This window comes from Benincasa hispida, chromosome 5 (genome assembly GCF_027475165.1).
Source record: "Benincasa hispida cultivar pf3 chromosome 5, pf3_genome.v1.1, whole genome shotgun sequence".
In the NCBI taxonomy this organism is placed as follows: Eukaryota; Viridiplantae; Streptophyta; class Magnoliopsida; order Cucurbitales; family Cucurbitaceae; genus Benincasa; species Benincasa hispida.
Genome location: NC_143482.1, coordinates 67624436 through 67696524, shown reverse-complemented (window position 1 = coordinate 67696524; position 72089 = coordinate 67624436). Strand labels below are relative to the sequence as shown.

Below are 72089 nucleotides of genomic sequence, written 5' to 3'. Positions count from 1 at the left end.
AGGTCCAAAATGGCAAATGATCCAGTTTTTGAAAAAATGTCAAATGCCCCTTTGTTGATGTCATGACCACGTGAAGTTATATTATTGCGTTTCTTTTTCGGTGTGAAAAAATTTTCTCTGCACGTCGTCTTCTTCTTTTCCTTTGTACATCTTCTTCTTCTTTTTCTCTGGCACGACGAGTCCATGCAAGCAGCTCCAATGCAACCAACCCTGATGAGCAAGAGATAAGAGAGATGAGTGATGAAGCGAAGAGAGAGTGAGAGACATAGTGATTTGTGAGTGAAAAAAGTAAGAGAGCGAGATGAGCTAGAGCGAGAGATATAGTGATTTGTGAGTGAAAAAAGAAGAGAGAGCAAAAGTGAGACTACTTTTCCACGAGCACACGAATATATTTTGGTAATTTCACTTGAATTTGATGTCAACAAAGGGTCATTCGGCATTCTTTTCAAAAACTGGATCATTTCACATTTTTCGTCTAATTTTTTTATCATCCATTCAGTGGATCCTAAAAACTTCAAACCTAATTTGAGACCTAAAATAATGTAATAGTGACTTAAACCGGGTGGTGATTCAAGTTTTGTTTCAAATCACGGTCTTAATTTCCATTGAAGATGATGAACTTCTCGAGTATTTGATCTAACCTCAATAACTTCATCTTTTGAGTAAATGACAAAATTATAAAGGTAAAGTCGAGTTCAGAACGAATTAGACCTAAGTGATATATATATATATATATATATATATAGTGTGTGTGTGGATGGAATTTGTTCAATGCCACGAAAGATTTCCACTTTCATATTGTGTAATCAAGAGCATGGCAGCTTTAGCATTGACGGAGACAATCGACCGCCTGTTCTTTTATATTTGTAATTAACGTAAAACTCAAATGCGTGGCTATGATGTGAAGCTATTCGTGGGAACAAATTATTGAATCTGTCACTCATACCAAGATTAGATTAAATTAATAGGTTTAGACATTATTTTAGTCCTATTAAAAGGAATTGAAATAGTCACTCGTTAAATAATTTAAGAACTCAAACGAATCAAAGATAAAAGTAGACGAAAATTAACATTTTGAAAATATAATAACTAAAATGAAAATTTAAAAATATAAGGACTAAAATATAAACTATAGGAACAAAGTAGTCTTAAACCTAGATTAGATTATAAGCCTATACTCGACATCTTTTATATAAGCTCTAAAATTTATCTAAATTACCGTTCAATAAATCCTTTCATTTTCAGTTCCATATCAATATATATCTTCTAAGTTGACAAATTTATTCAAAACAAAATTAAAATTTAGAAAAATGTCAATTCATATCTTTAAAATTTGAAATTTATCAAATAAATTCTGAACTAATAATTGTATCGACTTAAATTATAAACTTTTGTAAGTGTATGAATTGATGTTGGAAAAATGGTATATATATAAACTGAATGCACTAACAAACTGATTACAACTCAATTAGAAACAATATACTCAATGTATAATATTCAAACTCAAACTTAAGCCAGATGAAGTAACAAGGCTTAGATATGAAAATAATCAAAGACTTTAAAGAACCTCAAAACTTTTAGAGACTCAAAATGTAGTCGAGACACGTTTATGATAAGTATTGTCCTAAAAATAATTATTCACTCTGCACAGGCTGCAAGCAGACTACAACGATCGTCTCAGTAGGATACAACGATAACTCCAGTAGAACTATATCCTGCAACCTTGAACTACTCGGATTTGGCAGAACTCTTGGATACTTGCCCTCAACTTAACTCAAGAACACAAGAAACAAAGAAACAAAGGAGATAGCTTTTCAATTTGGAATGGGATGTTACACGTGAAGAACCAAGTTGCTATTTATAGGCTAGCAACTTAGTAACTCACAAAAATTCAAAATAAAATCAAATAAAAACCAAAATTAAAATATTTTTCAACTTTAACTCAATTGAGTTGTTATTTGACAAAAATTAAACATATTTCATTCAAATTGAAGAAACTACAAATTTAACTTTCATACATATTAAATTTGTACAAGAAACATCATTTTAATTTGAAGTTTCAATCTAATTTGAAAGTTTCTAAACAATGAGTTTAATCTACACAATTAAATCCAATTTTATGGTTCAATATTCAATTGTTTCACTTTCTTTCACTATATATATATATATCCAACAATCCCCCACATGAAAGAAGGTGAGAAAAATCAAATAAAAACCATTGAGAGCAAACATACCAAGTTATACATCAAGGGAGGTGTCTTCTAGACTTAAACCTTCCTTAGTGAGTATCTAATAGAATTTACCAAAGAAATAGTAAGCTCTGGAACTTTCCTTCATGTTACAAAATTGAGACAATAGATTCACACACAAGTTGTCTTGTATCTTTGAGTTCTATATACTTGTATTCATTTTAGTCCTGGACAAAATCCTGAATTCATGAGAGCTTTAGAGAATATAAGCCATTTGAAATGTTCTCATAGAAGCGACCCCACTTCTACTCTCATATAGATAATGTTGATTAGAGTATTCTGTCATTATTCCTCTTGTAAAACAAGATATCAACATTACCTTAACATCAATAGATCATACACTCTACAACATCATGAAAATAGGAAGAAACTACAAGTTTCTTAGTATGTTAATTATGAATTATCCTGCTATTTTGCCTATTGAACCTAGATCTTGGGATCTCCATTCAACTAAGTTAGGTTACCACTAGATAACTCATCTCATATGCTTTAACCTCATTTTCCTCGATGTAGTGACTTGCTCTCTTAACAATCTTTCATCTTTTGATTTTATATAATCAATGGAAATTATTCCATTAGAGAGTAATTGTCTTATCGAGTTATGTCTGTTCCTAATATGCCGTAACTTGCCATTATAAACATTATTCTTGGCTTTTATAGAAGCCACTAAATTATCACAATAAATACATATTACAATTATGGGCTTTGGCCACAATAGAATAACTTCGAAGCCATTCAACTTCTTCTTATGCTTTATCAAAAGCTATAAACTCGGATTCCATAGTAGAATGTGCTATACACATCTGTTTTGAAGACTTCTATGATACATCTACTCCACCTAAGGTAAAAATATAACCATTGGTTGATTTAGTCTCCATGCTATTAGAAATCCAATTAGCATCACAAAATCCTTCCAGTACATGTGGATACCTCATATAATACAATCTATAGTCTAGAGTATACTTCAAGTACCTTAGAACTCTAACTAATGCATTCCAATGATCATGCCTAGGATTGATGGTGTGTCTTGCTAACCTTCCTATTGAATAGACAACAGCAGGTCTTGTATAATTCATGATGTACATTATGTTTGGGATGATGCCCTAAACTCTCGTTGGATCATGTAGTTTGTAAGCACAGTTTTGAACAAATGCTTGTGATGTACAATATATGATTTTTTTTTTTTCACTTTTGTCTATGAACATTGGATATTTTATTTGCTTTACCACAAACCAATAAACTAAGATCCCTAGTTGTCGTTTGTAACTTAAGCATGTATGTGGAGACATACAGATGGATCATGTCTTAAGTGATAATCAAAATGGTCTGTAGTATATGAATATAGGAGGGAAAGCTTATCCTGTTAACACTACCAATGCAACCCGCTTTGTAGAATAGTTACAAGTGTTGTGACTTGTTACAAATGGTTTGATCTTGATTATTCATGTGGAGACATGCAAGCGCGGGCGTCCTATACAAAGGAGTTTGTATAAAATCGAACCATGAAGTGTTATAGTATCGTTATATAATGTCGTTCATGACAGAGACTAGGATGACCATAGGTAACATGACCTCAATCCTAAGTAAGTTGGGAACTCCTACCTTTGAGAGCGGTCATTTGATTTGCACGGTTGCGAGTGGCCAAATCGCCGACTCAAACCTACCACTTCGGGGATTTTTCTGATTTGAGAGTTGGGAATTCAGCTACATAAAATGAAATTCACTCATTCCCCGAAGCAGGGGTAAGTAGATAGATTACTCCCCTAAGGGCTGATTCCAGGACTTGAATAATATGGCGCCACACATCTTCTCATGGCCTGAGAGGTGTCCACACATGGTAGGACTATGTTGTATTGTTCATGAGAGGGATCAGTGGTACTTAAGGAGTTAGATGTGACTACAGGGGCAAAATGGTAAATTGGCCCAACTGTACTTACGAGCATTTGTGAAGGGTTATCGTACTGTTGATCGGTTATATTCAATGGACACATAAATATATCTGTGGTGAGAAGGGTGCAACTTTCGGTCTTTAGCGGAGTGCCTGGCAGTTAACGGATGGTGGATCTCGTGGCTAAAGAGTTTAGTCAGCTATTCCCGTACTGTTGGAGCTTCGAGTCATAGGTCCATAAGGTCCCCTTGGTAGCTCAATGGATTCAAGTTGAGAATTAGTTTTTAGGTCAGTTTGAAGTGTTCAAATTAACAAGAGGGAGTTCGATTATATATGATATGATTGAACTGATTAATTGTATATGATATGATTGATATTATGTAGGAGATACATTATTTTGGAGGAAAATGATATAAATATGATTTATATCTAGTGGAGGAGAAAAAAACTACGGTTAATGTATTACATATGATGTGATATTAAACCATAGGTTATTGAATATAATATGATTATATTTATTATTTATTTTTTTGAAATTATAAGATAATTGTTGCCTGGCTTTTTCTCCATAACCACATGAGATAGTGGGAGGTTTCATTCAATTTTCGTAACTGAAGGATAAAATGAAAATCGTTTTCATTTTGTAAGGAGATGAGATATTCGCTCATGAGTGGTGTATACTGCCTATTGCACAGCAAATTGAGAGCCTACACGATTGCTCAAAGTTTCTAAACGATCATATACACGCACGCGGTTTACTAAATGATCGCATAGGATTTGCTAAACGATCATCTAGCTCTTTCTAAACGATCACGCGCCCGAGTGTCTTACTAAACGATCGTCTATACGATCGCGACCCTATTTACTAAACGATCGTGTATCTTTATCTAAATGATCAAACATCGTTTATACGATAGACACCTGTCTTCTCCCACTTTCTTAGTCATGGTATACGATTGGCTTTTCCTCCTTCCTTTTACCAAATCCAACAAAGCCTACACCTCCTGGATTCTCATACCGAGAATACCGAGGGTTCTAAGTGGTGGTGTCTTCCTTACTGTCGTATTCGTGAAAAGGTCATTCATGGGTAGACGATTTTCTTGGACGATCTCAGCGAGAGCGAGAGGAGCAGTCCTTGGCGAGAACGAGTTTTTAGGCAAAGAAGGGTTCTTCAACTGATACGTATTTCATTCTCTTTGTCGTCTAAGTTCGAAAGCATGCTTGTAATTTGTTGTTAATGCATTGGATTGTAAATGTGGTAATTCTATCACAATGAGTTTAGAACGATCTTGCTTTCGCTCAGAGGTACTCTGTGATAAGAGTCCTTCATATTAAACTACCAATAACTCTAGAATATTCTATAGAAGATACACATTCATCATTGTTTTGTTCAACTTACAATTTGGATCAAATGAAGTAATAACTGGCTTACTCTTAAAATGATCAAATTTTCTTAGCACTTTCTCTATATAGTGAGATTGAGAAAGTATGTATCCACTAAGATTTCTTATTATTCGAATTCCAAGGATAACATTAGCAAGACCAAGATCTTTCATATCAAAATTGACAACATCCTTTTAGTGGAATCAATGACACTTCTAGTTGTACCCATTATTAACATATCATCCACATATAAGCAAACAATGACACATTCTTGATCTATGGTTTTAACATAGACACATTTATCACTCTCATTTATCTTAAATCCATAAAGAGAATTGACAAGTTTACATACTTTTCACTCATTCTTGATCTAGTGTGATCAAACATTTCAAGTCATTGTTGGAGTGCTTATTTCAACCCATAAGAGATTTGACAAGTTTACTAACTTTATCTTCAAGTCCTTTAACAACAAATTCTTCACGTTGTTTCATATAGGTTTCTTCATCTACATCTCCATTTAAAAATGCAGTTTTTACATCCATTTGGTGTATTTCCAAGTTTTGTAAAGTTGTTATTGCATTTAACATCCTTATAGATGTAATATTCGTCATTGGAGAATAGGTATTGAAGAAATCTAGCCTTTCTTTTTGGCAAAAGCCTTTAGCTACCAATCTAGCTTTGTACTTCTCAATAAAGTCATCAACTTTTAGCTTTCTCTTAAAAATCAATTTATTCCCAATTAGTTTGCTTCCAGTAGATAAATCAATCAATAATCAAGTATTATTCTGTAAAATGGATTTTAGCTCACCTTCTATCATATAAGTTATGAAATCATGTCCAAAAGAAGTAGCTTTCTTAGCTCTTTTTATTTTTCTAGGTTCAGATTCAGTATTCTGATCATGACAGTATTCTGCCTAAATAGTAAACACGGGTAGATGATCTTTCGAAGAGCCTCATTAATTCTTTTGGCACCAACAATTTTGCATCTTTCTTCCTTTAAAAGAAATATATCCCCAAAGAATTCAGCTTCAATAGATTTTATTATGATATTATTATTGACATCAAAAAGTTCTGATTTAAGTACCATATATCTATAAGCAGCACTATGCATTGCATAGCCTATGAAGATACAATCAATTGTTTTAGGTCCAAGCTTGATCCTTTTTTATAAAGAAACTCGTACTTTTGCCAAACACTTCCACACTTTCAACATTTTATACGAGGGTAACTTTCCATTCCACACTTCAAAAGGTGACTTATTAGTCTTCTTATGTGTGATTCTATTTAGTATAAAATTTGCTATCAGCAAAGCTTCCCCTACAAATTATGAGGTAAATCTGAACTGTTTAACATGCAATTAACCATATCCATTAAAGTTCAATTCTTTCTTTCAGCTACACCATTTTGTTGTGGTGTATAAGAAATTGTAGTTTGATGGATTATACCATTAACTTCACAATATTCATAAAGTGATAATGATTCATATTTATCACCCTTATCTGATCTAAGCACCTTTATTTTTTTCTCAAATTGATTTTCAACTTCTGTCTTTTATGTTAAAAATAAGTCTACGCATGTGTATTTAAAGAAATTATAAGTCTCACATGATGTTTTTCAAATGAAATTTGAATAATTTGTTTAACTTGATATACTTGCAAAAGTTCAGATTTTGATTTGATATATATACATCAAAATATTACTCTTTTGCAAGGAATAAAATATCAATATTTCAATTTTGCGAATATATTATCCGATATATTGACATCAACAAATATTTCCAAGAGTAAAAAGATTTAGAAATTTGTTTTAGATTAATTATTAAATTGTTTGTACTCTCAAATTAATTTATGAATATTGTTATTAGTATTTCTATTCATATTTAATTAAATAAGTTTTATTTTTTATATTTTACTAGCATTTATAAACGATATCAAAGGTATTCGTGAACAATTAGTATCAATATCCAACCTTTCGTTTAACGAAAATATTGACTCTTTTGCAAATAATTAGGAAAGTCGTCGGGCGTAAAAGTGGAGGACGAGTAAAAGGACATGTCGGTCCCAGTGGGAGTGGGCGTTGTACTTGTAGGGTATGATTATGAAAGCGGCGGCTCAGTGTTGGGCCGTTGGCTCATTCCATTCCTCACAGTACGCAAAACCGCGTTTAAGAAGAGACGACGGTATAGCAGTAGCACACTACAAATTTTATTCCATGCAAAGCATAGGCTTTTTTTTTTCTTTTTTGTCATTATTATAAATTTCAAACTTCTTTTGCTATATAATAAAATAGAATTCAACTTTCAACTTTAATTAAAGAATACAGTGACTGTTAACATTATCAAATGTGAACATAACAAAACAAATTTCTTCGTGTCAATTTTTTCCCTCTAAATTTGTCATATTTATGAAATACATTTCAAGATCATGGAGACTAAAATAAACCAAACTAAAAAATTAAAATTAACGTAAAGTATATATTTATACATAATATTCGAATAAAAATTGTTATAATATAGCAGATGAAGTCCGAGGTGGAGCTACTCTTATCCCATTCTTGAATTGACATAAGTTGCATTCATTCAAACTTCACTATTTTGAGTCAAAATTTATAAAAAAAAAAATGAAAAATAAAATGATCAACTTATACCTTTGGAAGTCGTACCATTAAAACAATTAATTAACATTTGTATCAATTTAAACTATAAATTTTTGTGATTGTAAATTCTAAACTTTTGTGATTGTATTAATTTGCAATCTCATATAAAATTCGTTTAAAAGATGTCATGTGAGACTTACAACTATATTAGTTAAACTTCAAAATTATCATAAATGAATCAATTTAGATATTTTAATTAAGATTATCTTCGAGAATGATCTATACACCAATTCTTACACGTACGTTAAACGTAAGATGAACAAATTGATTAATAGAATTGATGCATTGGTCCTCGGAAATCATGACCAAGAGTCCAAATTGATTTTAAAAACTACTCTTGAAGTAGGATGATGGTTGTAATTACACCCTCAAATTTTCAATGGTAAAAATTGGGCTCTCAAACTTATACAAGTGTTAAAAAAACTTTCAATTGTTAAAAATATAAGTCTCATACGATATTTTGCCGCACGAAATGTGTAATATTGGATATGATATAAATTGATACATTTATAAAAATTTTAAACTACGATTATTAAATCATAATTTTAATTATAGAAGTCGTATAAGTTAAAGAATGGTAAATATAACAAACTCTATCATTTATAGGCTTCTTTTAATGACATAGTCTATCACTTATAAATCCCTAACAGCGATATATAGATTTCGAAAGTACAATTTAAATTTATTATATCTATAAAATTTTTTATACGATATTATATCTACAGATACTCTGAATTCATGATTATATATGTAATAGTCCTTTAATTTATACTATTTTCAAATTTTTAGATAAAAATTGATTTTTTTCTCTCAATAATAATGGGATGAAAATAATGCCACTCATTAAATACAATAAAAGGAGGGAATGGGGCCAAGAGCTCATAAAGATGTGGTCAGACATGAACGCAAAGATATTTCAAGAATCAAAGTGTTACAATTTCATGCATTTATTTTCCCAAAACATTTACACATTTTTGCATGCTAATGCTAGCTAGCTGGCATTTTTTTGTCCACGCACATAATTTTGGAATAACAAGTAGTCTATTCCTTTTACTACTTCTCCTTCAGATTCGCCTACTCTAAATGTTGACTTTGACTCTTTCTTCAATCTCAGCCGTTGCTAGTCAAATCAAATCAGCTACGCGCTTTATTTATTGATCCCATCCAATAACAATATAATTTATAAACCCTAGTTTGTTGACTTTTTAAGCCTCCGATCAATGTGTAACCAATTTAATTCTCTATACCATGGAAATCTTGATTTTTCAATTAGTTTCTTTTCCTTTTTTTTTTTTTTGAATAATTTGTTTCTTTGGTGGTTAATAAAATAGTGGAGTTCATATTGTTAAATCGAATTTAACTTTCAAATAATATAGGAATGATTTCACGTAAAGTAAAATAAGTATTTTATAGTAAGGGTTTGTTTTGAATGATTAAAAGAAAAATATTTTTATTTAAACTATTTTTATAAAAAATCTTGAAGATAAATTTTGAAAGTGTTTTAAAAACTATTATGAGAAAATTGACAAACAATTCAATTTTTTTCAGATTTTTTTTTAAAATCAAATACTTGAAAATTTAATCTAAACATATCATAAATCATTTGTATCTATTTGATACTAATCAATTGCATATCAACTTTTGTGTTGATTTTTCATTTATATTATTAAAATTATGATAAGAGTCTCTCATTAATAAAATAAGAATCTAAACTATCTATCAAAAAACAAATATTTATCGCATTTATAACCATGGACAATAGTTAAAATTAATTTTGTCATTTTTTAAATTAAAACATGTTTTTAATCTTCAAAATTATTTTTTATGATATGAAAATCATATTTAAAAATGTAAAGTTCAATATTAAATTAATTTTACACGATGAAAACAAGTTTTAGAGTAATTTAAAAATGACAAAAAATAGTTTTGATAATTTTAAAATCACTCCAAACATATACTTTAATAATCTAAAAATATTAAATATAATTCAGATTATCTACCAAACAAAACAACCATCATATTTACATGATTTTATACACTTTCCCCGATTTTGGAGGTAATTTAATGTTTTATTCCTTTCTAATTTTGATATTAAGTTTCTTTAACAATGTGATATTAAATTTCACAAAATGAGAGGTGAATTGACATCATATAGTAAGAAAATTAATCTATAAAACATAAGAACTTAAATAAACAACAAAATATCATTAAAGTAAATATAATATAACAGAAAAAATATTTTTTTTTATTCACGAGTTTTTAAGAATAGGTGTGTTTGGTCCCTAATGTTTCAAATCAGTCATTTTAGTCCTTGAGATTTTAGAAATAGATTTAAAAGGTCACTCAACTAATAAATATATTAGATTTAAATATAAAATTAATGAAAAATATGATGTGGCAAGGTGATTGAAAAAATATATATTTTTAATATTTTCCACTTCTCTCTTGTCTTTCTTTTTCTCTCTTTTCTCTTATCATCTCTTCTCCATCTCCATGTCTCTTTGTCGATCATGTTTTCTATTGAAGAAGATGATGAAATTTGCTCACTCCTCTCTTATTTCTCTCACAATAAAAGGAATTGAATGTAACATATATGGATAAAAGATTTTGAAGACAAAAAACGGATTTTTGTTGTCAGAAAAAAATGGAGACCAAAACATAGTAAAAAAACAAATGACAAAAAGTTAAAAGAAAAACTTCAAATCGTAGCGTTCATGGCTTCTAAAAAGCAAATCAATAGAAAATAATGCAATTTTATTAAAGAAAAGAACAAAAACTCAAATGGCTCTTCCCCTAACCCCCTTCTTCTCTTCTCTTTTTTGGTGGTTTTGTCTCTATGGTTTTAGATGTTGGAAAAAAGGAGAGTTGTCGGTGATGGCGATGGGAACTTTTCTGGTGAGGAAGAAATTTTTTGAGATATCCGGGTGAAGGAGTGTTGGAATGTATCATCACATAGCGGAAGCGAAAAAGGATTATTAAGCAGTCTAATTCATTAATTTTAGTAGAAACGAAAGCATGCTCTAGCAGAAATTAATGGGTTTCAAGTCATATCTTTGTAGAATTCTTGAAATCACGATTTTCAGTTGCAAATCTCTCCAAATCTCGTTGTAGACTCCACAAGATCTTCTCTACTATTCTCTTGGTGCTCTAGATTGAGCCGTGGGACTCAAAATAACACTACAGGAATTCTGGCTTCTCCTGACGTCATATTTCATCGGGAAAGTGTGGAAAATTCGTCGGGAGAAGATCTTCCGAAGCATAAACGGTCGTCAGGAGTTTGGTCGGGATAAATCCATCGGAAGAGGATCTCCTGACGAACTTTTGAACGGCGTCGGGAGTTAGGGGGAACTCCGGACACCTATGTGGCGTTGGGAGTTAAGGGGAACTCCCGACGCTTAGTATACGGTGTTGGAAGTTCCACGGGCTACACCGCGTCGGGAGTTCCCCCTAACTCCCGACGCCTTAAAACGGCGTCCGAAGTTCCCCCTAACTCTCGAGTCGCGTCGGGGGATCCTATATGGATAAACAATTCAACTTCCTATATGGATAAAATTTAATATATCATTTGTAATTTTTTTAAATTTGATCTGAAATCCAGTGAAACATATTATACCAAATAAAGATTCACATAAAAGAAAATGAAGTCCATTTTATAATAAGTAAAAAATTACAATATCCAAATGTTGTCCCAGCTCTAGAACACTTGTCCATTATATTCAGAAATACATAAAAGAAGCAAAATGAGAACAACATCTAGAACACTTCTCGAACACAGCATCTTCAATAATTGTCCCAGCTCATCTCCGAACAGCATTCTACAAAAAAACAAAAACATTGAAATATTATATGGATAAACAATTCAATTTCCTCTATTTTTCAATTTTTGAAAGTCCTATATGATCTTTTAGATTGAAATCTAGTAAAAATTAAATTTGCATGAGAAGTATGTAAGAAAGGCTAGCTTATCTCAAAATAATATTAGTGCATGCATAGGATAATGGGGTAGAATAGTAGTAAAGAAATATTGTTGGAAAGGGGAAAGAAACAAAAACAAAAACTATAATAAGATTTGGGTGACCTAACTTTAGTTTATTGACATAACAAGGCATGACAACCTTTTGAATTTGATTATTGACTTTCTAAGCAACATGTTCAAAAAGGAAACAAGTTGGCCTATTACTGATAGATTTTGTTATTTTACAATTCTTTAAATATATTGTTGTTCACTTGATTAATACCCCTAAAAGTACCATTTATTACAATTACCCTTTCTTCTTTTATTCTAATGGGTCCAAGTGGAGAGTTTTCAATTCAAATCCATATCCATTTATGCAAGTTTGGGCCTTAGGAATATTGTAACAACAATTGTTGCAAGCATTTCATTTCTTTTGATGATAGGATGGGCCTTGATTCTAGCCCAATCCATAGTTGGGGCTCATTGGGCTAACTACCCCTTTGCTATGTAATTTGCAAGTCTCCCTTTTAATTCCTCTGTTATCACAAGTTAAGGCTCCCTCTAATTTAATAATAAAAATAAGATCAAAAGAAAAGGAAAAGCACAATTATACATCTTAATTAAATATAACAGTTGAGATTTTCTTATGAGTTTTGGATGAATATAACAGTTGAGAATTTCTTTCTTTCTTTTTTTTTTTTTTGAAAAGGAAATGAGACTTTTTCATTGAAATAATGAAATGAGTCTAATGCTCAAAGTACAAATAAACAAAAATAATAGTGAGAATACAATGAAAAATTCGCTACAACTAAAATAAGATAAAAAAAAGGACCAACCCTAAGAATAGGAAAAAAAACAACATCCAATAAATAAAAATCTCTGAATGAAACAGTTGAAAATTTCTTATTCGTTGCTTACATTACAAAATTCAATGATATGGCATGGTGGGATGCTTATCTAATTTGTATGAGAGTGTTGAAGCTACTGAGGGCATCTTTAGATGTCATTACTTTGGATGTCAATCAGGGTGTGAAGCTGCTGAGGGCATCTTTGCAAACGAGATACATGGAAAGAGCGAGATACATGGAGAGAGCGAGAATCATGGAGAGAGTAAGATACATGGAGAAAGCAACATTCAGGGACTGTGATTGGGTTTTTGAAACATCAAGGCATGGTGGAATGCTTATCTAATTTGTATGAGATTGTTGAAGCTTTCAATGACACATATTTATAACCAAATCAAATCAAAGACACCCTTTTGAAGCCTAATATTTGAATCTAATCAAATGAAGTTATACATGTGCTGTGACATTCATAGAGAGAGCGAGATACATGGAGAGAGCGACAATCATGGAGAGAGCGAGATTCATGGAGAGAGCGAGATTCATGGAGAGAGTGAGATACATGGAGAGAATGACATTCAGGGACTGTGATTGGGCTTTTGAAACATCAAGGCATGGTGGGATGCTTATCTAATTTGTATAAGAGTGTTGAAGCTTTAAATGACACATATTTACAACCAAATCAGAGCAAAGACACCCTTTTAAAGCCTAATATTTGAATCTTCAGCTGATCAAATGAAGTTATACATGTGTTGTGACATTCATGGAGAGAGTGACATTCATGGAGAGAGTGAGATACAGGAGAGAGCGACACTCAGGGACTGTGATTGGGCTTTTGAAATATCAAGGTATGATGGGATGCTTATCTAATTTGTATGAGAGTGTTGAAGCTTTAAATGACATAACTAAAGACATAACTAAACTTTGCTACCATAACTGCATAAAGCTACTTAAGACATAACTAAACTTTGCTATCATAACTGTAGGATAGTAACATATTACACAACTAAATAATGTAGTAATCATACCTAATTTGATGGGTTTCCTCTATGTGATCGTACTATGTCTTCAATCATCTTTTTCATTTCTTCCATTTGTCTCGCATGATTCTCTTGCATTCTTCTCTGAACGTCTTCGAGTTCCTTAATCCTCGACTGAGACTGTTGAAAATTGACTCCCAATTCATCCATTTCCTCCTCCGTTCCTTGAGTAGACGACAAGCTTGATGACATGGTACTCCTTCGTGACTTAGGCTTAGGGCCCCAACCTAGACCTTTTGAATATCCGTATCGTGTACCCAAAACTATCTCACAGATTTCATCCCCTGTTAGTGGTTGAGAACCTTCTACAGTGGGGCTGGATTGTAATTCCAACATTTGATGCTAGACATAATAATTAAATGGGTAAGAATGAGGGACTAAAGTTAAAAGTGAAAAAAAAAACACGACAGTAAAGAAAAAAATGTTACATGTGCACTTTCAGCAGCCTCGTTCATAAACTTGCCATCTTTAGAGTGTGTTTCCCTAAATTGGTTAACACGTCCTATTTATCGACCCTCCTTTACCTGCAACTCTGCCTGAGTTTGCAGGAATGACTTTGATCCACCAACATGGTTGAACGGTAATTTCTTTCTATTCTTCCGATTCGTCACAGACACTTCCTACATTTGAAGAAAAAAAATATGTCAATAGTGTGATGTATTAGTAAATGCAGCAAATGATACATGCCATAAATATTGTACCTGAAACGCTTCACTCTCGAAGCGGTCACACGAAAAGTACCAATCTTCTGGCCTATTTTTAAACCAATTAGGCAAACTGGCACGTGCTTGTTGAGGATCTCCACATTTTCTGTAATGTCTATGCAAGTCTGATCTAAATTCTTTGAACGAGTTTTGAATTTGATGTTTTATAAAACGGTTAAGTAGTTGACTGGACAGATCAAGATCGAAATGAGCCTACAAAAGAGGGAGGGAAGAATTAGCATAGATGATGTTTATGACTGTAAAGAGAATAAACTTATAATTACTTACCAATAATTGACTTTTAGCCAATTCTATGAACTCGTTTGGAACCTCAGCAAAAGTACGACACCGTATTGGAAATACGGATCTCACAGTGACGCCGATCACATTACTAAAACAAACCGAATGTTGAGATATCTGTTTCGCTTCCCCCTCATTTATGACGATTGTGATTCTCCCATGTTTTTGTACGTATTTTTCCACCTCGATGTTCCGCGAATGCTCTCGCTTCTTCCGATTGGATGCTGAGCCACTATCTAAAGAATAAAAAATCTAAAACAGTTTATGATGTATTTCAGTTAACAGAATATATTTCAAAATATACTAACCTGAAGTATCGCCCACAGAAGATACCGTGTTGCCTAGATATAACTCCTAGAATTCTTCATCAGCCTCCCATTGCCTATTAAGGGTTGACATCGTATCTATACAAATACAAAAGAGAGAAAACAATATTAAATTAACAATAAATACGTGTAAGCTAGAGAAAAAGAGAATTTAGTAGATACATTATTACTTATCATCGTAATCTAATTCAAATTATTATTAGGGGTTGACATCTTATCTATACAAACACAAAAGAGAGAAAACAATATTAAATTAACAATAAATACGTGTAAGCTAGAGAAAAAGAGAATTTAGTAGATACATCATTACTCATGATCACCGTAATCTAATTCAAATTATTCATCAGCATTTGAACTGTTATTGAGAGATAATTGTTCTTCATCATCATCGTTTATGAAGTCATGATTGCCATGTATAGTAATTGGTCTTTCCACAACTGTAGGATCAACGTCAGATCTGCATAAAGTAACCTCCTCAATGGTTTCATCCACTCGGACGCCACCAACAATTTCTAGTAAATCTAGTTGTGCGTTTTCAACATCATCCACTTCCAGTACATCCCATATTCGTTTATTTTGGACTACTTGAACAACTTTCCAATTGCTACCTTTTTGAATGCCATCAATGTAAAAGACTTGTTGTGCTTGGATAGCAAAGATGAAAGGCTCATCGACATACCAAAAGTGTGATATATTGATAGATTTGTATCCTAAATCTACATGTGTCCTATTACGTTTGTTGTTATCTGTGTCAAACCACTTCAACAAGAAAACGTGTCTTCTGTTCGCATATTGCAAATCTAATACTTCATCTACAACACCGTAGAAATTGTTATCCATACTTGTGTTCTCACTGATCTCCCCGGTCACTAGGACTCCACTATTTTGTGTAGCTCGACGATTATCATGCTCTACAGTGTGAAACCGTACCCCATTAACAATGCATCCATTGTAAGAGCGCACCTCAGACGAAGGTCCCATTGCAAGTGAAAAGAAATCATCGAAGATATCTTCTCTCTCGCCCCGTTGTAGAACCTGATAATTACATATACATTAAAAATGAATACGAAAAATGAATCATCCCTCAACCGTTGCCTACAAAATGACTATGTATACCTGAGATTTGAACAAATCGGGAAATTTGTTATATATAAGTCAGAGGCGCATTGAACTTCACGACGAATTAACCTCAAATGTTGCCTACAATATTCATCATTTAAATGTTATATTAAAGGAGATACTCTAGAATTTAGAAAAGGAAAAAGTTTGAAACGTACTTGCAATAGTCTGGTATTTCTTTACAATTATTGAGAATGTACCAATGTGCAATACGCTTTTCCTCCGCTGATAGCGTTCGTAAAGTTGACGCCCCTAATGGTCGTACCCTCTGCCTAAATAATTCAAATTCACCAAATATCTCATGATCGGGAATGTTATCATCATTTTGTTCATCTCTATTGAATCTCGTTTCAATCCCACTTAGACATCGTGAGTAAAAGTTTCATGATTCATTCATTGCATATGCTTCCGCTATAGACCCCTCGGGATGTGCTTTGTTCCGTACAAATTATTTTAATGTTCGTAAACTTCTTTCAATAGGATACATCTAACTGTAATTAACTGGACCCACCACTTTGATTTCATATGGTAGATGAACTACAAGGTGTACCATTACATCGAAAAAGGCAGGTGGGAATATTCTCTCCAATTTATAAAGTATGACTATGATGTCTGCTTGTAGTTTGTTCAAATCACTTACACATATTATCTTTGCACATAAGTCGCGAAAGAATGTACACAACTCAACAATAGCAGTGGATACATTCTTCGGTAGTATGCTCGAATACCAATAGGGAGTAGTCTGTGAAGTAACACATGACAGTCGTATGTTTTCAGGCCCGATATTTTTCCATCTTTGTCATTGACACATTGTGATATGTTAGATACGAATCCATAAGGGAATTTCACTGATTTCAAATACTTACAAAATGAAATCCGTTCACCATTTGTTAATGTGTATGCTACGTGTAGTTTTACAAATCTGTTCTCGATCTGTATCAAGTGTAGGTCCTCTCTTATCTTCAAATCTTGTAAGTCCAATTGAGCGTTCGTTGTATCCTTTGTCTTTCCTTCAATATTTAACAATGTGCCCACCAAATTTTCGCATATGTTTTTTTCAATATGCATTACAACCAATTTATGTCGTAACAATAGTCTGGACCAATATGGAAGTTGGAAAAAAAATACTTTTTTTAGTCCAGTTTAGAATTCGCTTTCTTTTTTTTGTCTTGCTTCGATGGATGTTTGCTAAGCACAGAAAAGTTTAGCGTATTTATTTGTTGTAATATCTCTTCTCCATTCACTACGACTGGTGGAGGTCTACGTTCAACTTTTCCATCATGTTGTCTACTTCGACGCCAACTATGATTCTCTGGAAGATAACGTCGATATCCCATAAATGATATTTTTCCTCTTATCCCGAAGGACAAGTTATCTTCTTTGCATATTGGACATGCTTTAAAACCTTTTGTACTCCACCCAAATAAGTCACCGTACGCAAAGAAGTCATTAATCGTTCATAATAAGGTAGCATATAGTTGAAAAAACTCACTAGCAACAGAATCATAAGTTTGCACACCAATTGTCCACAACTCTTTCAACTCTTCAATCAACGGTTGCAAGTAAACATCAATTTCCTTTTCGGGAGATTTTGGACCAGGTATGATCAAAGACATGAAGAAATTTGTTTCCTTCATGCATTTCCAAGGGGTCAAATTATAAGGAATTATCACCACAGACCACATACTATAAGAAGTGCTCATATTTCCAAACGGATTGAAGCCATCTAATGCTAATCCCAAACGAACATTTTGAGGATCTAAAGAGAAATGAGGGAATTCACGATCAAAATGTTTCCACCCTTCTACATCAGCTGGATGTCGCAATACATTATCTGTTTCAACTCGCTTATCTTTATGTCATCTCATGTCAGAAGCGCCTTCTTTTGATGCAAACAATCGTTTTAATCTCGGTATCAATGGAAAATGATGCAATACCTTATGTGGTATTTTTTTATCCTTGCCATCATTAACTTTGTACCGAGACTCACCACAAATAGCGCATTATTTCAAATCTACAAACTCTTTCCAATACAATACACAATCATATTTGCACGCATGAATAGACTCATAACCTAGACTTAAATCACACAATTTTTGCTTGGCTTCATAAAAGGAAGTAGGTATAGAGGTGCAAGCTGGAAACGCTGTTTTTAACAATTCCAACAACATGTCAAATGATTTGTTACTCTAGCCATTTAGAACTTTGATATGCATCAACTTCACTAAAAAGTCTAAGGACGAAAATTGCGAACACCCAGGGTATAATTCATTACGTGCTTCGGTCATTAAATCCTCGAATAAGTTCGTAGTATCTTTTTCTTGACCATTAAAGGACATTTCATTCTCAATTCTTCCTTTATTTGCATTTTCATTTTCAATTGGAACTTGTAAATCGTTTATAAGATTCAACATCTCATTTTCTTCGACAGCATTACTCTCTATACTATCTACTTCAACATCCTCTATTGAATGATTTGTATGACTTCTAGATAAGTTTACTGGCTCTCCATGATATACCCATTCACAATATGAGGGAGATATTCCATAAGTTAATAGATGTCGTTCAACAATATCTATCTTTTTCCAAATTGAATTCATACAATTCTTGCATGGACATCTTATTCGTCCGGAATCATTTATATGAAACCTTGCCATATCTAAGAACTGTGATACTTCTTCTCTACACTCCATTGATAACTTATTCCTTAGTTTAATCCATCCTTTATTCATCCTTAAAAATAAATATTTTCTGACCAACTTGTAATCCAAAACAGTAACCTGGATTAGAGGACAAAGTACAAAGTATTATTAAGCATTGAGTTCCATAATTTTCATTTCTTAAGGCAAAATAAACAAATAGGTCCTTAGACCGCTTAAACTGTCTTAACAACTTTCAAATGTTTTATTTAGTACGCTCCAAACTTTCAATTTTGTGTCTAATATAGGCCTTTCATCTATTCAACATCTTCTAAAATTTACAAGCCTATTGGACACAAAATTTAAAGTTCAATTTTCTATTAGACACAAAATTTAGTTTTATGTCTAGTAGATTCTTTAAACTTTTTTAAAATATTAAATGCATTAAGTACAATATTTTTTTCTAAATTAAGTAATCCATAACCTTAAGAATTAAAAGAAAAAAAAACTCAATCCATAATAACATCAACAATCCATAATTCATAATTCACATTAGGTTACCAACATGCTAGAAATTAAACATTAGCAACATTAATTACTAACAATAGTAACATGCTAAAAATTAAACATTACCAACATTACCAACATGCTAGAAATTAAAAACATTGGCTTAATTAAGATACAAAATAAGAGAAAATAAATGAAATGGATGTGCACGAACCTTGATGAAAGCTTGAAAATAAACAACAAATTTGCAAGCAATGAAGGGGGGCGGCGGCGGACGGTGGACGACGATGCGAAGGGGGAAGGGCAGGCAACGGTGCAGGCGTGAAGAGGGGCGGCGACAGGGGGGAGTGGCGAGGGCGTGAAGGGAAGAAGGAAAATGGGGTGACGTGAAGTGCTAAGAAATCGATTAGAGTTTTTTGAAATAAAAGATTTTCGATGTGCACGAGAAAAATTAAACCAAACCCCTCTCCCGACACCGCCTGGGAGACCATTGGGAGTTCCTTGCTGCTTTAATGCGTCGGAAGTTCTTGGAAAACTCCCGACGCCGGTTTGGATGCGTCGGGAGTTCTTGGAGAATTCTCGACGAACCTTTACGGCATCGGGAGTTCCCGGGAATGCCCGACGGTCCTTTACTTCGCCGGGAGAGACGGTCTCTCCCGACGACCTAACTCCCGACGCCTTAAAACGGTGCCGGGAGTTCTCGTTTTTCTTGTAGTATAAGTTGGAATCAAGGGAACTTGGAGAATAACTTAGCAGCAATCCACTTGAAGAACTTCTTCTTCAACCCGAATTTTCAACAAAATTCTATCGATTGCATTGCCTCAAATTCACTCTAATCTCTTCAATATATTGCAGACCATCATGCAATGAGAATAGTTGCATGAGATGCAACTCATGCTTGGAGTAATTGAAGCTTAAAGATGGTGGGTTATGGGTGAGCTACTTGAAGATGATTTGGAAAAACTATTTTTCCATTTTGTGTATTTTTCCAATTTCCAAATTTCAAATTTGATTTTAGAAAACAATTAGAAATTATTAATTTTATAAATTAATTTCATAAATTAATTTTTCTAATAAAATTAATAAATAATTATCTAAACAATTTAAATAATTCTAATTAATTTAATATCAAATATTAACTTAATTTTATACAAATCCACCTTCATATATTTAAATCAAATTTAAATATTAATTCTCCAATTCCGTTTAATTCTAATTTGAATGTTTCAAATAGAGTTAATCCATTTTCGAGCTAGTAGGGGGATGTCATGGACCTACAGATCATGGGCTCTAATGATCCGAGATTAATTGGCTAAATTCATTAGACCGAACTAACCTCTATTCGTTAACTAATGGGTCACTCCACTAAAGCCCATAGTTGAACTCCTCTCATTGTAGATATATTATGTCCATTTGATATAATCATGATTAGTAAGTTAACTCTTCACAAGTTGTTCGTAATAACGACTAGGTCAAATCTTTGTTTTACCCCTAAAATTACCTTTTGTTCCTTAAATCTTACTGATCCTCTAATGAACAAGTGATTTGTGATCCAATCAACAAACAGAGTCCCTCTCAGGCCAATGAGAGGGCGGGACCCCTTGTTCAAGACCTAGAATCAGCACTTAAAGGAGAACCTCTCTACTATCCTTTACAGCGGGTAGGAATGAATTCCATCTAGCACCCTATGTCCCCAGCTATCTATCCGGTCTTACCCCTGAAATGGGAGGTTATTGAGCCGACGCTGTTGAGCCAACCCTCACCTATGAAAATCTAAGAATAATACCGAATAAACAGGAGTTCATAGTTAGCTCAAGACTAATGTCAATTACCTAGATCATCGCTTTGAAATAGTCAATCTTAAATAGTAAACAACATTATAAAGTAAGAGTGACTGATTTCGTGGTCCGATCTCGTACAAACCTTTTTGCATAGGGATGCCCCCACTCCTTATGTCATAACATATACGAATTAGGATCACTTCGTTTGTAGCATTTTACAACTCTTTGTAACAACTACAGAGCATGTTGCATCCAATAGTGTTACCAAAATAAGACACATAACCTTATTCATATACTATAAATCATTTTGACTATTTACTCGAACCCGATCCACTTTTATGTCTCTACATAAAGTTCAAGTACTCATGTAATAGTCAAAGGACTTTTAGGTTTATTGGATTTCTAATAAGCAAAACATCTATTCAATAAAAACTTATTGAATTTTCAAAATAAGTTCAAGTGCTTACAAATCACAAGATTTACGAGTTTTAGGACATAAAATTCAACAAGGAGACGACCAATCGACATAGGTAGAGAGATGAAAAATTTGAAGACTTTTCTTTTCTTTTCTTTTTGAAATTTTCTCTCTAGAGAGAGATTCTAAATCTCTCAGCTTGATTGTTCCTAATCCATGTGAGAGAAAGAAGAGAGAGAAATGAGCAAATATCATCGTGTTCTCCAATTGAAAAATGGCAAACAAAAAGACATGTAAATGGAAAAGAGGGGAAAGGAGAGAGGAGAGAGGAGAGAAGAAGAAGAAAGAAGAAAGAGAGAAGAGAGAGAAGTGTGAAATATTAAAAAAAAAAATTCCAAGTCATCTTGCCACATCATATTTTTAATTAATTTTATATTTAAAAATTATATATTCATTAGTTGAGGGATCTTTTAAACATATTCTTCAAAATTCAAGACTATAATAACTAATTTTAAACATTAAATAAAAGTATTCAAGTTTAATAGAGAATTGATCACAAATGAATGAGACATTATTGATGATAAGTGATCAAGCACAATGACCTTTTATAGAAGGATCATTGTGTGAAAACAAATAAACAGAAAGTTCAACTAATTTACACAAAATTTAACAGAAAAGTAATAATTTGATAACCAATTTTAAATACAACTGTCCAACTCAATGAGCTCTCTTAATACCTCCACCTCATGCCAATGTGGTTTGAAGAACACACATTAGCTTGTTTCTCAAAGGAAGAAACTTTGCAGCAGATAGTTTTATAAGGATGTGTGCAACTTGAGCATGAGTTGGATGGTCTTGCACTCGAACATGCTTATGATGAACAAGATCTTGTACAATGAAAATATTGATTTCAACATGCTTCATACGAGAGTAGAGGATCGGGTTAGCATTTAAGTATACAACGTACTTAAGTATACATTACTCAAGTTGTCACACCAAATGGTATAAAGGATTGATATAAACAAATATGCAACTCAGTGAATGGAGAATGTAACCATATTAGCTCTGATGATACAAGAACGAGACTTCTATACTTAGCTTTTATGCTAGATCTCAATATTACTCATTGTTTCTTTGATGCCCATTGAATCAAATTTCCTCTAAAAAATACACATATTCCTGAGGTTTATTTTCTGTCATCTGGGTCCGAGGCTCAATCTGCATCAACAAAACTATGGATATTTAAATCATTTGGTTTCTTAAACACTAACCCATGATCAAGAGTTCCTGCTAAGTATCTAAGGATTCTTTTTACAACTTGCCAATAGAACTTATTTGGAGAATGCATAAACTGACAGACTTTATTACACTATATGCAATTTCTGGTCTTGTCAAAGTGACATATTGTAGGGCTCCTACTATACTTCTATATAATCGATCATCATCAAAATTTTTCTCCATGATATGTAGATAAGATAGAATCACTAACCATTGGAGTAGATATGGATTTAGCATCCTGCATTTTTTTCTTTATATAGTATATCAGATATATATTTCTTTTGTGAAAGGAACAAGTCACCATCAGTCAGATATGACACATCAATACCCAAGAAATAGTTTAACAATCCAAGGTCTTTAAGAGAAAACTGTTTATTTAACTCACCAATCGGTTGTTCCACCATCTGTGAAGAACTACCAATGATGATAATGTCATCTACATTGAGAATTGTCCATACCTCTTTTGATGAATCACAGTCGAGCATTTCAGCAAGGAGGTCTTTCGACATTGCTCCAAGAAGCCATGAAGTGATTAAACTATCTTGTTTAATCAAATAATCATACTCTGGATTAATGGTTCTTGATAAAGATGATTTTGATTCATCAATGATGAACTTCAAAGGAATGCTGGTGTCTGGATCTATGAACTTCTCGAGGCCAAAACCACGTATTGTAGTTGTAATCTTTAGTTTTCATGAGAGAAAGTTTCCTTCATCTAATTTCACGATATTGATTTTGCATCCCGAATTTATCACTTTTAGAGGGACAGAGGAAGAAATTATTGTTGTTGAGGATTGAACCCTCGATGGAGAATCCATGTTTGAAGAGGAAAAAAAAAAATCCAAAAATCATGTCGTTGGACTTTTAGGCTCTAATACCATAAAAGTATTCAAGTTTAACATAGAATTGATTACAAATGAATGAGAGTGAGACTTTATTGATGATAAGTGATGAAGCTCAATGACCTTTCGCTTGTAAATTCAATGGGATGCACAATGACCTTTTATAGAAGGATCATTGTGAGAAAACAAATAAACAAAAATTCAAATTGATTTACACAAAATTTAATAAAAAAGTAATCTGTTGATAACCCATTTTAAATATAACTGGCCAGCTCAATGAACTCTCTTGAAATTAGGGATAAAACGCACTTATTCCTAAAAATTTAGGAATCATTATTTTTTTCCTAATATAATTAATACACATGTTAATTTATTTTAAAAACATAAAATATTTATTTATTAATTATATTTTTCATTCTTATTTGATATATCCTTTTATAAAATATTTATCGACATTTTCATCGAGATACAGCATTTATGGACATGCATTTCAAACCTTGGATGTAATAAATTGGGAAATGACACATTTTTTTTTTTTTATTTATCTGAAATTTAATCAAATCCATTTCTGTGTGTCTCGTTTTCTGTGGTAAAAGAAGAAGAATATGAAAAATGAAATTAAAGATGATGATGGTTGTTATTTGGAAGGAGAGCTGCGTATAATAGTTCGTTCCAAGTATCAGGAACGCCGGCGAGACACCAGTGGCTACAGTCCATGGCTCTGTGGCCGCCGCTGCCGTACACGGAGGGGTGGCCGTCTATTCTCAGCTGTGAAAGTTTGGTGATATTCAGCAAATACACTGGCTTCGACATCCCTTCCAGCACTCTCTCCACCGTCTGCTCCGCCGGATGTGGGCCCCCTGGATACTCCGGCCCGCCCAAAATCCTCGTTTTTTCGCTGCAGTTCCCTCCGGCCTCCCCCCACAATTTCCCACTGTTTCAAACCATACAAATATCCAATCAATTTTCCAAAATTAAAAAATAGTACTTGCCGATTAACCATCATTTTAAAAGCTACTTGTTTTTCTCACAACAAAAAAAAAAGTCCATCTTCTCTTTTTTCTAACTTTTTACAAAATTTCTCGTAGTTGTATAAAAGAGGCAGACTAGATTGACTATATTGTACCAAATTCTCATGCTCTCGTTTTTCTTTACACAAAAAAATAAGTTTTTTTTAATTTATTTTTTTAAAAATAAATTGACATGTAACCATTTTAGTTGTTGCATCAAATTTATTTGCTATCAAAAAAAATATACGAACAATTATTAGGTATAACTTAATCTCAAGCTTCCATCTCCTTTACATACAAAGAATTTTTTTTAAAAAAAATCATTTACAAAAATAAAACTACCATGAGGCACATTTTTATTGGGACTAGTCGGGCCGCACCCAAATTTTTTCCAAAATATAATAGTAGTTAGTAGCATGATATTGTTTAAAAAAAATCTTGAAGGTGAGTATTGTTCTAAAAAATTTCTAAAAAAAAGTATTGATCAAAAAGTTTAGAAGCATTGATAGCAATTCCATTTTTTTCTTTTCTATTTTTAAAATTTGAGCTAATGAACACTAATTCATTTATGTTCTTTTATTTTGATAGTTTTTTTTTAAGAACAAAAATCAAAATGTAAGGCACATTTTTAAAATGTAAGAGGGTAATTTTACATTTAAAAAAAATGGTTAGGGAAAGAAACTATAAGAATTGGAAGAAAGTAGTCATGATTTTAAAAAATATAAAACTAAAAATAAGATGGTTATAACAAAAATATCTCCCTTCTCATCTAACTTGTTGTAGAATAACTTTTTCATAGAAGAAAAAGAAGTAAAATGGTGGAACTTGGGAAAAATAAGTTATATATACTTTATTTTTTAAAAAATCATAAAATTCACTATATGAAAAAAAAGAAAAAAAAAAAGAAAGAAAGAACATCCTAGACACACAGACAACATTGAAAAATGAATAAACAAAATGAAGGTTGTGGAGATTTCAAGAAGTAAAATAAAATAGATGAAATCTAAATAATAAAAAAATACAGAAATAATTTTAAATAATAAAATTGTTAAAAATATTTACAAATATAGTAAATAGACTTAATTTACTATATTTATAAATAAGTACTATTAATTTGTTACCTTTGAAAGAAGCCCAATCTGGAGGGAAATGGATCGATGTGGTTTAGATTATTTCCTTTATCTATTTAGAATTTTTCTATGTGCATAATTTTATATTAGTTTTGGACTTGTTGTTTGTGTATTTGGTAAGCTTATATTCTGTATTTAATGAAATATTGTTTAGGGACATTTTTTTAAAAAAAATGGGAAAAGAAAAAAGTACATGCATATATATAATTATAAATAATTGAGAATCAAATAATAATAATAATAATAATAATAATAATAATAATAATAATAATAATAATAATAATAATAATAATAATAATAATAATTAATAATATAATAATAACTCAATCATAATAAATAATAATTACAATAATAATAATAATAATAATAATAATAATAAAAAATAATCATAAAAAAATAAAAAAATTTAATAATATTAAAATAATAATATAATAATAATAATATAAAATAATAATAATAATATAATATAATAAGAATAATAAATAAATATAAATAATAATTAATAATTCAATAATAACTCAATTAATAATAATAAAAATCATAATAATATAAGTAGAATAATTAATAATAATAATAATAATAATAATACAATAATAATAATAATCTCAATAAAATAATAATAACACAATAATATAAATAATACTATAATAATAATAATAATAATAATAATAATAATAATAAATAATAATAATAGTTAATAATAATAATAATAATAATAATAATAAATATAATAATAATAATAATAATAATAATAATAATAGATAATAATAATAATAATAATAATAATAATAATAATCAATAAATAATAAGTAATCTAATTATAATAATAATAATAATAATAATAATAATAATAATAATAATAATAATGAAAATAATAATAATAATTAATAATAATAATAATATAATAATAATAATAAAAATACACAAATAATATCTTAAACTCTAATAAAATAATAATAATAATAATAATAAATAATAATAGATAATATAATTAATAATAAGAATAAAATAATAACTAATAATAATAATAATAATAATAATAAATAATTTTTTAAAAACTAATAATAATAATTAATAATAATTAATAATAATAATAATAATAATAATAATAATAATAATAATAATCAATAATACAATAATAATAATAATATTAATAATAATTCAATAATAATAATAATAATAATAACTCTAGCGTAGCATAATAATAATATTATATAATAATAATACTATAATAACAATAATAATAATAATAATAATATAATAATAATAATAAGAATAAACATAATAATTATAATAATAATAATAATAATAATAATAATAATAATAATAATAATAATAATAATAATAATAATAATAAAATAATAATAATAAATAATAATAATAATATTAATAATATAATAATAATAATATCAAAATAATAATAATAATAATAATAATAATAATAATAATAATAATAATAATAATAATAATAATAATAATAATAATAATAATAATAATAATAATAATAAGGAGAAAAAACATGGTTTGAACAACGTACTCGGAATGGTCTGGAGAAACGCCTTGAAAGAAGATCTTGGTTTTAGAAGGATCCACATTTTGGTTAATCCATTTAGCCCAAGTTCTTAGTCCTTTCTCATATGCCACCAATCGATTCATATCCTTGTACATGTTTTTTCCATCTTCAATCAAATCCCATCTACTCCCATTTAAAGAAAAGAACATTAATTTGATGATTATTAAAGTTTTACTATTTAAATATTGTTGGATAACCATTTGATTTTTTATTTTATATTTTTAAAAAATTATTGATTTTCCTTTGATATTTCTTTATTATTGTTTTCATTTTTTTAATAATTAAACATTTGAATTTTTAAAAATAAAAATATTTTTTTAAAGTTACAGTTTTACTTAAAAAAGTTTGATATGGTTTAAAAAACACTCTTAAAATAGATTAGGAAAAAAATTGATTGATAGAGAAAATGTTCATAAACTTAATTTTTAAAAATAAATAGTTATCAAACATAGCTTTGATTTTCGTTTCTATTTTTGACAAGTAATTTATAACCAATATTTCTGGATTAATGATCTCTTTTTAGGTTTTTTTTTTCTTTTCAAAATTTAAACAAAAATTTAAAAATACAAATATATATAGAAAAATTATTTCAAATAACAAAACTATTGAAAATATTTACAAATAATAGTAAAAATATCATATTTATCTACAATAGACTATGATAGATCGGGATAGATTATTATTTGTGACTATCATGATATAATCTATCGTAGTCTATCGTGGTTTATCACAGATAAATTGTGATATTTTGCTATGATTTGTAAATATTTTGATTCGTATTTCTATATTTGAAAACAACCTCTTTATATATATAATTTTTAAAAAAAGATTTGTTTAAAAAATTTGGTTACAAATTCAAATATTTCCAAAAGGTAGAAAAACAGAAAAGAGTTTCAAAATTTGAAAACTAATAAAATGATGAAGATGGATAATGAAAACCAAAGGAATCTCGTGTTAGTCATTGATTAGTTAATTCTTAGCTAAGTTTTGATTATATAGTAAAAGAAAAATATATAAAGTTCATACGGTTGCTTTCTTCCGGTGTGCAGCCACCAATGCCATGAATTGAATATCAAGACGTCAATTCCTTTCCACATTTTTGCTGTCTCTATAGAGTCGAGCATCAGCACCCTACCCATTTTTGTGCCTATAATATCTACCAGAAATGCATTTCTGGAAAACATGATATTCAGCTTGTATTCCTACACATTCAACAAATCATCTTTCAGTAAATCAATTTATCTGCATTGAATATATTACCTTCCATTACAATTTTATCTCTAAATTTTGGAATTTATGTCTATTTCATCCATTAGTTTCTTGAACTTCTAATTTTGTCTTTAGTACATCCTTGAAGTTTAAGAAATGTCAGATAGTTCCTAAAACTTTTGATATAGATTATTAAACTTTTTAATATCTACCAAACATAAAATTTCAAATCTAGTGTTCGTTAAATCATCAAGTGACCCAAAAGCTTAAGTGTATGTTTTATTTAGCTTTTCAAGTATTTAATTTTGAAATAAGTCATCTTAGAAAAAATTGAAGTGTTTGACAACCACTCAAAATAGATTTTTAAACACTTTCAAAATGCATCTTAAACAATTTTATCAAAATAGTTTATATATATATACATACATACATTAGTAAATCCATACAAACCTTAGGTTGATTGGTGAAGCTAAATTTAGGGCATGTTTTAGAGTGATTCCAAAGTGGTTAAACTCTTTTTTTTTTTTTGTCATTTTAAAAATCATAGTGAAAATATCTTTAATTATGCAAAATCAATTTAATATGATGAAAATTGCTTTTGAAAAGTTATAATTAAAAATTGTATTGATTTTGAATGATTAAATGTGTATTTTAGAGTGATTTTAAAAATGAGAAAAATGATTTTAACTATTTCAAAGTTGCTCTCAAAATGCACTTAATATTATATCAATACTCTAACAAAGTTTCATTCGCCATAGAATTCAAACTTATATATAATAGATCTATTAATTTTTATCGACTTGGCACAAAACTGAAAGTTCAATAACCTATTAAATACTTTTAAAATATAACAATTTGTTATTATAGACAAAAAAAAAAAAAAAATCAAATATCATGGATCTTGCCGACACTTTAAAAAATTTGATGACTAAATAGATACAAACATTAAAGTTTAAAGAATAAAATCGTAATTGAATCCATAGGAGGTGAAGGTAAGAAGATAGAGAGATATATTAACTTACTAGGAAAGTAAATTTGGACAAGGCTCCAATTCTAGTAATGGTATAAGTGGCTTGTGGAGCAAACTTGTGAAGCATACAAGTAAAGGATTGCCATTGATTCAAACTCAAGGAGTCTCCCACAAACATGATGCTCTTTCCACTAAATTGCCTCAAGAATGCTTCACCATTGAATCTGAAATCAAAGTTTCTTTCCTAATTTTAATTTTAGTAATGTAAATTGATGGCAGCATTTAATAACATGGAGTTATGGTGTTCTTTCGTATATTTATTATGGGACAAAAAGAAAACTTCACAACAACAACCAATCATGCAAGTTGCAAGGTGGTTGAACCCTCCTCTTTATTCCCCCCAAAACAAACAAACAAAATATACTTTAAAATGACCATTTTTTTTTTAAAAAAAAACATGTTTTTTTTTTAGTACGACTGTGGTGGGAGATTCAACTTCTAATCTTGAGAAATGGAGCGCATGTCAATAAACTCACTTTGTGTTGGTGAAAATTTTAAGTTTTAAAGAAAAAAAAGGCTTGTTTGAGAATCTCATGTTGCTTAGTTCAGGAAGTGGAATCTCCTTCTTATACTTCCATCTTGAGTTATGGGTTTGGACCCTAAGGGGTACCCATATTTTAGAGGGAGTGAGGAGATAGGCAAATGTGGGTATGGTAGACATCTTGCGCGCATTGCCGCAATCTGGTCGAGTCTTTCGCCTCTTATGTGGTATGCGCAACTTCTCGCATCTTACGCATGTTCTTCGGCCACGTTCTATGACTACAAGCATTTCTCTCTCCGTTAGTTGTGGCGTTTCACAAATCTTAATTCATTCAATTTTCTCTCTCGACCTCTTATTATTTTTCACTTTGGTTTTCCAAGCATCTCAATACTGAAGGGTGTGAGTTTTCTAATTGGGTACAGTGCAACTCCAATCGTGATTGTTTTATCTATTCTAGGTTGTTTTATCCTGGGGACACCGTGACAATTTCGTAGAATTGCTTGAACATTTGGGCAGAGCCGCGAAACGTCTTAAAAAGAGTGAGATCTGCGACCCAGTCTGTAATAAGTTTATGTTTTGTAGGTTCCATTTTCTGACTATTAACGTTCAAGACCATTCATTGCTGTCATCTTCTATTCGTCGGAGGGTAGCGGTTCCAATAATTTGAAGATGTGTTTCATCTGCCATTGCTGTGATGGCCCTTAAAAATCAGAATGACATTATGACATCCGACCTCAACTGTCCATTCCGGTTCGAAGGAGCAAACTTCAAATGGTGGGAGCAGAATATTTTGTTTTTCCTCACAGTCAAGAAAGTTACCGACATTTGTACTACGGAGAAGCCAACTGTCCCGAAAGAAGATCAAATTGGACAACAAATAAAAAAAGTTGCTGATTGGGAAGAAAGAGATTTCTTATGCACAAATTTTATTTTAAACGATTTGACTGATGATTTGTATGATTATTATGGTACAATAAAGAAAACAAAGGATGTGCGTAGGATGCCCTGTAGAAAAAGTATGACATCGAAAAGACCCGTTCGAAAAAATATGTCGCCAGCCATTACCTAAAGTTTTAGATGATGGATGACAAGTCTGTGGAGGCCCAGTCCCATGAACTGCAGAAGATAACCCATGAAATAATAAGTGAAGGTATGCCCCTAAACGAGTAATTCCAAGTTGTCGATATTATTGATAAATTGCCTCATTTGTGGAAAGATTTCAAGAACACCTTGAGCATAAAACCGAGGAGTTTTATTTAGAGAATCTGATCACCCGACTGAAGATTGAGGAGAAAGCCCGGAAGCAGGACCACAAGGAGGAGGTGAACATTGTTCCTAGGAAATCCGCCTCTACCATGATAAAGTCTGACCAAAAGTCCAAGGAAATTGTAAGCTCTCACTCCCTTCAAGTCGAAATAAAAGAGCAATAAAACAGAAAAGAACAAAACAGAGACAAGAAGAAGGGTGAAGATGATCAATGTAGCTCTGCTACTCCTTACTTTTTTTATGAACGATTTCTTCTATAATAACCCCTCCTAACAGTCATTCAAATAGTCTCTCTAAACCTTTCCCAAAATGAAGCAAACCTCTCCCCCGCCTCCCCGAAAGAAGAAATTACAAACAAGGAATACCCTAGCACCTTAGAGAGAGCTGGGCACTTCTCTCCTACCTAAAAACCTCCTCACTTTTAGAAAATTCCTTTCCTGCCTCCTTCAGTACGATCCCTGCCCTTTTGTACCAGACTCATGGTCCTCTCCACCCTCTCTCCCCACATTCTTCCCTTGATTATCATTGGTTGTTGTGACATTTTCCTTTTTACCCCTTATTTTATAAGTATATATTATTTGTGGCCTTACAATACCTCCCTTCTCAAAATGAACCTTGTCCTCAAGGTTGAAATGAGGAAACTGCTAATTCAATACCTGAACATCTTCCCAGGTCGCTTCATTCTCGGACATCCCCTTCCATTTGACCAGCCACTCGTGTGTTGCCATATCTCCATTCCACCGTATCCCCAAAATAATCTTAGGTGCAGTTTGCAGCTCAAACTCCTCAGTCAACATTGGAGGGTGCTATTGGATCTATTGGCCTTGTTCTAGCTTCTTCTTGATCTGAGAGATATGGAACACGTTATGTATTTCAGCTTCTGGTGGCAAGCTTAATCTGTAGGCTACTTCTCCCACTCGTTCAATTATTCTATAAGGTCCATAAAACCTTGGTGCCAGCTTTTCACTTCTTCTTTCTGCCAATGTTTTTTGTCGGTAAGGTCTCAGCTTCAAGTATACTTCTTCTCCCACCTCAAAATTCAATTCTCTCCTATGTTTGTCAGCTTGCTTCTTCATTCTATTCTGAGCTATGGCCTTCAAGGCATTAAGTGCTAAGTCCCTCTCTTGCAACTGTTGTTCCACGGTGTTCTTGAAGGTCTTCCTGTCCCATAAGTGATTAGGGGTGGGGGTGGTCTCCCATAAACAGCCTGGAAAGGGGTGGTTTTGATTGAGATATGGAAAGTTGTGTTGTACCATAATTCAACCCATGCTATCCATGTGTTCCATTTTCTCGGTTGTTCATTACAAAAACAATGCAAGTAAGTCTCTAAACATTGGTTCACCCTTTCCGTTTGCCTATCAGTTTGTGGATGGAATGATGTACTTCTTTTAAGTTTCGTTCCCATCGTTGTAAACATCTCCTTCCAAAAATTGCTCACGAAGAATTTATCTCGATCAGTCAAAATAGACAAGGGTACTCCATGGTGTCCCATTACTTCCTGAATAAATATTTCCGCGACTTGCTTTGCTGAAAAAGGGTGTTTGAGAGAGGTGAAATGAGCATACTTACTCAAGCGGTCTACCACAACCATTATAGCATCATACCCTTCAGCCTTTGGTAACCCTTCCATGAAGTCCATGCTCCAATCCTCCAATATCATGTATGGAATAGGAAGTGGTTAAAGTAAGCCTGCTGGTGTGAGGGTCTCGAACTTGTTTCTTTGGCATATTTCACACCCCTTAACATACTTCTTTACATCAGATTTCATTCCCTGCCAATATAGCTCTCCACTCATCCTCTTGTATATTCTCAAGAATCCCGAGTATCCCCCTAACACCGAATCATGGAATGTATGCAATAGTGAAGGGATTAAACTAGATTTTTTTTATAGTACTAACCTGTCCTTGTAAGTTAAACGATCATGTTGCCACTTATACCTCGACATTCCCTCTGGATTTTCCTTCAAAAGGTTGATGATTTTCTGTAGTTCCTCATCTTCCTCTACTTCTTTCAAAACAACTTCAATATCTATAATAATAGGTGCTGATAGTGTACTCAATTCCCCTTGTTCTCACACTCTTGACAAGGCATCTACGACTTTGTTTTATAACGCCGGCTGGTATAGGATTTCAAAATCATATCCAAGTAGCTTGGTTAGCCACCGTTGGAACTGGGGTTGTACTTCTCGCTGCTCTATCAAGAATTTCAAAGCCTTCTGGTCCGAGATCACTGTGAATTTGCTTCTCAAGAGAAAGTGTCTCCATTTTTCTACTGCCAGATTACTGCCATCAACTCCTTTTCATAAATCGATTTCCCTTAGGCCCTTACTGATAATTTCTGACTAAAATATGCTATAGGTTTCGAGTCTTGGGACAGAAAAACCCCTAAGCCAGTTCCTGATGCATTTTTTTCTATCACAAATCCTTTTGAGAAGTCTGGGAGGGCTAGGATGGGGGCCGTGACCATGGCTTGCTTTAGATTTATGAAGGCTTGATTGGCTTCTTCACCCCATTTAAATGATTTTTTCTGGAGAAGCTTGGTAAGAGGGGCTGTTATATTCCCATACCCTTGCACAAAGCATTGATAGTACCCTGTGGCCCTAAAAATCCTCTTAATTCAGACACATTCTGAGGTTGTGGCCACTCCCTCATAACTTTAACCTTCCCCTCATCATCTTCTACTCCATTAGCTGATATCCAATGGCCTAAGTATTGTATTCACGCCTGGCAAAAAGTGCATTTTTTTTATTTGCATACAATTTATGATTTCGAAGCACATTGAAGACCACTCCTAAGTGTGTTTCATGTGTCAATAGGTTAGAGCTGTACACCAATATGTCATCAAAGAAAAAAAGTACAAATTTACGAAGAAAAGGACGAAAAACCTGATTCATTAATGATTGGAAGGTGGCTGGTGCATTTGTGAGTCCGAACGGCATGACAAGAAATTCATAGTGACCTTCATGAGTTCGGAAAGCTATCTTCTTGATGTCCTTCTCATTCATCTTGATTTGGTGGTACCTTGACCTCAGATCTAACTTAGAGTAGACTGCTGACCCATGTAATTCATCTAACAGCTCTTTGATGACCGAAATAGGGAACTTGTCAGCCACTATTGCTTGGTTTAGTTTTCTATAATCAACACAAAACCTCCATCCTCCATCTTTTTTCTTCACTAATAGGACTGGACTGGAATATGGGCTGTGGCTTGGTCGGATGATTCCTGCCTTCAACATTTCCTCCACAAACTTTTCAATTTCTTCTTTCTGGCAATGGCCATACTTATATGGCCTTACATTGATTGGTCTCTGATTCGTGCTCATCAATATGCAATGGTCTACAACTCTTTTAGGTGGTAATGCCCTTATTTCCTCGAATATGTTCTTATTTTCTTCAATCAGAGCTCGGATCATGAGTGGGAGTTCTTCTGCCTCCTCGAGTTCCTCTTTCCTTTCATTCTTTTCTTCACTGTCATACTCGTAATTTTGAAACTCTACCAAAAAGCTATGGTCATCTTCTTCCCAGGATGTTGTGAGTGTCTTGAAAAAAACTTCTGCCTTGTTAGGGGAAGGATCACCCTTCAAAAAGACTTGTGAGTTCCCTGACATGAATGACATGGTTAAGGATGACCAATGTACTCCCATGAATTCCGTCGTGCATAACCAAGGCATCCCTAGTACTACATCCATCTATCCCAAATCAATCGCTAGGAAATCGGCCTTTACACTGAGGCTGGGTAGTTTAAGATCAATCGCCTTGCAGATCCCTCCCCCTTTTATAGCATCCCCATTTCTGATGACTACAGAAAAGCTCTTCCTATTCATTGGTATTTTCAGTTCGTCTACTAACCTTTTATGCATAAAATTGTGTGTGGCTCCGCAGTCGATCAGCACCACTACATCCTCCCCCTTCATTTTCCTTCTTAGCTTCATCGTCCCTCGAGCTGATAGGCCATATATCGATCTCAAAGCAATTTCGGTCGTTTCCTCTGTTTCTTCTTCTTCCTGCGGCCCCCCTTTTTCCTCTTGCTCTAGGTTGAGTTCTTCGTTATCATTGGTGATGAATAACATCAGTTCCGGGTTCTCCTTTAGCTTGCATCGATGGCCTGGGCTGTATTTCTCATTACAATGAAAACATAGTCCTTTGTCCAACCGTTCGCGAAACTCACTGTTTGAAAGCCTTTTCATGGGTGGCTCATTCTTCAGAAAGTTGCTCTTCATAGATAGGGTGATCCTTTTAGTCCCTTGTGTATCCAAGCTCTTCCCGCTCTTCATTATCGAATTCTCTTTACCTTGGGCTTCTTTTTTGCAAGGCCCAACAACCCCTAGATCTGCTAAAGCTATTTTCAGGGCTACATTGCGGTCGCTCACCAATTGGGCTTCATACATACATTCCTCCAGAGTGGTTGGTTTTCTACTAATCACTTCAACCCTCAAGGTTGGTTCCAGTCCATTTACAAACGCATCTTTGAGAACTTCTTTCACCAGGTCGGGTAGTGATGTCGAATACCTGACAAATTTCTTCACGTACTCTGTATAAGTTCATTCTTACTTTATTCTCAACAATCTCGTGCCCAAGCTCCCTTCTCCGGTCGGTCTATAGTATTCGAACATCCTCTTTTTCAACTCCTCCCATGTACTAATAGGCCTTCGGTTGTGGCTCCATCGAAACCAGTCCACTTCCTCCTGCCCAAAGCTGATGACCGCGACCTTAACCTTCTCCTGATCAAATAGCTCGTGGATTTCGAAATAGTGCTCTACCTTGTACACCCAAGACTCCGGGTTCTCTATAGTGAAAATGGGTATTTCTAGCCTCTTGTACTTTCTTTTATCGGATCCCCCTCCTCCATTGCTAGGGGTCGACTCGGTTTCGTCAGCCTTCCCTTTCATTTTCATCCTCCTCTTATCAGAAGCACCCGACTTCTCAGCCTTCCGAGCCGTATTGCTTTCTCTCATCTCCTCTGTCAACTTCTCAATGTTCTTGCACATGCCCAGCAACATCTCTTTCATCTCTGATACTTCCCTCTCATTCTTTTCAAGCCTTTCCTCTATTTGTTTCTGAGCCGTCACTCGTGTATGCCCCAAGATAAAGCGGCTCTGATACCACTTGTAAGCTCCCACTCTCTGCAAGTCAAAATAAAAGAGCAACAAAACAGAAAAGAACAAAATAGAGACAAGGATAAGGGTGAAGATGATCGAACATGTAGCTCTGCTACTTCTTGTTTTTGTTTATGAATTATTTTTCTATAATAACCCCTTCTTATAGTCATTCAAACAGTCTCTCTCAACCTTCCCCAAAATGGAGCAAACCTCTCCCCTGCCTCTCCGAAAGAAGAAATTACAAACAAGGAATACCCCAGCACCTTAGAGAGAGCTGGGCACTTCTCTTTTACCTAAAAGCCTCCTCACTTTTAGCAAATTCCTTTCCTGCCTCCTTCAGTACAATCCTTGCCATTTTGTACCAGACTCGTGGTCCCCTCCATCCCCTCTCCCCACATTCTTCCCTTGATCATCATTGGTTGTTGTGACATTTTCCTTTTTACCCTTTCTTTTATAATTATATATTATTTGTGGCCTTACAGAAACCTAGAGGAAAGATCAGAACCATGGTTCCAGTAACCAGAACAATCAGAAGAAGCAAAAACTCCCATTGGGAGAAACGATGCAGTTCCTTTGCTTCAAATGTAATAAACCTGGACAAATGACTAGGAACTATAGGAACGGACGTTGTCTTGCTGTTCAGGTGAACCTGACAAAAAAAACTGTTAATAGTCATGATCACAGAAGTAAATGTGATTGGTGGTTCTGAGGGGTGGTTGATAGACACTATCGCTACGCGCCTCGTCTATCACGACCTTAGTCTCTTTAAAACTTATACTAAAACTAAGGCTAAGAAAATTCTATTGGGGGATCATCACTCAACGAAAGTTGCTGGAACCGGCGAGGTATAGCTAAAGCTTACCTCCAAGAAGCTCTCACCTTGAAGGATGTCCTGCACACCCCAAAAATCAGAAAGAACTTGGTCTCGGGTTATCTCTTCAACAAAGCCGGATTTACCCAAACAATAGGCGCAGATTTATATGCCCTTACTAAGAATAACGTAGTTGTAGGAAAGGGTTATGCAACTAAGGGCATGTTCAAACTAAACCTTAACACAAATAAAATAAAATCTTTTATTTATATGTTGTGTTCTTTAAATGTTTGACATGCTAGACTTTGTCATGTTAATAAGAGATTAATTAGTAACATGATTACGTTGGAAATGATACCCAAGTTATCCATGAAGGAATTTGATAAATGCGAGTATTGTAGTCAGGCTAAAATAACTAAGACTCCATATAAATTTGTACTTAAGGAATCCGAGCCTCTAGATTTAATTCATTTTGACTTATGTGAATTTGATGGCATCTTGACTATGAATAGTAAAGATATTTTATTACTTTTATTGATGATTGCTCTGATTTCACCTTTCTATACTTGCTAAAAAATAAAAAATGATGCGTTTGATGCTTTTCACTTGTTTGTAACTGAAGTAGAAAATCAGTATAATGAAAAGGTTAAAATACTTTAGTGATAGAAGAACTGAGTACAACTCAAACGACTTTAATGAATTTTTTAACTCGCTTGGAATAATACATGAAAAACTATACCTTACTCTCTTGAAATGAACGGAAAAGCCGAAAGGAAAAATAGAATTTTAGCTGAGCTAATAGTTGTTATTTTACTTAGTTCAGGAGTCGCGTCTTATTGGTGGGGTGAAATCATCTTTACTATGTGTTATGTCCTAAATAGGATACTAAAATCTAAAAACACAACTTCAACTTACGAAGTCCTCAAGAATAAGAGACCAAACTTGTCATACTTTAGAATTTGGGGTTGTCTAACCGTTGTAAGAAGAGAACCAAAATGGAAACCATTGATATGGGGAAACCAGAATTCGGGTATAGTGTATCTTCGATCGTGATAGTTTTATCTATCCTGGTTTGTTTTATCTTGGTGACATCTTGGAAATCCCATAAAACTGCTTGCATATTTGGGCAGAGCCATGAAACGAAGTGAGCGAGATCCACGACTCAACCTGTAACAAGTTTCTGTTTTGTTGGTTCAATTTTCTGACTACTGTTGTTCATGACCATTCGTTGCTATCATCTTCTGTCCATCGGAGGGTAGCGGTTCTAACACTTTGGCATTCAATCATTGTTAATTGATGGAAAGAAATGAGTAGCTAATTAATTTAGATATTATTTTGAAATTACTTTAGGTTAAATTATAAGTTTGGTCTTTAAACTTTAAAATGTGTCTAATGGATTTTAAACTTTCAATTTTATGTCAAAATAAATTTCTCGACTTAAAAAATGTGAAGATCTAAATTTTCAGTTTTGTATCTTAGTATAGGGTTTTAGCATAAGAACTTATTAAATGTATTATTATTAGATGTAAAATTGGAAGTTCAAGAATTTATTATACTTTTTTAAAGTTCAATAATATATTTGAAACAGAATTAAAAGTTTACTGACCTAATTACTAAAAATTTGTAGATTCAAGGACTAAATTTAAAAATTAACCAATACTTTTAAAAGACATTGATATAATTTTATTGAGTTAAAAGTTATAAGGTGTAATTCCACATTATACCTTTTTTAAGTTAAAAATATATGTAGGAGGAGGAGATTTGAATCTCTAACCAGTATAAGAAATGTTTTATGTCAATTAACTATGTTCATATTGAGAATTTGATATTATACCTATATTTTTAGTTTAACGTGTGGAACGAAGCAGGAAAAAGTCAAACTATTAATCTCTCTTGGTGAAGATATAGACATAAATATCAGTTTAAGAAATAAAAAGTAAACAAAAATTTCAAAGAGAAAAAGGAAAAAAAATGAATGCTTAAAATTTAGGTTAAAGTACCATTTTCATCTATATATTTTAAAGTTTGTTCAATTAAACTCTTATACTTTCAAATATCTAATTTTAATCTTTGTACTTTTAATAAATCTTAAATTTAGTCTCTCAAAGTTATTTTTTTAATCAAAATTGGCTAAATAATTACAATAATTTTTATATAATGAAATATAATATGTGAATATGCTTTTTAAAATTAGAGTGAAAATGTTAATAATTTTTTTTAAAAAATAAATAATAAATTAGTCATAGAAACTACGATTTCTTCAAAGTATAAGAACTAAAATTGAGTATTTGAAAGTATAATAATTAAACTTAAATAAAATTTAAAATATTCGACTAAAATCATATTTTAATCTAAAATTGAAAACCAACTCGACAGTGGGGATGGACTAAAAGAGGGATATAAAGGAAAAAGCATTCAGCCCCAAAAGTGCAATGGGGAAAAGTGTTTTTCATTTTACATATGGAAAATTATTCCAATTTCATATTAGCTATTCTTATGAATAATTAGTTTATGTGTCGAATTTAAATACTAAATTTTGGATTTTGCGTCCTTTTTTCTCGCTCTTTCTCTAGTTAGACACATCAATCATGATGGTGAAATATGAGATGTATTCAACGGACATATCAAAACATAAAATATATAATATACCTCTCAATAAATAAATAAATAATATATATTGAAAAAAGTACCAACAAATTCCAAATAATATATTAACGAGAGAAAATTACAAAAATCATCTTTAAAATATGATGGTTGTTGCAATCACACCCTCAAACTTTTAACCATAAAAAATTGAACTCTTAAATTTCTAAAAGTGATAAAATTGAATCCTCAAATATACAATAATGGTAGAAATTGAACTAATAAATGATAAAATTGAACCTTCAAACTTATACAAATGTTATAATTTATACAGTTATGTAAGTTTGAAAGTCCAGTTTAACCCAATTTTAACCGGCTAAATTTTTTAAATAAAAAATTTTACCACCATATTTTAGAGTAATTTTTGCAATTTACCCTAATGAAAAACATAAATCCATATTAAAGAAAACAAATACTAATCAAGGAATAATTACTCATAGATTCCATTCATTTTTAGTAAATTTTTTGTTTTTTTTTTATATATTTTTAGGAATTTAAATTTAAATTTCCTTTTGAAGAATGAAGCATATTGCCAAAACTCAATAATGTGCAAAAAGAAAAAAAGAAAAAAATAATAATAAAAGGTTAAATTCCACTTACAATTAACATTTTCACGTTCAACTCTAAAGAAATGATACGTGCCAATTATGGTTGATAAATAGTACCAGTTAATTAGCAATGTAATAACATAAAAATAATTCTTGTTTCAAATATAAATTTACATATTAATAAATAAATAAAAAGGAAAGTCTGACCTGGGCAAGAGGCAGCCCTCTGGCTGCCACCGGTATCGGAGATAGAGCTGATCGGGGCGGCCATTTCCAAGGCAATCAAATTCTTTCTCAACAAAAGGACAATCCGACACGTTGTAAAGAGGGTACGACACATCGGCGACCCATCTTCCTTGAAAAAGATCGCACCCACCAATCAGCGGCTTCCCCTGAACTTCTTGATAAAGAAGAGAAGGCAGTACAAGAAACAGAGCAACATAAAAAATTGCAGAGCCACTCATTTTAAGTTTGTAGCCTTTTTTTTTTCAGTGAAGAAAAAGAATATTTATTTGTTACAAAAAAATGTGGGGACTAGTTGCTCATTTATTCATATGCCAAAAAGTGGGATGAAACTGGACTGTCTTATTAATTATTCCTGTAGTATATGGTAAATGAAAACAAATTGTAACTTCAGTATTATCGTGATTATATTATTAATTATGGTATGTAATGTTGTATTATATGGATTATGACTGGTCAGTTACGGCTTTTTTTAAGATTTTATTTTTGAAATTTAATGTCGGTTACAATTCCTATATTTTATTTCCTTAACGTCTCTGGCTAAGAAGGGGTTTGAATGCCCAAATCTAAGAAATGTGCAATTTGAATTAATCTTGAGACTGAAAAAATGGTTAATTTCGTCGTGGACGAATAGATTAAAGATTTGAATTTCTCATTCCGATACGTTGATGAACTAAAAGAAAGTTGTTTATTACGAAGTATTTTAATCTTTTGTTAAGTTTCTTATTTGAAATAAATTAATGTGTCTTCTAGACTAACTATATTAACAAATCAAGAAAGTACAAACCTTACATCATAAGGGCAAGTTTAAGAAGGATCTAGATATCGATGAGCTATCAGAGCAGGGGTTTTAATTGCCCTGAGAGTCGGAAAGAGCCTTAGATTTTCACAAATAAAACTAAAGTACACACTCCAAGTGCTTTTTCGACGGGTGGTTGAGATTTTTAGAGTTTAACAATTGTGACTCGAATAAATTGAGAGGTTAATATCGATGTCCAATATAAACTAACAATGGCATGTTTATTTTATTTTATTATTAATTAATCGACTATATATATTTTACTATTGATTATCTGACATTTGTGGTGTTTTCTTTTTCCATAGTGACCGACAATCTATTTGTCTAGGGAGAAAAGCAAATTCACTAATAATAAAGTTTTGTTGTTATAACCCTCATGATAATTCAAATGGTTTCTTTATTTATTAGAATGAAAAGTTTGATATGTGTTGCCTTGTTAAACACTCATGATAGTGATAGCATAATAGCCTAACCCACCATTCGGCCCTCCCTACACGTTAGAATTAGATGTATCATTAATTTTTTTTCTTAATTTATATGGGGAAAAATACACTTTTGCACATTAAATTTGAGACTTAGAATTTATATAGTCAAATTAAGTTAATTTCAACTAGTAATGAAAAAATGAGGTGAAGAATTTTATTAATCTTGTATTACGTTATTAGATTGCATGGCTTTCCATTATGTCTAGAGTAAGTAATAGTATGATTCTAGCCATTTAAATGTAAAGCTTAGACACATACATGTAAAGACATGTCTTATTTGAGTTTGTTCAAGTAACGAATTTGAACTCGGTACATATTTGAGCATAATTCTTGGATGCGCATATGTTCCTCAAAGGAATGAGTAAGTCCAATAATGAACTATATTGGTTCGATGAAAAAGATTATTCAAAGGAGACGAATAGATATTTTCTAAATTAAATTTTCAAGTAACGATTAGGAAGGTCATGATCAAATATTTGTTATTTTTCATGCGTATAGTAATTTAATGTGAATGTTATAGACAACATGCCTCAAGGAAGTGCCGAACTGACTTAGCAGACAGTTGACGAGGATCGTGACCCTACCCGAGATCCCGTTGTTCGAAGGGATCGAAATATGGTTAGAAAACTAGTGAGACAGGAAGTTACATTTGAGGGTCTGACAAAAATATCATTTGGACCAAACAATTGCTTCCCTAAAAACTGAAAATAAAAGAAGTATAGTTTTTTAGTAAAAACATCTTTGAAACTAGAGATGAAATGTATTTTAACCAAAGGCATCATTGTTAGCAAGGACTTGAGAAATTTGAGAAAAACCTCCTAGAATTTTGATAGTAATTCCTTGGTAATTGATTCAATAAAGTTAGATTCCCAAACATCTAGCCCTTGTAACACGTAGTATATATGAGAAATTAAATTAACGATCATATTATCCGAGTTGTTTCTGTTGGGTTATTTCACTTTTTAGGTTATTTTATTATAAACAAGCGACCGCCGGTCTTTTTTTTTTTATTTTTAATTTTTTTTTGGAATGGAGCACGCAGATCGAGAAAAAAAGAAGAAAAACGGCTGTGAGAAAATTTGAGAAATCTCTCGGACATGAGCATTTTTCTGTCATTTGGGGATTGATCTATGGTCCGATTAAGTTAAAATTTTGATTATGCATTCTTGACATTAGGATCTTCAATTTGGGTAGTGAAGATTTTATTTGGAGTTATCTATAGTTAGATGTAGTGAGTAATTGGTTAGTACTTTAAGTGAGACATTTCTAATTTCATTTTTCTCTATTTGTTGTCGTTTGTTGTCGAGATTGTTAATCTTGAGATACATTTGTGTATGCTTCTAATTGTGGCTAAGGAGAACTTGTTTATACCATTTATTTGATTATAGTAGAGATTTTGATTTCAATCAATAGTTTTTTACTCCTCACATTGAGGGAGATTTTCCATGTTAAAATTGCATATGTACTTACTTGATTATTATTGTTGTTACTAGTTCACATGAGAGGGAATAATTGGTCCAAAAAATATAGTGTTTATCCCAACAAAGTGGTATTAGAGCATTGGTTAAATGAATTGTGGTTACCTTATGTTGAATAATGGATACTAGTTCAGCTAAGATGATTACCCTTAATGGGTCAAATTATCAAGTTGGAAAAGAAAGATGGAAGATATTTTATATGTAAACGATTCACATCTTCCATTTTTTTTGAGACTATTGGTAGAAGATAATTTTCTAAACCATATTGGTGAAGAAACTCATGCACGGACTATGTGGAACAAGCTTGAGTCTTTATGTGCCTTTAAAACTGGTAATAATAAAATGTTTCTGATTAAACAAATGATGGAGTCGAAGTATCAAGATGGAACATTCATGTTATATCACTTGAATACATTCCAAGGTATCATGAATCAGTTATCTAGGATGAATATCAAGTTTGAGGATGAGATACATGAGTTGGTTATGGGTCCTTGGTTATTGTTGGACTCGTGGGAGATATTTAGAACTTCCTTATCGAACTCAGTCCCAAATGGTATACTAAGTATGGACTTAGTAAAAAGTAGCATGTTAAACGAGGTGATGAGAAGAAAGTCACAAAGCTCTTATTCACAGTCAGATGTTCTTATTACTAAAAGAAGGGGGGAGTAAGAGCAAAGGTCCGAGGGGTAAAGACAGAAGCAAAGTAAAAGTGATCGGTTTGCAAATGTTGAGTACCATTATTGCTATGTGAAAGGGCATATAAAGAAGCATTGTCTGAAATTTAAAGAGGACAATAAAAATATAAAGTCAAGGAAAAGAAGAATGACGATGATAGTGATGCAAATACAATTACAATAGCCACTGAAGGTTTTTATATCTTATTCGATGATGATGTTATAAATCTTGCTACACAACAGAGCAGTTGTGTGATTGACAGTGATGCCTCAGTTCATGCTACATCAAAGAAGGATTTCTTTGCATCCTATACTCTTGGTGATTTCAGCAGTGTTAGGATGGGTAATGATGGATCAACAAAAGAAGTTGGCATCAAAGATGTACATTTGGAGAACAATAATGGTTTTATGTTAATTTTGAAGAATGTGAAGCACATTCCTGATATTTGCATGAATTTGAATTCTACAGGTAAGTGTGATGATGAAAGTTTCTACAATATCTTCTATGATGGTAAATAGAAGCTTATTAAAGGCTCTATGGTAGTAGCTAAGGGGAGAAATATCCCTTATTGTATTATATAGAGGCTAAGATCACCGATTGTAATACAAATACAATGGCTGATGAAGTGAGTATTGAGCTTTAGTATAAAAGATTTAGTCGCACGAATGAGAAAGGTTTGAAGATATTAGCTAAAAAAAATCATCTTCCTGATATAGAGAGTGCACCCCTGAAAAGGTGTTCTCATTGTTTGGTAAGAAAGCAGACAAGAGTTACTTTTAAGTCATCTCAACATTCAAGGAAACCAAATGTACTAGACTTGGTGCATTCTGATGTGTGTGGTCCTATGAAAATAAAAATACTTCGAGCTACGACATATTTTTGAAAGAACTCTAAATCTAGAGAACCAATGAGCGGAAGCAGATCGCTCTAAATCTCATTGTGAAAGAACATGAACATTTACAATATAATAGAACAGTTATGCATCAAGGATAAAATTATAACATGCTTCAAAGTAAAATACAAGAGATCGAGTAGACAATACCTTTGAAGCACCTTTTCTTCTAGCATTTCCTCGATTCAACACCAATGCGTCCAACAGCACGAACGCAATGGTCAAACTCAGCAAACAACACGAACTGGAAAATACTCGATCATAATCGAGTACAACTCGATCATTAACCCTCGAATGGAAACTCGACACTACCACGAGGCTACCTTGGTATTCTCGGTGTGAGAATCTAGGAGGTATGGGCTCTGTATGGATTTGAGAAAAGGGATGGAAGAACTAGACGATCGAGTAGAGATTGAGTAAATGGGAGAAGGAAGAAGTCTATCATATATACTTGAGTATTCGATCGTTTAGCAACGATTAACTATCATATAGCAAAACTCGATTGATCGTTTACTCTCTCAACTAGTTATCGTACCACTTGCTTCGCGTAGTGCATTGAATGAAAAATGAAAAACTGTTTTTCACTTTATCCAATTGATTGCCATAAACCGTCTATAACCTCCCACCAAGGTGGTTATTGACTCATGCAAACACCATCCGAAGAGGGATGCTTCCTGGGCACCACGAGGCCAAGTATGAATCTCACGGTGTGAACATACAGGGAGAAATGTAAGTGGAATCATAGACATATCAGATACATCTCTTCCTCCCACTGAGTATTTTATAACATAGGGTTTAGATTACTTAGAAAAAATATTGGTAAGGATTTTAATTTAGTGACTTTTAGGTTTGCCCAAAAGTAACTTTTACTTTAGATAGTTAAACAACTTTTGATCATCATCCATTAAACGATTTAATGACGTCTTTGACAAATTTTCGCATATTTGTTAAAAATCTATCTAATTCACCTTTCCAGGTAGGTTCCCAGGTAGAGGTGTTACGTTTCCGTCTACTTAAGAACCCCAGCCTAGACAGAACCCGCCTTAGACAAAAGGTCCCTTATAGATAGATTTAAAACAAATTTAATCTTTTATGCCAATCAATTTAATCCTTTTAAATCGATTTTAAAAGATTAACTAGGTTACTAAACTCTTTAGAACCATTTGAACTTAGGTCTATCTCAATCCAATTTTAAAACCCTTTTAAAAAACTTGAGTTCACCCTAAGTCCGCATGCAACTCTTTCTTATTGATTTTAGTTCTAATTTTCTTTATAACACTTATAAACGGAAACAACTAAAACCACAATGCAAAGCTAACACATGCAAGGCATTCATAACGATTATAAACATCCTAAGTGTCATGCTCAATGCATTGTTCATTTATTGCTATTTCTTTTATATAACACTTATACAAAACAACAATAAAACAAGCATAACATGCTTCCATTCACCCTTAGACTATAACACTTATAATAAAAGGATGATGCACGATAATGCTCACTGCATGAAAAATATAACTCTTATATTTCCTGATGCATGCACATGCTTTCAAATAATTTCTTCATGCTAGATTATAAAATTTATAATATATTATGCATGAATAATTGCACAACTTAAGGTGGGTTTTTAAACTATATGCCAAATACTTTGGCATATAAGCACCATACATTACATGTATAATAAACAAAATGTTGATGAACTGGGTAAAATTGCTTCAAACCCACAAAATTAAAGCTTAACTATTACCAAATCCAAGGAGTCTCTAGTTCAAACAAGTGAAACGGGTCTTGAACCATCTGGGAAAAGCAACGCGTCTCCAACCATCGTGCACCAAACTTCCTGTGATCGTCTACATGAAAGAGCAAACAATTTGCTCTATCGTTTACCAATGCTCCTAGAGCTAAACGATCATTTAGCAACGATCGTGTACCTTTTACTAAGCAATGAAGCCCAAGGTACGCGATCGCCTAGAGCGCTCCACACAACGCACGCCTTACATGATTGTCTAAATGATTATGATGCGACAAAGCAGCATCGCCTACACGATCGCTTAGCTAGTGCCTTTGTATTGTATACCGCTTAATCGTGTAGGTAAAAACTAAGTGATGAGGATTGCTAACTACACGATCGTCTAGCACGCGCTGTTTACTAAACGATGAGCATTAAATGCTCCCACTATGATCGTTTACCTCCAGCGCTTAAGCGATTCGACAACCAACGCTACGCGATAGAGTAAAAGATTTACCCCATCATTTAGCATTAGCTAAACGATCGTTTAGTAAATATTACACGATCGTATAGAAAAATCTACACAATCGCTTAGATAAATCCCAACGATCGTTTACCTTAGGCTACATGATACAACCAACTCTTGGTCTTCTTCCTCGTTGAGAACCACATCTCTATGCTTCGAAACTTCATCACGAACGACTCGACTAACTCAAGCTCTTTGAATTACAAACTCGATAGCATATTAATTATGCCCAAAAACACAGGGACCCTTACAAATTAACACTTTGTAATTGAAGAAAGCTTTAAACAAAGGCAATTAAACCCGAAAATATTCATAAACTCCATCCACAAATGCATTTAACAATTAAACACAAATGCAGAAAACCTACCAAGACTGTAAAAGAAGTTTAAAACAGAATTGAAATTTGGAATATCAGAACAACCTGGCTCTGATACTAATTGAAGGAAATTGAATACGAAGATTTCCATGAGTAGCGGAAGGATCATTCCAAATTACAATCATATATGAACTTTACAATTACAATCACAAACGAAAACATATGGTTATGCGAAATACATAAATTACAACATGCTATACAACAGATCAAGGACAAGAGCAACACACTTTTGAAGACTCATCTTCAAGCTCCTTGATCACGAACGCTCGATCACAACAACACAGAAACATATGAATGCTCGTCCAACATGATCGCTACAATGCACGACACCACGCACTCGAACTAAGCGATCACCAAGGTCATGAACACCACGAATGGCCTCCATAGAACCTCGACTGTGTCGAGTTGAGTATGACACCACCAAGAAGGTTACTTTGGTATTCTCGATGTGAGAATTTAGAGGGTGGGCTCTGTGTGAACTTGGTTTGAGGCAGAAGACCAGAGGAAACACAATCGTGTAAACGAATGAGCAAGTGGGAGATGGAAGAACCTATCGTATAGGTCGATACCCAATCGTTTAGGAAAAGCTAAGCAATCATCTAGCAAAAGCTATGCGATCGTTTAGCTCATTGCTTAGCTGAGTGTCTATTGCCTAAGAACACTCCACGATCATCTAGCTAACTCCAAGTTGTCGCTTAATAAATCTTATTTACTTGACGTTTACCTTGTATAGTTGAAACAACTTTTGATCATCATCCATTAAACTCTTTAACGGAGTCCTTGACCAACTGTCACATGCTTGTAGAAAATCTATCTAATTACCCTTTCCAGGTAGGTTTCCATGTAGGGGTGTTTCATTTTTGTCAGCTTAAGAACCCTAGCCTAGACAGAACCCACCTTAGACAAAAGGTCCCTTATAGATAGATTTTAAACAAATTTAATCGTTTATGCCAATCAATTTAATCCTATTAAACCAATTTTAAAAGATTAATCTAGGTTACTAATCTCATTAGAACCATTTAAACTTAGGTCTATCTCAATCCAATTTTAAAACCCTTTTAAAAACATGAGTTCACCCTAAGTCTGCATGCAACTCTTTCTTATTGATTTTAGTTCTAATTTCCTTTATAACATCCATAAACGAAAACAACCAAAATCACAACGCAAAGCTAACATATACAAGGCATTCATAATGCTTACAAACAACCTAAGTGTCATGCTCAATGCATTGTTCATTCATTGCTACCATTTTATATAACACTTATACAAACGAGCAACGAATCAAGCACAATATGCTTCCATATTATACTATAATGCTTATAATATAAAAATGTTGCATGATAATGCTCATTGCATGCACAAATATAACTCTTATATTTCATGATGCATGTGCATGCTTTCACGTAATTTCTTCATGCTAGATTATAACACTTATAATACATGATGCATGAATATTGCACAACCTAAGGTGGGTTTCAAAACTATATGTCAAACACTTTGCCATATATACACCATACATCACATGTATAATAAACAAAATTTTATGAACCGAGTAAAATTTCCTCAAATCCTCAAAAGTACAAGCTAACTATTACAAAACAAGGAGTCTCTGGTTCAAATAGGCTAACGGGATATAATAAACAAAATTTGATCAACCGGGTAAAATTGCCTTAAATCTTCAAAAGTACAAGCTAACTATTACAAAACAAGGAGTATCTGGTTTAAACAGGTGAACCGGGTCTTGAACCGTCTGGGCAAAGCAACACGTCTCTATTGATCGTGTACCAAACTCCCCGCGATCGTTAACACGAAAGAACAAATGCTTTGCTCAATCGTTTACCTACACTTCCAGAGCTAAACGATCATTTAGCAATGATCGCGTACCTTTTACTATGCGATGAAGCATGAGGTACGCGATCGTACAGCACGCTGCATGATGATATACAGAAATGCATGTCATCTTAGGTCTTTTACTTAGAATTATGAAGATTGTTAGGCAGAATATGTGTCAATCATGTTAGGAATTCACAAGAATATGAGCTTGCGTCGATCAGCATGTCAAATCTCAGCTAACCCGTTATTTTGCATTAATTATGCGTTCAATGTTCTATCTTGTAGCTAATGCAGGAAATGAATGCAAACGCGAAAACCGGACCACCGCATAGACGACCGCATGTGGAGAAACACTCCATCGCAAAGGCAAACGCATCGATTAACGCATGGATGTTGTGGTAATCAGCCGTATGCATCCATCGCATGGGAGTTGCGCTCGTCAAGCGAATGCGATTATCGTGTAGAGTTGTGGTATTAAGCGAATGCGGTCATTGAATGATTGTGGCTGCACGACAACGCAACTAATGAGATCAACGTAAGGTAGGTGGAATGAATGCATAAACACATCTACCTCGAGAAAATCCAAAGATGATGTTGACATTTCACCTACCACACCGTTAGTGGCAGAGATTCAGAAAGGACGAACGTGCCGAATTTCAGACTCAAAGCAGTCCAATTAATGCTATCGGTGACCTAAGCTCTATAAATAGAGATCGAAGAGCTGAAATTCAATCATCCGGAGATTATCCCTCAACCGGGGATTTTCCCCACGATCAAGACAAAATGCGTGAGAAAACGCCTGAGAGTTCTTCACCTTCTTCATCCATTCTGAGTGACGACCGGAGCCTTCAACCAGAGTTAGATCTCGAGAGAGTCAGCTCCTCTGCCCATCCATGGCACCACCGGCAGCTTTGACGCACATCCGCTGGAAGCAAAGCTTTGCTTCCAGCCGGTCATTTCTTTTCCCTTTTTTTTCCTACATTGTATTGTATGACATTTTGGAATTAAGGAATTAATACAATCTGTTTTCAATGCATTTCTCTGTTCCTTCGACTCCATCTCCATCTTCTCTGATTAGCATCATTACTTTTATTACAACACTTAGTGGGATTGCGTGGGTATTGCATATTTAGTCATGTGGATTAGGAATATGAAGCATGTAGCAACCCACCGAGAGGTGTGCGTTGTGCGATTGTTTGAGTAACCTTATTTGCTTACTGTGAAGCTGCTGCAACGCCTGTCTATAGGCTAACACATTGCTTGTCTATGAGTGAAGTCAGCAACAATCAACTACCCAGGAGGGTAGGTGGTTGGACGCATTAAGCAAGGTATGCTTTGTTCACTAGGGATAGTAACAATCTTGCGTCAACCAAGTTCATGCGTTTGTCTTGTCTTATGTTGTGCCCAATACCCCTTTAGAGCTACTTGAAAGAGAGTTTAAAGAAAGAACCTAATGACTCGAGAGAGTTAGGTTAGAATCTAGACTCGAGAGAGCGAGATTAGATCAGTATAAGCAAGAGATAGGGACTTAGAGATAAGCTCTATTTGTCAACACTGCATCGCCTGCATCCTAGAGATAGGATACGATTGAGTGCAGTCACCGCAGCGTTGTGTGCACTTTGCATCATCGCATAAGAAAACAGTAGAGACTTAGAAATAAGCTCTATGGACACTTTTGCATTAAACACATGCGTCCTAGACTTAGGAGAACCGCATTTACATTGAAAATGACTTGCCGTGCATGAGTGTAGCATGAGCGTATTTGCTTGTGTTGACTGGGGTTGCCCTTGCGGTCACTCTTAAGAGTTGCAATGAAAACATCTCCGTGTTTATCTATTTCCCATACACTTATTTCATGTCAAGGTTTGTCGTATCTCTACCTTTTATACATATTCTCATTGCGTTGTCTGTTAGATAGGAGTAGGAATAGTATTAACTTAGCAACATCCCCTCCATTCTTTTATTCAAACCGCCGCATGCACATTACCGCAAACATATAGCTACAAGTCCCTGTGTTCAACCTCGAATTACCCGAGAAACTTGCGTCCATGTTATACTTGGCGTGAATGCAAGAAAACTTGTGGTAGGACGCATGGTCATTGTTAACACATTTTTCATTCCAACGCATGACCATCGACGCATGACTATCAATGCATATCTTAGGAACATGCATCGCATACCAGTTCCAAGGGAAGTTGATTGTCGAGTAAAATTGACTTCCAATTTCCCGTCATCACCACACACTATGCAAGCCTTTTATACCATCGTCTAAATGACAACGATGCAGTGAAGCACGATCGTCTAAATGACAACGATGCAGTGAAGCACGATCGTCTAAACGATCGTTGAGCAAGCGCCTTCGTATCGTATACCACTTGATCGTGTAGGTAATAACTATGCGATGAGCATGCTAACTACACAATCATTTAACACGCGCCTTCTTCTAAACGATGAGCATCAAATGCTCCCATTACGATCGTCTACCTCCAGCATCTACACGATCGGGCAACCAACGCTATGCGATAGAGTAAATGATTTACCCCATCGTGTAGAAAAATATACACGATCATTTATTCAAATTCAAACGATCGTTTACCTGAGGCTACACGACACGACCAACTCTTGGTTTTCTTTCTTCCTGAGAACCGCATCTCCATGCTTTGAAACTTCATCACGAACGACTCGACTAACTCAAACTCTTTGAATTACGGACTCGAATGCATGTTAATTAAGCACAAAAACACAAGGGCACTTACAAATTAACACTTTGTAATTGAAATAAATCTTTAAACAAAGACAATTAAACCCATAAACATCCATCAACGCCAACCACATAAGCATTTGACAATAAAACACAAATGCAGAAAACCCACCACGACTATAAAAGAAGTTCAAAACATAATTGAAATTTGGAATATCAAAACAACCTGGCTTTGATACTAATTGAAGGAAATCATACATGAGGATTTCCATGAGCAGCAGAAGGATCTTTCCAAATTTCAATCATATATGAACATACACAATTACAGTCCTAAACGGAAACAACATGCTATGCACAAAATAGAAATTACAGCATGCTTTACTACACGATCAAGGGAAGAAATTAACATACCTTTGAAGGCTCATCTTCAAGATCCCTCGATCACAAATGCTGGATCACAGCATGAACTCTACACTGTATGATCACAGGAAACTCGAACATCGCGATCTCTAAGATCACGAACCCCCCGAACACCACGAACGTCCTCCACAGAACCTTGACTGTGTCAAGTTGAGTATGACACCACCAAAAAGGTTACCTTGATATTCTCAGTGTGAGAATCCAGAGTGTGGGCTCTGTGTGGACTTGGTTAGATGAGACCGGAGGAGAACAATCGTGTAAACAATTGAGCAAGTGGGAGATGTCAAAGCCTATCGTATAAGATGATGCCCAATCGTTTAACAAAAGTTATGTGATCGTCTAGCTCATCGGTCAGCTGAAAGTCTATCATATAAAAACTCTCCACGATCATCTAGTCTCTCCATGTTTTCGTCTAGTAAATCTTATTTACTTGACAACCTTTTAATGCAAACTTTTCTAGATTGAAAATCTCAAATACAATATTAACTAAATTTAGAAAAACATTTTTCCTTTTATCTCCTGGTTTCCATGAAACCACCAATAACCTCCCACTCAATTGGTTATTAGAGAAAAAAAGATAATTATCCAAAAATTATTATTATTATAAATATAAATGATAACCAACTTACCATACTATATTTATAACCTATAGTTTTAATATTTCATCTCATGAAACATATAAACCATAGCTATTTTTCTATTTCATGGTCTTAATGTAAATGAGATTAATATTAATCCTTCACTAGATGTATCTCATACACCATATCGATCATATCATATATAATCGAATTACCTCTTGTCAATTTGAACATTTCAAATCAACACCAAGAACCAATTCTCAACTTGAATCCATTGAGCTACCGAGAGAACCTTATGGACCTATAGCTTGAAGCTCCAACGGTACGTGAATAACTGACTAAACTCTTTAGTCACGGGATCCACCATCCATTAACTGCCAGGCACTCCACTAAAGACCGATAGCTGAAATCTTCTTACTACAGATATATTATGTGTCCATCTTAACCAATCAACAGTGCGATAACCCTTCACAGATCGCTCGCAAGTACAGCTCGGTCAATAACCGTTATGCCCCTATAGTTATATCTAACTCCTTAAGTACCACTGATCCCTCTAATGAACATAAGTCATAGTCCTACTATGACTGAGTCTTCTCTTCCAAAGAGAAGCTATGGCCACTATGTTTAACCCCCGGAATCAGCCCTTAAGGGAACAATCTATCTACTTACCCTTGTTTCGGGGAAGAAGTGAATTCCATCTTGTGTAACTGAGTTCCCAACTCCCAAATCAAACAAGTCCCTAAAAAGGTAGGCATGTTGGGTTGGCAATCTGGCCACTCTCACCTATACTAATCAAAGGACCACCTTCAAAGGCAGGAGTTCCCAAAACACTCAAGATTGAGATCATGTCACCTATGGTTGTTTAGGTGAGATGTAAGTCTCCAGTATCAATGATGTTATATACAGAAATGAATCATCTTGTGGTCCAGTCTTATAAAAATTCTTTGTATAAGACACCCCGCTCGCATGTCTACACATGAATGGTCAGGATCTATTATCTGTAGTAGTTTACAATACTTATAAACCTCTACAAAGTGGGTCGTATCCATAGTGTCACCAGGATCAGGTATCCCACCTTAATCCTTATACTACAGACCTATATCACTTAAGGCATGATCCACTTGTATATCTCATATACATGCTTAAGTTTATATATAATAACCATGGAGCTTTGTTTATGATTCCTCCTTATGTACCATTGATTCCTCTAATGAAAGTCTCTGTCATGAACGACGTTATATAACGAGACAAAATATTTGATAGAACCCCAATTATATGGCAATATCAAGAAAGAAAAAAGAGAGCAGAGGTGGTTGAATCGATTAAGGATGACTTTCAATTCCGTTGGAAGAGGTGGAGGTTTAAAAGAAGGAGGAAACGGAAAGAGAGGTAGTGAATTATGAGGATCAGGAGTGAGGGAGAGAAGCTCTCAAGAGTGAGGGTTTGGAAGACATTGTCGTGGAGAAGCCATCGCAGTGTGCCGCTCATCGTCTACTTCCACTAGGCGATCGTGTAGTAAAGCTCAACGATCGTGTAGAATTTGGTAGGCGATCGTATAGCAAAAGGTAGACGATCGTATAAATACTGGTAAGTGATCGTGTAATAGATTGTATGCGTTCGTGTAGGAGTTTATGAGCGATCGCGGAGTATTTTGTAAGCGACCGTTTAGTAACAATGAGCGATCATGTAGAACTTGTAAACGATTGTTTAAAGTTTGGTAAGCGATCGAGTATCATTTGTAAGCGACCGTTTAGTCTTGTTTGACTCTTATCCTTTAGTAAAGAAGTTGTTCATCGTTTAATTCCTTTTCCGAAAGATTGTATCAACACGTTATGATAATAAAGATTTCAAGAATTAGTATCCTAACAAATTGATATCAGAGCAATCACCTGGGCAAGTATGGTTCAGAAAGATTATGAAGAGAAACTGGAATTACTAGAATAAGAGATCTTGGGATTTAGGGACGAAATACAGAAGGTGTCAACCATAGAGGAGAAGTTGGCGTTGATAGCAAAGATTATTGAGAGATTGGAATTGCAGACAGAGAAACATCAAGAAATGCTCGTTTACCATGTTACGGAAATGACCAAAGAAAAAGCAAAGGTGACGGAAGAGGCAGAAGGATCGAATGCCAATAAGGGGGGCAGAACAAACAGTTCGGTGAAAATATCCGGTGAAAAAGCAAATGGCGACCGAAGTGAATTCAAGAAGGTAGAAATATCAAAGTTTAGTGGAAGCGATTCAAACGTGTGGCTATATAGAGTAGACCGCTATTTTCAAGTACATAAGTTGACTGGATCTAAGAAGATGACGATGGCAGTTGTGAATTTCGACGGCATCGCATTAGACTGGTACCGGTCGGAGGTAGACAGAGGTCCATTAGAAGATTGGGAAGACTTGAAGAAAAAGATGATAACACGATTCCGATCTTTAAGAAAGGGATCGATCTGTGTGAGATTCTTGACTGCTAAACAAGAAATGACTGTGGAAGCATATCGACCTGTGGAGGTGCTGAAATCCATTGTCTCGGACCAAGGCAATGAGTTTATGAATCACGTTTGGCAAGAGTTGTTCCAATAGTCGGGTATCGAACTCTATCGCAGTTCAGTTTTTCATCCTCAGTCGAATGGCTAGACAGAGGTGGTGAATCGCAATGTGGAAATGAATTGGAGGTGCTGTTGTGATGAGCGACCGAAAGAATGGATGCATTGATGGCATGGGGCAAACTATTGGAGTAACACTATGCTCCTACTAGCTTGGCCCCTTTTCAGATTATGTATGAACGACAATCTCCAATGTTGATTTACTATGGGAATGAATGCACGTCCAATGCAACTTTGGGCCAATAAATGCGAGACATAGGCACTGCAATGCATGTGCTTAAGGAGCACTTGAGGGTGGCTCCAGATAAAGTGGGGAAGTTTATGGACAAGAAGTGACATGATGTTGGAGTTCCATAAAAGAAAAATGGGAAATTATCTCCCAAGTATTACGGAGCACATCAGGTAATGGACAGAGTTGGAACAGTAGCTTACAAGCTGAACCCTCAGACAACAGTGTCGATACGTAAAGTGTTTCATGTGACGTAGCTAAAGAAATGAGGTGGACAAACAGAGCTTTACCTTAAGGACAAGGTAAAAGTGGAAGGGGGAGGTAATGATAGGACTCCAATTATGTAACAATATCAAGAAAGAAAGAAGAGAGGAGAGGTGGTTGAATTGGTTAAGGATGACTTCCAATTTCGTTAGGAGAAGTGGAGGTTTAAAAGAAGAAGGAAATAGAAAGAGAGGTAGTGAATCTTGAGTATCAGGGGTGAGGGAGAGAAGCTCGTGAGAGTAGAAGTTCAGAAGACACTATCGTGGAGAAGCCATCGTAGTGTGCCGTTCATCGTCTACTTCCACTAAACGATCGTATAGTAAAGCACAATGATCGTGTAGCATTTAGTAGGCAATCGTATAGCAAAAGGTAGATGATCGTATAGATACTGGTAAGCGATCGTGTAATAGATTTTATGCGTTCGTGTAGGAGTTTGTGAGCGATCGTGGAGTATTTTGTAAGTGATCGTTTAGTAACACTGAGCGATCGTGTAGAACTTGTAAACGATCATTTAGCGTTTGGTAAGCGATCGAGTATCAACTGTAAGCGACCGTTTAGTGACTCTTATAGTTTAATAAAGAAGTTGTCCATCGTTTAGTTCCTTTTTTGAAAGATTGTATAAACACGTTACGATAGTAAAGATTTCAAGAATCAGTATCCTAACAACATTTTATGGTCCGGTCTTATATAATCTCTTTTGTATAGAGTATCCCCACTCGCATGTCTAATACACGAATCATCAGGATCAGACCATTTGTATCCCTCTACAACATTTGTAATACCTATAAAGCGGGTCACGCTCATAGTATCACCAGGATAAAGTTTCCCTCCTTTATCCATATACTACAGACCATTTAGGTTATCACTTAAAGCACGATCCACTTGTATGTCTCCACATACATGCTTAAGTTACAACGATAACCATAGATCTTAGTTTATTGGTTTGTGGTTAATGCAACTAAAAAATATCATATTTTGTAGACTGAAGTGAATAAAATATCTCTTATTATATATCACAAAACTGTTTGTTCATACATGTGTTTACAATCTACAGAACCCTACGAGATTTTGGGCATCAACCCTAACATTGTCCCACTTGTCCTAAAGCTAATGGGATATACAAGATAATCACATTAAAAGTACACAAAACAATAAACTAGGGCACAAACGCCTAGTACAAGATCTCCCACCGTCCCTAGTTCAGCTACGCTCGGTCCCGTAGACCCATACTCTGCAGGTGACCCTCAAGCACTGTAGTCGTGAGAGCCTTCGTAAATGGATCAGCAACGTTGTGCTCTGAAACTATCTTTGTGATAATCACGTCCCCCTCGGTGCACAATCTCTTAGATAAGATGGTATTTCCATTTATTTGCTTGTCGCGGTTGGGACTCTGAGGCTCACGAGTATTCACCATAGCACCACTATTATCATAATAAAGGGTGATGGACCTAGACATGTCTGGAACAACTTCTAGATCAGTCAGGAACTTTCTGAGCCAAACGGCCTTCTTAGCAGCTTCACAAGCCACTACATACTCGGTCTCCATGGTGGAGTCAATGATGCACCCCTGCTTGATTCTTCGCCACACTACAACTCCTCTGGTAAGAGTGAACACTGATCCTGAAGTGGAATTCTGAGAATACTGATCCTGAAGTGGAATTCTGAGAATACTGAGACTGAAGTGGAATTCTGAGAATCCTTATCATTCTGAAAATCAAAGTTTGTGTATCTTGTAAGGGTCAAATCCTTAGAACCATGCACAAGCATGTAGTCCCTCGTTTTTCGAAGATACTTGAGAATGTTCTTGATGGCTGTCCAGTGACCCTATCCTGGATTAGACCGATATCTACTGACTATCCCCATAGCATAGCAGATGTCAGGTCTAGTACATAACATCGCGTACATCAAACTGCCCACGACAGATGCATAGGGGACTCATCTCATTTCCTCAACCTCTTGAGGTGTCTTAGGACACTGTTCCTTAGACAATGTAACTTCATGCTGAAAAGTAAAAATACCCCTTTTGAAGTTCTCATCGAGTACTTGATCAATATCTTGTCAGTGTACGGTGCCAGAGATAGTGCTAGCATTTTTTTCTTTCGATTCCTAAAGATCTGAATCCCAAAAAAAAAACTGAGCCTCTCCAAAATATTTCATTTGAAATTGGGTCGCTAGCTAGTTCTTAACTAAAGTCAGTAAACCTACATCATTCCCAATTAGTAGGATATTGTCTACATACAACACTAGGAAAACTACTCAACTGTTGATGTCTTGTAGACACAAGACTCATCAACGTTTTGGTAAAAGCCATAAGATTTGATCATAGTATCAAACCTTATGTTCCAAGATCGAGATGCTTGTTTCAGTCCATCAATGGATCGATTCAGCTTGCAAACTTTTTGCTTTTGACCTTGGACTATGAATCCCTCGGGCTGCACCATATAAATGGTCTCCTCAAAATTGCAATTCAGAAAAGCAGTCTTGATATCCATTTTCCATATCTCATAGTCATAATATGAAGCAATGGATAGGAGGATGCAGATAGACTTAAGCATGGCAACAGACGAGTAAGTCTCCTCATAGTCAACTCCCTCTACCTGGGTATAACCTTTTACCACAAGTCTAGCCTTGAAGGTTTGCACCTTTCCATCGGCACCTTGTTTCCTCTTGTAGATCCATTTACAACCTATAAGTTTAACCTTATTAGGATGATCTACAAGATCCCAAATTGAGTTGAAATACATAGACTCCATCTTGAGTTCCATGGCTTTGACCCATTCATCTCTGCAACATCTTCCATTGCCTTCTTATAAGACAATGGATCCTCAACCTCGTCATCAGCTACCATAGCTAGGATTTCAGTTAAACCCATATAGTGAACATGTGGGTTCGTAACCCTCCCACTACGTCGAGGTTCCATCAACTCTTGAGGTGGATTTGACTTACTAGATGAACTTCCATCAACAACTCTTGTTGATGTAGCAGACTCTTCAACAACTCTTGTTGACGTTTCAGTAGTTTCTATGGAAAGTTCACTCAACAAGGCTTTACTTCTTGAACTGTACTCCCTTATATGATTCTCCTCAAGGAAGGTAGCGTTTTTTGACACACACCTTGTTTTCCTTTGGATCATAAAAGTAACCCCCTCGTGTCCCTTTGGGTAGCCTACAAATAGCCACAGCCTCGAACATCGTTTCAATTTCTTAGGATTAACCTCAAGCACATGTGCTGGGCAACCCCAGATGCAGAAGTGACGCAAACTAGCTTTACGCCCATCCATAACTCCAAAGGTATTCTGGCAACACTCTTGGAGGCACCACAATTGAGAATGTAAGCTACAACTCTACTGCAACACCAGGTGCTGGGAGTTAGGAAACGATTCCATATTCTATCATATAGTTCTGGAACTCAGAATCTAAAAACTCCCCACCCCGATCAGATCGAAGTGTTTTAATCTGTTTATCTAATGCGTTTTCAACTTCAGCCTTGAACCCTTTGAACTTTTCAAAGAATTCAGACTTATGTTGCATTAAATAAACATACTCATACCTCGAATAATCATCAGTAAAAGTGATGAAATACTCGTAGCCTCCCCTGGCTCGTACATTCATCAAACCACAAAGGTCTGAATGCACTAACTCGAGAGGCTCTTTGGCCGTATAACCATTTTCAGTAAAAGGTCTTTTAGTCATCTTGTCTTCAAGGCATGACTCGCACACAGGTAAAGAATTTTCTTCTAACTCGTTTAGAAGTCCATTCTTCATCAACCTCTCAATCCTATTGAGATTAATGTGCTCCAAACGAAGGTGCCAAAGATGGGCATTTTCTTTAGGAGAAACTTTAAGTTGTTTGTTTTGAGTTACGACAGTTTTAAACATCTCTATGTTATGGAGGGAATTTCTTGGTAACGACCTTAACACATATAAATTATTTTCCAGTTTAGCTAAACATATTTCAACACCATCTTTCAAAATACACACTTTACTAATCGAAAAGTTCAAGGTGTATTTACATTCAAGCAACTACTTTACAAAATGATAAATCTATTCTGTAAAGTCAACCGAAGGCGTTCTACTGCCACTGTTGAGACGACCTGCCCGGTGCCAACTTGCATCATCATCTAACTACCCTCAAGCTGCCGCTAGGATCTAATCCCCTGAAATGAAGAACAAACATGGTCAGTGGCTCCAAAGTTTATAATCCAGGCAGAATCATCATTCTACACTAAACAATTCTCCAAAACTAGTAAATTATATTGACCTTGTTGTCCTTCTTCTTCTCCTTTAAATAACGTGGGCAGTTCCGCTTCCAGTGTCTGTCCTGGTTGTAGTGGAAACATTTTCCCTTGTCAAGCGGTGTTGGTCGCCTACCTCGTAGAGCGATAAGATGTGGGTTAGCAAGTGCCTTCCATTTCCCCTTACTACCCTTCTTCTTCTTCCAATTGCTGGTGCTAGAAGAAGAAGGTGCAGACTTAGTTCCTGAGGTCAAACCTTTATGGAACTTTCTAAATGATGAAGCAACATTTGCCTCACCAACTTTTTTCTCCTTACTTTTCAGCAAGAATTGGAATGTCTACAACTCATTGAGGAGAGTTGTAAAGGTATAGTCAACATTATTCAGAATAGCGTTGCTAACAAAACGGAGGAAGCTTTCTGGCAACGTCTCCAGAATAATGCTAACCATGTTGGCCTCATCGATGTGAGATCCGTTCATCTCCACCACATTAAATTGGACCATCATGTTCACAACATGTTCATGAACAGATGTTCCCTCCTTCATTTTAGAGTTGAAGATAAACTTAAGAATGTCATGTCTGAGTTGCGCGGACGATTGTCCGAACATTCCCCTCAAGGACTCCATGATCTCACGTGCAGTGACCATGAGCTCATGCTTCTTGGCCAAAATGTCATTCAGGCTGGCCAAGATATACGCTCGGGCCTTCTTGTTCACCCGTGTCCATTTCTTATATGCCTTTCAAACATTTTGAGTTGCGTTTTAAGGTGGAATAGGAAGACACTCCTCCATAAGGACGAACCTAAGGTCATCGATGATAAGTATTGTGTTTATCGTGTTCTACCAACTAGCATAGTTTTTGCCAGTTAGTTTGTTGGCGACTAAAAGAGGTAAAGTTGTGTTGTCCATTTTCAAAAGTTGCTGAAAACAAGAACAAACTTAATGAGTCTACTTGCATTACCACTTTTAACATCAATTTTAGGTTTTAGCAAAATAGTTCTATTGTACCCTAATAATGGGCAGAAATGCACGTTATCATAGTGCTAAGTTCTTAAACAATGTTGGATTGCGTTGATAAAATATGTTAATTTGCATCCATTAAGCCTCAATTTCATAATATTGCAGTAGCATGCATTCAACACATTAGAACAGTTGATTTTTGTATTTTTGTGCAGAATATGCGTTGACACTATACAAGAATTGCGATCATAGGAAATCATTGATCGAGCGCAACTTCACCGCAAGGCTTTGCGATGATTATGTTCGCAAACATTCGCCCGAGAAGGATCACCGCAACTTGGTCAACGCAATATGGTGGGCGCATCTGAGTGAAAGGCTAATTAAGCGCGATGGGATAGAAAGCTGATGACAGTCGAATCCGAATTAAGTTGACAGCTGATAACGGTCACAAAGTACAATAAGCTTTTTAGTGACAATTATTCGGCGCATCAGTTAGGAATTAAGGTCGTCCCATCTGTAAATACAACCCCGGGTAATTAAGCGCCTTTCACCATGGATGCTCTATAAATACCAAAGGCATTCTTCAAAAAAGGGGTTGACGACTTGATCACCATTCTTTAGTTCATACATCTTTGTTCTTAGTTTTCTTTCATTTTAAGGCGAAAGATAGGAAGGAGGGTGTGCCGGCCGATCGTTCCGGTAAGCTTGGGAGAGCGCCGGAAGCTTCAAGGGCCTAGAGAGGGCCGATGCCTGCGGGAGCAGGAACAACTTTAGAACCGAATAGAGATTTCAGTGTAAAAGCCTCGGTCAGCAAGTAATTACTACCAGGCTCTCTACCTTTAACTTCCATTGTCATTTTGTACTCAACTCATTTATAAAAATGGAATTTCCTTCTCTATATCTATTCACTCTTCGTTATTCACGAATGAGTAGCTAAATCAGTTGAATGGGTTGAGAAGCATTTAGCTAGCACAACTAGGGAATCTTCATTCTTTGTGATTATCTTGTATTATGTATGCTTCATTCGTCCATTAGAGATACTCGGGAGGGTAGTCTAAGGACATGATCTAGACTTGGGAAAGTCAGGTTAGAATCTAGGCTCGAAAGAGCCAGATTAGAATGCATAATCAAAAGATAGGAGCTTAGGAATGAGCACTATTTGTTATTAACGTATCGCATGCATCCTAGAGATAGGATATGATTGTATGCGATCATCTTGTTTTCATACATTTTGCATCATCACATAGGACAAGAGTAGAGACTTAGAAATAATCTTTATGGACACTTTTGCATTCAACACATGCGTCCTAGACTTAGGAGCATCACATTTGCATTGGAAAATGACTTGATGTGTATGGTTGTAACATGATCGCATAGTCTGATGCATTCCTAAGTCACGCTAGCTGAAGATCTTCTCAACCCGTTCATCACATACTCATTGCATCTATCATACAACTGCCTTTTCTCAAATCCACCGCATTTGTTTATTTTCTCATTAACGCAATCAACAACAAACCAACAATTTATTTACTTGGTTACCGCAAGGTTTTCATAAAAATTACCAACCCAATCTGTTTTCACAAGTCCCTGTGTTCGACCCTGGAATTACCAGGAAACTCAGAGGAATTTACACTTGGATTACGCTGGGGAAACTTGAGTGCACAATGAAATTTCATTAACATATATCATCCATATTTCCACTTCATAAAATCAAGCATCAATTTTTTGGCGCCGTTGCCGAGGACTTCGGCAAAATAGAGTGCTAATGGTAATTTTTCTAATTTCTTTGGAGAGTCTCAATCTCCGGCAAATTATAACCCAAAGATTGAAAGTACTTTTAAATGAAGATTGAGAGACCGACAACAGCAACCACAGTCAAATAAAGAAGAGATGGCGGAGCAGCCTGGAAATGGAGCACCAAATGATAACAATGTCATGGCGAATCCAATTCTGTTGGCAAACGATCGCAATAGGCTCATCAGGCACTATGCATCGCCAAACCTCTATGATTTCTCTTCGGGAATCATGAGGCCTGCCCTCGACGGAAGCCGATTCAAAATGAAGCCAATGATGCTGCAGATGATCCAGACTGCAGGTCAATTCTGAGGAAGGCGTGGCGAGGACCCGCATGCCACCTCCAAAGCTTTATTGAAATATGCAATACTTTTGTGTTCCCAAACATTCTGCCGAAGAAGTTCGACTAACGTTGTTCCCCTTTTCTCTCTGTGATCAGGCTAGGAAATGGACATATTCTCTTGAGCTGGAAGAGATCACTTCTTGGTAATAGGTTGTGGAGAAGTTTATGAAGAAGTATTTTCCACCGATTGAGAATGCCAGACGAAGGAAACTTATCACAAATTTTGAACAAGACATGGACAAATCGCTTAACGATGCTTGGGCGAGGTTTAAGAGGTTGGTTCAGGACTGTCCACATAATGGGTTGCCAGACTGCCTTCAAATGGAGATTTTCTATCATGGTTTGAATCCCGCTTCATAGACTGCTGCCAATACGGCAACCGCGAAGATTATCTTGGATCGCATCTCTATGAACCATGAAGATTGGAGAGATTGTGACCAGAGATTAAGACTCAAAGACACTGACGCAAATAATGGTGCTATTGCTTCATTACAAAACCAGATGATCGCAATGATGAATTTAATCCAAGGAATTGTGATCAGCAACCCAACACCGCAAACTGGGCAAATCAACGCAAGCAGTCAAAACAGCGCAAGGTGTGCGACTTACGATGATGGGCTTGCGATGGAAGATTGCCCGCAAAATCCATAATTTGTCTACTTTGTAAAGAATAACCCTTTTTCGAATACCTACAACCCCGGGTGGAGAAACCACCCCAATTTTGCTTGCAAGAATCAGCAACAAAATTTCCAACCTGTGGCGCAGAAAGAAGGGCCACCAGGATTCTTCCCATGCAACAACAGTCAAACGAGCAATCAAGCAAGTAGCTCACAACCACCGCAATCTTCCTCTTTTGAGAGCCTGTTGAAGCAATACATAGAGAAAAACGAGACCATGCTTCAAAGTCTGGCTACGTCCATCCGCAATCTAGAATTACAAATGAGCTAGATTGTGAGTGAGCTAAAGAGTAGACCACAAGGGGCTTTGCCAAGTTCAACTGAACTTCCACGCAACCCGGAGGGATCAAGTAAAGAGCAATGTCAGGTTGTGACATTGCGTAGTGGGAAGATTGTTTTAGGAGAAAAGAAGAAGCTTAGTAGAACAACTTCCATTGTGGCTGAACATTAGATTGCGGTAACGCAACAAGAAGAAAGAGAAAACGAAGTAGTAGAACCGGAGGTTACGTCGACCTTAAAGCCAATTGAAAGTTCAGTTACCCCATTTCCCACAGAGACTAAGAAAGAAAAAGAATGAAGAGGTGTAGTACCAACGCTTCTTATCTATGTTAAAGCAATTACATGTTAATATTCTTTTCAGTGAAGTGATTGAGGAAATGCCTGCCTACGCCAAGTTTCTGAAGGATATGGTAACTAAGAAGAGAGGAGTTGGAAAATTTACCACGGTGGCATTAATGCAAAGTTCCAAATCAATAATTGCACCAAAGATGAGCGATCTTGGTAGCTTTACTATTCCTTGATCCATAGGAGGAATGTACATCGGGCAAGCTCTGTGTGACTTGGGAGCCAGCATAAATTTGATGCCTCTGTTAATCTTTAGACAATTGAATGTGGGGCAACTTGTGCCCACAATAATGACTCTCCAACTGGCCGACGGATCTCTGGTGCATCTAGAGGGAAAGGTGAAGGATGTGCTGATAACCATTGACAAATTTATCCTGCCAGTTGACTTCATCATTTTAGACTACGAGGCCGATAAAGATGTGCCCATCATTCTGCGCGATCTTTTCTATCAACAGGTCGTGCTCAAATTGATGTGAATAAAGGGGAAATCACTTTGAGTATCAATGGACAAAAGCTCAAGTTTAATATAATTCATGCCATGAAGTTTTCGGATGAAGAAGACTTGCATGGTTCAGATGACGACCAGAATGTGATTGAAGAAGAAATTTCTGATGAAGAGAATGAAGAAGAGGATGCCAATGCATTCTTTGCTGCCTATAATGCGATCACAACAAAAAAAACAAGGAAAAAGAGATGATCACAAAGCAAGAAGTAGAACCAACAGAAACAGATCCAAGAAAAACAACGCAACCTTCCTTAGTGGAACTACCAACACTTGAATTGAAGACCTTACCAACCCATTTAAAGTACGCATTTTTGGGGTAGAATGAGAAGCTGCCATTGATCATTTCCTCTATGCTCAACGAAGACCAGGAGAATGCGTTGATGAGCATTCTCAAGAAACATGTGCGATCAATGGGCTAGACGCTTGCTGACATTAGAGGAATTAGCCTTGCGTACTACATGCACCACATTCGTCTTGAAAATGACCACAAAGAAATAATTGAACATCAACGCAGACTCAACCCTGCGATGAAAGAGGGCGTCAAGAAAGAGATCATTAAATGGCTAGATGCAGGCATTATCTATCCCATAGCAGATAGCATGTGGGTCAGCCTCGTGCAGTGTGTGCCGAAGAAGGGCAGAATGACGGTAGTCTCGAATGAAAATAACGAATTAATACCGCAAAGGACCATCACTGGATGGCACATATGCATGGACTACTGCAAGTTGAATGTGGCCATAAAGAAAGATCATTTCCCTCTACCATTCATCGACCAAATGCTAGACCATCTAGTTGGAAATGATTTTTACTGCTTCCTGGATGGTTATGTCGGATACATCCAAATTATGATAGCTCCAGAAGATCAAGACAAGACCACATTCACCTGCCCATATGGGACATTTACTTTTCGCCGCATGCTATTTGGCCTCTGCAATGCGTCAAGCACGTTCCAAAGGTGCATGATGGCCATCTTTTCAAATTATCTCGAGGACTATGTGGAAATATTTATGGATGACTTCTCTGTTTATGGGAACACTTATGAAGTCTATTTAGCCAATTTGGAGAAGATACTGAAAAGATGCAAAGAGATGAATCTGGTGCTCAACTGGGAAAAATGCCATTTCATGGTGAAGGAGGTCATAGTGTTGGGACATAAGGTCTCCCGAGATGGGTTGGAGGTGGACAAAGAAAAAATCAAAGCATTTGAAAAACTTCCACCTCCAACTAGCGCGAAGGCTGTATGAAGCTTCTTGGGACATGCTGAATTTTACAGACGATTTGTCAAAGACTTTTCTAAAATAGCTCGACCACTGAGTGCGTTGTTAGAGGCTGACGGAAAATTTGAGTTTGACAACAACTGGCTCAACACATTCAGAGTTTTGAAAGATGCGCTAATTACCGCACCCGTATTGATTCGTCGGATTGGACACTTCCTTTTGAAATCATGTGCGAAGCAAGCGGGTATGCAATGGGAGTAGCTTTAGTGCAAAAGAGAAAAACAATTTTGCATCCCATCGCATATGCAAGTAAAACATTAAAGTCTGCTCAAACAAATTATACCACCATAGAGAAAGAACTCCTAACGGTAATTTTTGCGTTGGAAAAATTTCGGGCATATTTGATGGGAACAAAGGTACTCATCCACACTGATCACTCGGCGATCAAATACTTAATGACAAAGAAGGACACAAAGCCAAGGTTGATCATGTGGGTTCTTCTCCTTCAAGAGTTTGATATAGAAATAATTGACCGGAAGGGGACAGAGAATCAAGTTGCAGATCACTTGTCTAGACTGGAAAATCTTGAGGTTGATCGCAATGAGTCTGAGGTGAGTGTCGTATTCACGGATGAGCAGCTGTTTCATATAGAAGAATTGCCCTGGTATGTGGACATAGTCAATTATTTGGTTTGCGAGCAATTTCCTGAAGATTACACCTACCACCAACAGAAGAAGCTCAAAAGTGAATGCAAACATTATTATTGGGATGGGCCGAATCTGTTTAAAAGAGGTGTAGACCAGATTTTTCGATTATGCGTACTAGATGCTACTCAACAACGCATATTATTGTTATGCCACGACTCAACATATGGTGGGCACTTTGGAGGGTCGCGCATCGCAGCCAAAGTTTTGCAGTTTGGATTCTTTTGGCCAACATTATTCAAGGATGAGGCTAACTACGCAATGAAATATGATCGGTGCCAACACACAGGTAACATTTCATGGAAAAATGGAATGCCAATGAGCACTATCTTGGAGCTTGAATTATTCGACGTATGGGGGATTGATTTCATGGGACCATTCCCTCATTCGAATGGTAAACATTATATTTTATTAGCCGTCGATTATGTCTCCAAGTGGGCAGAGGCAATAGCATGTGCTGCAAGTGATGCGACGGTAGTCTCCCAGTTCCTGAAGAAACAGATTTTCACTCGTTTTGGCACTCTCCATGCCTTCATAAGTGATGAAGGATCCCACTTTGTCATTTGCAATATCAATGAGCTGCTGTGCAAATATAACATTCTCCACAAAGTGGCCACCTCATACCATCCGCAAACGAATGGTCAGGCTGAAGTGTCCAATAGAGAAATTAAGCTGATACTTGAGAAGGTAGTAAGGCTTTTACGAAAATATTGGACAACAAAGCTTGATGATGTGCTATGGGCATACCGAACTGCATTTAAAACACCCATAGGTATATGCTCATATGCGTTGGTGTTTGGTAAGGCGTGTCATTTGCCTTTAGAGCTGGAACATAAGGCACTGTGGGCAGTAAAGAAGCTGACATTTGATTTGAAGAAGGCAGGGGAATCGCGAAAAATGCAATTGGTCGTTAGAAGAATGGAGGATCAATGCATATGAAAATGTGAAGATTTATAAAGAGCGCACCAAGCGCTGACATGACAAACGCATATGCGGTAAAAACCTCCAAGTCAGACAAAAGGTCTTACTCTTCAACTCACGCTGCAACTCTTCCCGGGAAAACTAAAATCACGCTGGTCTGGACCCTTCATCATCAAAGAAATATTTCCACATGGTGTGGTGAAGCTGAGCACTGAGAATGGAAGTCGGATATTTAAGATTAATTGACAGCGAGTTAAGGCATATTGCGGAGGTGATTTCCAGCCAAAAAAGGCCTCCGTGAAGCTGAGAAACCCGGAATGCCCTTTGTTTGATTCTTGAACTCTCATTCCTTCGTTACTTCTATCATCATTTATCTATCTGCATTTTACTTATTTCTATTCCTATTTCTCTAAAAAAAAACTTGTTGTTTTGTTTTAAATCATTTGACCCTCTCTTTGTTTGTTTACAATGATTAAGGCACAGGATTGCAGAGATGTTACTTGAAGCAAAAAATTATGTCACTCTATTACCGAAATCCAAAGAAGAAAGATCGCCGCAAAGATGGATGTGTCAATACACAATGCGGACTACAACGCAAATTTGGGGGTGTACTCTTCCTTATCTTTATTTCAAATTTTGCACTATCACATCGCATGATAGTTTTAAAAGCTTTATCACCGTATCCTCGTTGATCATCGCAATCATTTGACATAGATAAGTTTAGTAGTTTATTGCATAATGTCTCTTTGCCAAGTATGATTTCAATGATGAAAATTATGCTTCTATTTCTTTCGTATATACTAAAGTCAACTTAATCTTAAGATAGTCACCTCATGAAATATTTCTAGAAGTTAGGGGTTTGCTAGATTTCTTTCAAATTCTCTTTACAACACATTCTAAGAACATTGCATGACTCATTTCAATCTTTTATCAATGAGGACATTGCCACATTTTAAATTTGGGGGTGAGATATTTATTTTCAACCTTGCTATTTTGAAAAAAAAATTGAAATTAATAACTCCACTATCAATGCAATGGGAAACCTATGTTGATAAGAGTTAAGTTGTGAAAGGCACTTACCCGTAGTTAGATGATCGCATGACACACGTGGGGGCAGGCCAAAACAAAAGTGAGTCACCAGGATCAACGCATAAATAAATGACCGCAACTCTACTGCCAAATAGGTATGAGTCTAGTATGAGAAACAGTGCATTGCTCGTAGTTGGATGTTCGCATGAGATCCATGGGGGCAAGCCAAAATAAAGGCAAGGCACTTGGATCAATGCAAGGTCAGAAAAAAAAATATCAATGAAGAAAATTTTTATGCAAGGATAAAATCATTTGACACCCTGGTAGAAAATTTTCTTTTTTTGAAATAACTCATGCGATGTTCTGGAAATTTGTAAAGTCCTTTTTACGGTTAAGCTTGCAGTCCCTAGGTCTTAGAAATATTTTAAGCAGAGACTTGAATAAGACTTAAGGAAACTTTGGCATATAGGATTTGAATGAAGTATCCTTGAGAAATCTAGGAAAAGAACATTGCGGTTGACTTGCTAAAGGAATCTTTAACTTATGCTTGAGGACAAACATTATTTAAATTTGGGGGTGTGATAATAGGCAGAAATGCACGTTATCATAGTGCTAAGTTCTTAAACAATGTTGGAATTCGTTGATAAAATATGTTAATTTTCGTCCATTAAGCATCGATTTCATAATATTGCGGTTGCATGTGTTCAACACATTAGAACAGTTGATTTTTATATTTTTGTGCAGAATATGCGTTGACGCAATGCAAGAATTGCGATTATAGGAAATCATTGGTCGAGCGCAACTTCACTGAAAGGCTTTGCGATGATTTTGTTCGAAAACATTCGCCCAAGAAGGATCACCGCAACTTGGTCGGCGCAACATGGTGGGCGCATCTGGGTGAGAGGCTGATTAAGTGTGATGGGATAGAAAGCTGATGACAGTCAAATCCAAATTAAGTTGACAGCTGATAATGGTCATAAAGTACAGTCAGCTTTTCAGTGACAATTATTCGGCGCATCAGTCAGGAATTAAAGCCGTCCTATCTGTGCAACCATGAGAGAGAAGCCGCCTTTCACCATGGATGCTCTATAAATACCAAGGGCATTCTTCAGAAAAGGGGTTGATAATTTGATCAGTTCACCATTCTTTAGTTCATATGTCTTTGTTCTTAGTTTTCTTTCATTTTAAGGTGGAAGCGAAGAAGGAGGGTATGTCGGTAGATCGTTCCGGTAAGCTTGGGAGAGCACTGGAAGCTTCAAGGGCCTAGAGAGGGCCAATGCCTGTGGAAGCAGGAACATCTTTAGAACCGAATAGAGATTTCAGTGTAATAGCCTCGGTCAGCAAGGAATTGCTACCAGGCTCTCTACCTTTAAATTCCATTGTCATTTTGTACTCAACTCATTTATAAAAATAGAATTTCCTTTTCTATACATGATCAATCTCTGTTATTCACGCGTGAGTAGCTAAATCAGTTGAATGTGTTGAGAAGCATTTAGCTAGAACAACTAGGGAATCTTCATTCTTTGCGATTATCTTGTATTATGTATGCTTCATTCGTCCATTAGAGATACTCGGGAGGGTAGTCTAAGGATAGGATCTAGACTTGGGAAAGTCAGGTTAGAATCTAGGATCGGAAGAGCCAGATTAGAATGCATAATCAAAAGATAGGAGCTTAGGAATGAGCACTATTTGTTATTAACGCATCGCATGCATCCTAAAGATAGGATACAATTGTATGCGGTCACCTTGCTTTCATGCATTTTGCATGATCGCATAGGACAAGAGTAGAGACTTAGGAAAAAGCTCTATGGACACTTTTGCATTCAACACATGTGTCCTAGACTTAGAAGCATCGCATTTGCATTGGAAAATGACTTACTGTGTATGGTTGTAACATGATCGCGTAGTCTGATGCATTCCCAAGTCACGCTAGCTAAAGATCTTCTCAACCCATTCATCGCATACTCATTGCATCTATCACACAACTGCCTTTTCTCAAATCCGCCGTATTTGTTTATTTTCTCATTAATGCAATCAACAAAAAACCAACAATTTATTTGCTTGGTTACCACAAGGTTTTCATAAAAATTACCAATGTAATCTGTTTTCACAAGTCCCTGTGTTCGACCCTGGACTTACCAGGAAACTCAGAGGAATTTACACTTGGATTTCGCTGGGGAAACTTGAGTGCACAATGCAATTTCATCAACGCATATCATCCACATTTCCACTATATAAAATCAAGCATCGTACCCTAAGTGACATCTATTTTGCAATGATGCCCCAGCGAGGTAGGACAAAAGTCACTGTTGGGGTGATCAAGTGCCCCTTCACTGCGATCACACATTCTTAACCATTAGACAGAAACAACATCTTGTAACTAACTCTAATAGTCACTATTTTTCAGTCTAGAACTGTGAACCTTTACAAGTTTAATCCTTCATTTTAGGCCCTAGGGTCCCACCTTAATGCATCTTCTATAGGGAAAAAGCATATAAAACAAGAAACTCAAGCAACCCTATCTTTTTT

At 35.0% G+C, this 72089-nt stretch overlaps 1 protein-coding gene and 2 pseudogenes across 2 annotated transcripts; all 3 read right to left on the bottom strand.

The window, feature by feature from the left end:
• Positions 1-14000: 14000 nt before the first annotated feature.
• Positions 14001-15519, bottom strand: LOC150036371 (uncharacterized; annotated as a pseudogene).
• A 159-nt stretch (positions 15520-15678) lies between these two features.
• Positions 15679-19193, bottom strand: LOC150036370 (uncharacterized; annotated as a pseudogene).
• A 5241-nt stretch (positions 19194-24434) lies between these two features.
• On the bottom strand, positions 24435-41384 carry LOC120077583 (protein trichome birefringence-like 43). 2 transcript variants are annotated; one of them, XM_039031519.2, is made up of 5 exons: positions 40930-41384; positions 29868-30039; positions 28663-28838; positions 27601-27759; positions 24435-24857 (listed from the first exon to the last, which is right to left on the bottom strand). In XM_039031519.2, exons 1-5 carry the CDS (start codon positions 41184-41186, stop codon positions 24542-24544), a joined length of 1080 nt encoding a protein of 359 aa, XP_038887447.1. In that variant the 5' UTR covers positions 41187-41384; the 3' UTR covers positions 24435-24541. The 2 variants fall into 2 exon arrangements, with proteins under 2 accessions (XP_038887447.1, XP_038887449.1); XM_039031521.2 differs by lacking the exon at positions 27601-27759.
• Positions 41385-72089: the final 30705 nt, after the last annotated feature.

Coding starts and splice junctions, on each gene's coding strand:
- LOC120077583 (XM_039031519.2), bottom strand. CDS start 41,186: ATGAGTGGCTCTGCAATTTTTTATGTTGCTCTGTTTCTTGTACTGCCT. Junction 30,040..40,929: donor GAGGGCTGCCTCTTGCCCAG/GTCAGACTTTCC, acceptor CTTTGATTTCAG/ATTCAATGGTGAAGCATTCT. Junction 27,760..28,662: donor CACACCGGAAGAAAGCAACC/GTATGAACTTTA, acceptor AAATGGGAGTAG/ATGGGATTTGATTGAAGATG.